This window comes from Anabrus simplex, chromosome 1 (assembly GCF_040414725.1).
Source record: "Anabrus simplex isolate iqAnaSimp1 chromosome 1, ASM4041472v1, whole genome shotgun sequence".
NCBI classification, from domain to species: domain Eukaryota; kingdom Metazoa; phylum Arthropoda; class Insecta; order Orthoptera; family Tettigoniidae; genus Anabrus; species Anabrus simplex.
The window spans coordinates 1,709,396,436-1,709,468,524 of record NC_090265.1 but is presented as its reverse complement, the minus strand read 5'-3'; positions in this window follow the sequence as shown (position 1 = coordinate 1,709,468,524).

Sequence of the window (72,089 nt, the reverse complement as noted above, 5' to 3'; positions counted from 1 at the left end):
AGGAAATCATGAATCTAGTAATGAATAGGGCACGGACGTTGAAGAGATACAAAAAATCCTGTAAAAAGATTTAACCAAAACATGACCTATAACTGGCAAAAAGGACGGGGAAATGCGATTCGAATTCATGTATATTTGTAGTTTCAATTACATACTTAATGATGGAATATGAATGGAAACCTACAACCTGTTTTCCAGTCAATGACCGGGTCAGAGATGGAATGAATGAAGCCCCCATTTTGCGGCGAGGATAGGAATTGTGCCGGCTGCCGAAGCCTGCCGCACTCCTCTGAGGCAATGATTAATGAATGACAGACGAAATTAAATAATAGTGGAGAATGTTGCTGGAATATAAGATGACGGGGAAAACCCTATCCCACCTCCGCTCTGTCCAGCACATCCGTATATATTAAGGGTTCATACTTGAAGCAAGTGAGATTATTCTTTTCAAAAACACTCACACCAAAATTTCCTTCTTTAAATATTTCACTTGTCCGCCTCGGTGGTATAGTAGTTAGCGTGATTAGCTGCCAACCCCGGAAGCCCGTGTTCGATTCCCGGCTCTGCCACGAAAATTTGAAAAGTGGTACGAGGGCTGGAACGGGGTTCACACAGCCTCGGGAGGTCAACTAAGTAGAGGTGGGTTCGATTCCCACCTCAGCCATCCTGGAAGTGGTCTTCCGTGGTTTCGCACTTCTCCTCTAGGCAATTGCCGGGATGGTTACTAGCTTAAGGCCACGGCCACTTCCTTCTTTCTACCCTTCCTGTCCCTTCCCTTCTTCCCATCCCTCCGGAAGGCCCCTGTTCAGCATAGCAGGTGAGGTCACCTGGGCGAGGTACTAGGCATTCTCCCCAGTTGTATCCCCCGATAGTTGGTCGTGAGAGAGGGTCAGCAACTAATCCATCAGCGGTATCAGCTCCTCGGGAACGCCACCCATGATAACACACCGATCATCGGAGTATGCCTCAGACCAGGTTGGTTACGGCATACCGTCAGACAAGACAATTGACTCCTCGTCGGAAACAATTGAATAAGTTAAAGAACGTTACTCCAGTGACTCATCAGACTCGCGCAACCCAGAGTTCGTCCAGTGTCGACACTATCATCGAAATTCTCAGTCAAGTTCTACCAGATCAAGACATGTCTCAGGGCAATATAGACGCCCTAACCACGGCCATTCAAGCGTTGGCGGACAAGTTCAAAGACATCGAAGCTAGAATGGACTCTTTTTTTTTAGAAGATGATCAACCAACTTACAACGGCGGTAGAGACGAGCAGGACCAGCCACAGGATGACGTCATCCCCTGAAGAAAGCTTCAGCCGGCGACTTACGACAGGGCCTTCCAACGCCAACCGACGCCAAGGTCTACCAGATCGCCCTCGCATTACGGGAACAGCTCGCCCTCATCCCTAATGGACGCGACCACCACGACGCAGCAACCACCCTTTGGGCTCTATCAGCTTGGCCCCGAATAGACCAAGCTCAACGGAAGTATTTCTTCAACAGGGCCAACCTGTTATACCTAGCCCTAGCCCAGAGGTGGGACGTGGCAGTTCAAGTAGACCGGTCAACAGGCGATCAAGTTGCCGTTCTTCCGGAGGGATTCTCCTACACTCCAACTCTCCGCCAGTCCGCGGTCACCCGCAGGACCAGCTCCAGTCGGCCAGGAAGAGGACGCGGACGTCGCGGGGCGGGGAGCAAACCAACAGCATCCAAAACGTGAGGCTGCGACTGGCCGCAGGACAGCGGCGAACCTCTCCTCGCCGGCTCCTGCGTCAGACTACCCCTCCAGTGTTGAGTAGGTCACTCACAGGACCCCCTAATGACATGTAACTTTGTTGTAAACCTTTTGTATGTATCTTTGTTTGCAAAGAATGTTTTGTCAATTTTTCCCTATACAGTTCTTGTTCAGAAGTGCCTAGGCACAGGTTGTCAGAGGTTAACCCTGCCTCACGTAATTGATTGTATTATGATTTTTATATATATTTATATCAATAAAAGCACGGAAGGGGGAACCCATCAAGCGACCCCTTCGCTGCCTCTCTCGCGGCTAACGAGTAGTATAATGGGAGAGTTCGGCGGCCTCCTCCTCCGCCCGCGGCGCGGGAAATTTGAATTCTGGCGGGAAATTTGAATTTTTGGCGGGAAATTTGAATTTTGGCGGGAGATTTGAATTTGTAAACAAAGCCACGTGCTTTTTGACAGCTGTCATCGACAACAACGCATCGCTAACCTCACTGCTGCCATCTTGACGGGCCTAAACCTCAGTAGTACCAACTTAACCTAACTAGCATGAGGTAAACAAAGCCACGTGTTTTTTGACAGCCACGTGCTTTTTGACAGACAACAACGCATCGCTAACCTCACTGCTGCCATCTTGACGGGCCTAAACCTCAGTAGTACCAACTTAACCTAACTAGCATGAGGTAAACAAAGCCACGTGTTTTTTGACAGCCACGTGCTTTTTGACAGACAACAACGCATCGCTAACAACAGTACTGCCATCTTGACGGGCCTAAACCTCAGTAGTGCCAACTTAACTTAACTAGCATGACGTAAACAAAGCCACGTGTTTTTTGACAGCCACGTGCTTTTTGACAGATTTGTAAACAAAGCCACGTGCTTTTTGACAGACAACAACGCATCGCTAACCTCAGTACTGTCATCTTGACGGGCCTAAACCTCAGTAGTGCCAACTTAACCTAACTAGCGCGAGATAAACAAATCCACGTGCTTTTTGACAGCCACGTGCTTTTTGACAGATTTGTAAACAAAGCCACGTGCGTTTTGACAGACAACAACGCATCGCTAACCTCAGTACTGCCATCTTGACGGGCCTAAACCTCAGTAGTGCCAACTTAACTTAACTAGTGCGAGGTAAACAAAGCCACGTGTTTTTTTGACAGCCACGTGCTTTTTTGACAGCTGTCATCCGCCATCTTTAAACCACAAAGCACTGTGCTGCCCTCTTTAGATGCAAAATTCGTCACCTGTCATCCGCAGTGCTGCCATCTTGACGGGTCTAAACCTTAGTGCTACAAAATTAACCTAACTAGCGCGAGGTAAACAAAGCCACGTGTTTTTTGACAGCTGTCATCCGCCATCTTTAATCTATAGAGCACAGTGCTGCCCTCTTTAGCTACTTACCTTTGAAATGTGGTGGCGGATAATTTGAAAAATGCTTTTTGACAGCAGCCATCTTTGTGCACCATGCTGCCCTCTTTAGCTAGATACCTGTGGTGGCAGGCAATTCCACATGACAGCAGCCATCTTAAATCAAGAGAGCACTGTGCTGCCATCTTTAGCTAGATACCTTTGAAATGTGGTGGCGGCAAATTGAAAAATTTCACGTGCTCTTGTTTGGAAACAAACTCACGTGCTTTTTTGACAGCTACCATCCGCCATCTTTAATCAACAGAGCATAGTGCTGCCCTCTTTAGTTTGAAATGTGGTGGCGGCAAATTCCACGTGCTCTTGTTCGGAAACAAAGCCATGTGCAGCTGTCATCCGCCATCTTTAATCCAGAGAGCACCGTGCTGCCTTCTTTAGCTAGATACCTTTGAAATGTGGTGGTGGATAATTTAAAAAGAGAAATTCTACAGCAGCCCTCTCTCGACGCTAATTGCATAAGATGGCGGCTATACATGACTCCTTAAGGGTGCTTACGCAAGATGGCTGCTACACACAGGTTCTTATGAGACGCCCTTGGGATGCTTGCGCAAGATGGCAGTTATACATGGCTCCTTATGAGATGCCCTAGGGATGCTTGCTCAAGATAGCGACTGCTCTTATGGGACGGCTTAAGTGTCCTTGCACAAGATGGCTTGAGACGCCCTAAGGATGCTTGCGCAAGATGGCGGACACAAGATGGCGGCTATACACAACTCCTTATGAGACGCTTTAAGGGTGCTTGCGCAACATGGTTGCTACTCTTAGCTTAGAGGCTAACGTGTCGTGCTAGTTCGATTCATTAAATTTAGGGCTTAAATGCAAAATGTTAAATATATCGAAAACGGTGCACCGTAGAGTAAAACGGACAAAATTTTTCTGCCTAATACCTAGGTTCGCAGTATGAGGAACAAGAAAACCATAGTCTAATGATGGGATCAACGGTTCGGTTCCTACTTAGGCCCTTTGACATTTGCTCTGTTTTAGCTTGTATTGAAGCGAGTCTTCGTAACATGATCAGGTCTAACTATGGTAGAGAGTATAACGTACCATGCTGGTTCGATTCATTACATTTGGAGGCTTAAATGCAAAATGTTAAATATCTCGAAAACGGTGCATCGTAGAGCAAAACGGACAAAATTTTTCCGCCTAATACGTAGGTTCGTAGTATCAGGAACAAGAAAAAACATAGTCTAATGATGAGATCAACGGTTCGATTCTTACTTAAGCCCTTTGGCATTGGCAGCTATCTATTTCTACAAGATGGTGGCTGCTCTTATGAGACACAAGATGGCTTGAGACGTCCTACCGATGCTTACGCAAGATGGCGGACACAAAAGGGTGACTATACATAGCTCCTTATGAGACAGCCTAGGGGTGCTCGCACAGGATGGCAGCTACTCTTATGAAGAAAGCTAGCTTAGAGGCTACTGCGCAAGATAACAGCTGCTGTTATGCATGTGGTGGAGGGCAATTTGAAATTCTATGTGCTTAATCAACAGAGCACCCTGCTACCCTCTTTAGCTGAAATGTGGTGGTGGATAATTTGAAAAATTCTTTTGACAGCTATCATCTTTAAACAATGGCGACTATACATAGGCTGTTAAGGCCTTATCATTCTCCTTCTCCTCCTCCTCCTCCTCCTCCTTCTCTACCTCCTCCTCCGCCTCTTATGTCAAGGCATAGCTTTATATCGAACAAGTTTAAACCTGCATCGCGAAGGCAAGCGTGTGCAGCGATAACATTATTATGCATGTTTAGACTTTCGAAACATAAAAAGAGTAGAATCAAACGCTGTACTCGATACGACATGTGATCAGAACATTGATTGATGCGTTCAGAAAACAAAATAAGTGATCAAGACTAGAATCGAACACTGTACTCAATACATCATGTGTTTAGAATATGTCAGGGGATACCCTTGTTCTAAGAAGATAAGATTGAAACATAACAAGACTAGAATAGAACACTGTAATCGATGTTGCTAACTTCAACATGTGATCAGAACATTGATTGATGTGTTCAGAACACAAAATAAGTGATCATGACTAGAATCGAACACTGTACTCGATACAACATGTGATCAGAACATTGATCGATGTGTTCAGAACACAAAATAAGTGATCAAGACTAGAATCGAACACTGTACTCAATACAACATGTGTTTAGAACATGTTAGGGGGTACCCTTGTTCTAAGAAGATCAGAATGAAACATAACAAGACTAGAATCGAACACTGTAATCGATGTTGTTAACCTCAACATATGATCAGAACATTGTTTGATGTGTTCAGAGCAAAAGTACAATTTTGATGATTTGCTTAGTGTAAAATCAAAAACTATGGAAACACACTGTGCACATATCGCATAGCTAACTCGCTCAGTAAGCAATATTGCAAAACTACAACTTCAATGATTTGCCTAGTGTAAAAATCAAAAAACACACTGTACCCATACTGCGCAGCTAACTCGCTCGGTAAACGATATAGCCAAAGTATAACTTCAAATTATTTACCTTCCATCATTCGTCTTGTGTGAAAATCAGTCGAACAAGTTATCGCATAAACATGTAACATGAAATATCAGTCAATCTGTTGGCACGGGTTACAAGCATGTAGCTTATGCGGGAAGTAAAATTAAACAGAACGCTAGTGCTATAAGAAATACTCTGCTTACATTTAAGTCCCTAGCTGTTGAACAAGTTATTACATAAATATGTAACATGAAATATCGGTTCGGAAACATATTGTTTCAAGGATGAAAGGACTCTTCCTCCTCCTTACCGCACATTCCTTGTAGGGCTAAGGGGCTAAAGGGCTAATGGGCAAAAGGGCTAAAGGGCTAATGGGCTAAAGGGCTAAAGGGCTGAAGGAGCAACAACCTCATCGATCGCTATCAGCAAGAACGCTTGTACTTTGTTAAGTGTAGAAAATTAATCTTTATTTGTAAATGGTTTCATGTTCAGAACAAGGAATGGAACCTAGGGGTTACGTCTTACCTAATAAAATCCCCGAGGTGCGATGAGTTACGTTTTTCGAACTAGTGTTTGGAACACTGAACTTTTCAAGATGATAGCAGAGAGTTTAGCAATGTTCTGTTGTTGGATTATAAATTCCGTAAATGTTGTAACATGCATAAGGTGGCAGCTTTGAGGTTTACTGCCGTAAAGATGACAAGAGTGAGGTTAACAATGTTCCGTTGTTGGATTTTAAATTCCGCGCTATAACATGCATAAGGTGGCAGCCTTGAGGTTTACCGCCGTAAAGATGGCAGCAGTGAGGTTAGCGACGCTCTATTGTCCTTCAAAGTGAGGTTAGGGTTCGTCAAGAAGACAGCTGTCACAAAAAGCACGTGGCTATGTTTACCAAACAAGAGCACGTGGTCGTGACGTCACGGTCACGTAGTATGCTGCCTCAGCATGCAAAGTTCAATGTTGTCACCTACGTAGTAAACATTCTGCTGTGTTCACAAATTTTTTACACATAACTATTCTTTATGCTTTAAGTTCATGCACATAGGCTATGCTAAGATAGCAGCACAAACACATGCGAACTTTGTACATTCTAATGGAATATGTTTAGTACTGCGTGCATCATAGATACATGATGTGTACACGCATTTAAACATGGCTATACTTAATGCTGCTGCTTTGTTTACAAGATTTTTATACATTGCTATTCATTATGCTTTAAGTTCGTGCACACACAAGCGATAGTCGTACGCTCTGGCAGGAGAAGTTTAGTACGATATTCGATACATTATCGGTGGGTGATGTGTACACGCTTTAGAACATAGCTCTTCTTTGTGCTTTAAGTTCGTGCACATGGGTTAGGGATACACAAAAGCGATTGCTACAGCTCTAGCGGAAGAAGTCTAGTACGATAGTCGATGCATGTAAAATCGATAGGTTTTGCTAAGGTAGCAGCACACTTACACGATTTTAGCACAATCTAGTGTGAAAAGTTTAGTATGATAGTCGTTTCGTGCAAAATCATTAGGTAATGTGTACACGCTTTGAAACAAGGCTATTCTTTGTACTTTAAGTTCATGCGTACAGGTTATGCTAAGATAGCAGAACAACCTAGCGGAAGAAGTTTAGTACGATATTTGATGCATGCAAAATCAATAAGTAATGTGTACACGCTTTAAAACATGGTTATTCTTCGTACTTTAAGTTCATGCGTATAGGTTAGGCTAAGATAGCAGCACAGTCTAGCGTAAGAAGTTTAGTACGACAGTCGATGAATGCAAAATCGATAGGTGATGTGTACACGCTTTGAAACATAGCTATTCTTTGTACTTTAAGTTCATGCGTCTTAGTTATGCTAAGATAGCAGCACAATCTACCTGAAGAATTTTGTACGAGAGTCGATACATGCAAAATCGATAGTTGATGCGTACATGCTTTGAAACATGACTATTCATTGTACTTTAAGTTCATGGGTATAGGTTATGCTAAGATAGCAGCACAATCTAGCGGAAGAAATTTAGTACGATATTTGATGCATGCAAAATCGATAGGTAATGTGTACACGCTTTGAAACATGGCTATTCTTTGTACCTTAAGGACATGCTAAGATAGCAGCACAATCTAGCGGAAGAAGTTTAGTACGAGAGTCGATGCTTGCAAAATCGATAGGTAGCGTGTACACGCTTTGAGACATAGCTATTCTTTGTACTTTAAGTTCATGCGTCTTAGTTATGCTAAGATAGCAGCACAATCTACCTGCAGAAGTTTAGTACGAGAGTTGATACATGCAAATTCGATAGTTGATGTGTACACGCTTTGAAACATGACTATTCATTGTACTTTAAGTTCATAGGTATAGGTTATGCTAAGATAGCAGCACAATCTAGCGGAGGAAATTCAGTACGAGATTTGATGCATGCAAAATCGATAGGTAATGTGTACACGCTTTGAAACATGGCTATTCTTTGTACTTTAAGTTCATGCTAAGATAGCAGCACAACCCAGTGGAAGAAGTTTAGTACGATATTTTCTGCATGCAAAGTCGATAGGTAACGTGTGCACGCTTTGAGACATAGCTATTCTTTGTACTTTAAGGTCACGCGTATAGGTTATGCTAAGATAGCAGCACAATCTAGCGGAAGAAGTTTAGTACGAGAGTCTATACGTGCAAAATCGATAGGTAATGTGTACACGCTTTGAAACATGGCTATTCATTGTACTTTAATTTTATGTGTATAGGTTATGCTAAGATAGCAGCACGATCTAGAGGATGAAGTTTAGTTCAATGGTCGATGTATGTAAAATCGATAGGTGATGTGTTACACACTTTGAAACATGGCAATTCATACTGCTGCTCTGTCCCCAAGACTTTTGAGCATAGCTAATCCTAATGCTGCTCTTAACGACGTCGAGCTAAGGATTGATTACGTGACCGTGACGTCACGACCACGTGCTCTTGTTTGGTAAACATAGCCACGTGCTTTTTTGACAGCTGTCTTCTTGACGAACCTTAACCTCACTTTGAAGGACAATAGAGCGTCGCTAACCTCACTGCTGCCATCTTTACGGCGGTAAACCTCAAGGCTGCCACCTTATGCATGTTATAGCGCGGAATTTAAAATCCAACAACGGAACATTGTTAACCTCACTCTTGTCATCTTTACGGCAGTAAACCTCAAGGCTGCCACCTTATGCATGTTACAACATTTACGGAATTTATAATCCAACAACAGAACATTGCTAAACTCTCTGCTATCATCTTGAAAAGTTCAGTGTTCCAAACACTAGTTCGAAAAACGTAACTCATCGCACCTCGGGGATTTTATTAAGTAAGACGTAACCCCTAGGTTCCATTCCTTGTTCTGAACGTGAAACCATTTACAAATAAAGATTAATTTTCTACACTTAACAAAGTACAAGCGTTCTTGCTGATAGCGATCGATGAGGTTGTTGCTCCTTCAGCCCTTTAGCCCTTTAGCCCATTAGCCCTTTAGCCCTTTAGCCCTTTTGCCCATTAGCCCTTTAGCCCATTAGCCCCTTAGCCCTACAAGGAATGTGCGGTAAGGAGGAGGAAGAGTCCTTTCATCCTTGAAACAATATGTTTCCGAACCGATATTTCATGTTACATATTTATGTAATAACTTGTTCAACAGCTAGGGACTTAAATGTAAGCAGAGTATTTCTTATAGCACTAGCGTTCTGTTTAATTTTACTTCCCGCATAAGCTACATGCTTGTAACCCATGCCAACAGATTGACTGATATTTCATGTTACATGTTTATGCGATAACTTGTTCGACTGATTTTCACACAAGACGAATGATGGAAGGTAAATAATTTGAAGTTATACTTTGGCTATATCGTTTACCGAGCGAGTTAGCTGCGCAGTATGGGTACAGTGTGTTTTTTGATTTTTACACTAGGCAAATCATTGAAGTTGTAGTTTTGCAATATTGCTTACTGAGCGAGTTAGCTATGCGATATGTGCACAGTGTGTTTCCATAGTTTTTGATTTTACACTAAGCAAATCATCAAAATTGTACTTTTGCTCTGAACACATCAAACAATGTTCTGATCATATGTTGAGGTTAACAACATCGATTACAGTGTTCGATTCTAGTCTTGTTATGTTTCATTCTGATCTTCTTAGAACAAGGGTACCCCCTAACATGTTCTAAACACATGTTGTATTGAGTACAGTGTTCGATTCTAGTCTTGATCACTTATTTTGTGTTCTGAACACATCGATCAATGTTCTGATCACATGTTGTATCGAGTACAGTGTTCGATTCTAGTCATGATCACTTATTTTGTGTTCTGAACACATCAATCAATGTTCTGATCACATGTTGAAGTTAGCAACATCGATTACAGTGTTCTATTCTAGTCTTGTTATGTTTCAATCTTATCTTCTTAGAACAAGGGTATCCCCTGACATATTCTAAACACATGATGTATTGAGTACATTGTTCGATTCTAGTCTTGATCACTTATTTTGTTTTCTGAACGCATCAATCAATGTTCTGATCACATGTCGTATCGAGTACAGCGTTTGATTCTACTCTTCTTATGTTTCGAAAGTCTAAACATGCATAATAATGTTATCGCTGCACACGCTTGCCTTCGCGATGCAGGTTTAAACTTGTTCGATATAAAGCTATGCCTTGACATAAGAGGCGGAGGAGGAGGTAGAGAAGGAGGAGGAGGAGGAGGAGGAGAAGGAGAATGATAAGGCCTTAACAGCCTATGTATAGTCGCCATTGTTTAAAGATGATAGCTGTCAAAAGAATTTTTCAAATTATCCACCACCACATTTCAGCTAAAGAGGGTAGCAGGGTGCTCTGTTGATTAAGCACATAGAATTTCAAATTGCCCTCCACCACATGCATAACAGCAGCTGTTATCTTGCGCAGTAGCCTCTAAGCTAGCTTTCTTCATAAGAGTAGCTGCCATCCTGTGCGAGCACCCCTAGGCTGTCTCATAAGGAGCTATGTATACTCACCATTTTGTGTCCGCCATCTTGCGTAAGCATCGGTAGGACGTCTCAAGCCATCTTGTGTCTCATAAGAGCAGCCACCATCTTGTAGAAATAGATAGCTGCCAATGCCAAAGGGCTTAAGTAAGAATCGAACCGTTGATCTCATCATTAGACTATGTTTTTTCTTGTTCCTGATACTACGAACCTACGTATTAGGCGGAAAAATTTTGTCCGTTTTGCTCTACGATGCACCGTTTTCGAGATATTTAACATTTTGCATTTAAGCCTCCAAATGTAATGAATCGAACCAGCATGGTACGTTATACTCTCTACCATAGTTAGACCTGATCATGTTACGAAGACTCGCTTCAATACAAGCTAAAACAGAGCAAATGTCAAAGGGCCTAAGTAGGAACCGAACCGTTGATCCCATCATTAGACTATGGTTTTCTTGTTCCTCATACTGCGAACCTAGGTATTAGGCAGAAAAATTTTGTCCGTTTTACTCTACGGTGCACCGTTTTCGATATATTTAACATTTTGCATTTAAGCCCTAAATTTAATGAATCGAACTAGCACGACACGTTAGCCTCTAAGCTAAGAGTAGCAATCATCTTGCGCAAGCACCCTTAAAGCGTCTCATAAGGAGTTGTGTACAGCCGCCATCTTGTGTCCGCCATCTTGCGCAAGCATCCTTAGGGCGTCTCAAGCCATCTTGTGCAAGGACACTTAAGCCGTCCCATAAGAGCAGTCGCTATCTTGAGCAAGCATCCCTAGGGCATCTTATAAGGAGCCATGTATAACTGCCATCTTGCGCAAGCATCCCAAGGGAGTCTCATAAGAACCTGTGTATAGCAGCCATCTTGCGTAAGCACCCTTAAGGAGTCATGTATAGCCGCCATCTTATGCAATTAGCGTCGAGAGAGGGCTGCTGTAGAATTTCTCTTTTTAAATTATCCACCACCACATTTCAAAGGTATCTAGCTAAAGAAGGCAGCACTGCGGTTGACAGGTGACGAATTTACATCTAAAGAGGGCAGCACGGTGCTCTCTGGATTAAAGATGGCGGATGACAGCTGCACATGGCTTTGTTTCCAAACAAGAGCACGTGGAATTTGCCGCCACCACATTTCAAACTAAAGAGGGCAGCACTATGCTCTGTTGATTAAAGATGGCGGATGGTAGCTGTCAAAAAAGCACGTGAGTTTGTTTCCAAACAAGAGCACGTGAAGTTTTTCAATTTGCCGCCACCACATTTCAAAGGTATCTAGCTAAAGATGGCAGCACGGTGCTCTCTTGATTAAAGATGGCGGATGATAGCTAACAGAACTTTTCAAATTGCCCGCTACTACGTGCTTAAGGTAGTAGCCATAAAGAGGGCAGCACGGTGTTCTGTGGATTAAAGATGGCGGATGACAGCTGACGAAATTGCCCGCATGATAGCAGCACGGTGCTCTGTTGATTAAAGATGGCGGATGACAGCTGTCAAAAAAGCACATGGCTTTGTTTCCAAACAAGAGCACGTGGAATTTGCCGCCACCACATTTCAAACTAAAGAGGGCAGCACTATGCTCTGTTGATTAAAGATGGCGGATGGCAGCTGTCAAAAAAGCACGTGAGTTTGTTTCCAAACAAGAGCACGTGAAATTTTTCAATTTGCCGCCACCACATTTCAAAGGTATCTAGCTAAAGATGGCAGCACAGTGCTCTCTTGATTAAAGATGGCTGCTGTCATGTGGAATTGCCTGCCACCACAGGTATCTAGCTAAAGAGGGCAGCATGGTGCACAAAGATGGCTGCTGTCAAAAAGCATTTTTCAAATTATCCGCCACCACATTTCAAAGGTAAGTAGCTAAAGAGGGCAGCACTGTGCTCTATAGATTAAAGATGGCGGATGACAGCTGTCAAAAAACACGTGGCTTTGTTTACCTCGCGCTAGTTAGGTTAAGTTGGTAGCACTAAGGTTTAGACCCGTCAAGATGGCAGCACTGCGGATGACAGGTGACGAATTTTGCATCTAAAGAGGGCAGCACAGTGCTTTGTGGTTTAAAGATGGCGGATGACAGCTGTCAAAAAAAGCACGTGGCTGTCAAAAAAACACGTGGCTTTGTTTACCTCGCACTAGTTAGGTTAAGTTGGCACTACTGAGATTTAGGCCCGTTAAGATGGTAGTACTGAGGTTAGCGATGCGTTGTTGTCTGTCAAAAAGCACGTGGCTTTGTTTACAAATCTGTCAAAAAGCACGTGGCTGTCAAAAAGCACGTGGATTTGTTTATCTCGCGCTAGTTAGGTTAAGTTGGCACTACTGAGGTTTAGGCCCGTCAAGATGGCAGTACTGAGGTTAGCGATGCGTTGTTGTCTGTCCAAAAGCACGTGGCTTTGTTTACAAATCTGTCAAAAAGCACGTGGCTGTCAAAAAACACGTGGCTTTGTTTACGTCATGCTAGTTAGGTTAAGTTGGCACTACTGAGGTTTAGGCCCGTCAAGATGGCAGTACTGAGGTTAGCGATGCGTTGTTGTCTGTCAAAAAGCACGTGGCTGTCAAAAAACACGTGGCTTTGTTTACCTCATGCTAGTTAGGTTAAGTTGGTACTACTGAGGTTTAGGCCCGTCAAGATGGCAGCAGTGAGGTTAGCGATGCGTTGTTGTCTGTCAAAAAGCACGTGGCTGTCAAAAAACACGTGGCTTTGTTTACCTCATGCTAGTTAGGTTAAGTTGGTACTACTGAGGTTTAGGCCCGTCAAGATGGCAGCAGTGAGGTTAGCGATGCGTTGTTGTCGATGACAGCTGTCAAAAAGCACGTGGCTTTGTTTACAAATTCAAATCTCCCTCCAAAATTCAAATTTCCCGCCAAAAATTCAAATTTCCCGCCAGAATTCAAATTTCCCGCGCCGCGGGCGGAGGAGGAGGCCGCCGAACTCTCCCATTATACTACTCTAACGCCCGTGCTGCCTCATCTACACGCTATCTACATAAGCCGGGGTAGGAGTGCCGTTCTTCCGGAGGGATTTTTCCTACAATCCAGTTCTCCGCCAGCCCGCTCCAGGACACTGCCCTTGAGGCGGTAGAGGTCGGATCCCTCGCTGAATCCGAGGGAAAACCAACCCTTGAGGGTAAAAGATTAAGAAGAAGAAGAAGGTACTCTGCTATGTTAAGAGCTCTTAAAAGAGCTATTTGCAGTAAAGCAAGCTGTTACCGACAGAGATGCAATGAGCTTTTGTATGGCCATTCCATTAATGAATCAAATGTTCAAAATTACCACCTCCTTAGCTAATGCAAAGCTGAGCACGGTTGAGAAGAGACATTCTTGTTTGCTCCAACATATGTGGTGGAAATGCCTGCTGTCATTTCTTGATGGATGCAGTACTTTTGCATCCATCCCTTGGCACAGGCCAGAGCAAAGTGTAGCTTCCACTGAAGTCCAAGTCTCATCCATGGCGTGACCATATGGAAGCTGCTGGGGTATGGGTGGTGCTGAGTAATGACATTTGGAGCATAACTAGTGTCTGAGTGTTATGAAAGGTGTTGCTCATAGGGTCAGTCGTCCTGCAATAGCACTGCCTGGCTCATTGAGGAAAGCAATGGCAAACTACCTCACTCCTCGTCTTGCCTAGTATGCCTCATTTTGGTACTGCCATTGGTTTTTGTGGTTTTCCTATAACTGCATAGCCTTTGGTGGTGCTGTTTGAGGATCCAACCAGCCTCTGGGCTGATGACCTAACAGACAAACATGTGGTGGAAGCTGCCTGCAGGGAAAGAGTCTATGAACAGGAGGCTCATCATATAACTTGTTTGGAAGAATATCTGAGATTTCGGAAAAGTCAAGTCTTCGTATTGGATGCCAAGGAGAGTACGAAATGAAAATTTAAGAAGCCACGACTCAAAAAGGATTTGAACCCTCTCTGATCCAAGTAGCCTATCCAGATACATGTACCAGGCATCTACTCCCAGCGTGAACGTTCATCCTTCTGAACTCTGTATTCACTAGGAGAGTAAACGTTCTCGCTTCGAAAAGATACTGATGTGATAAAGCCTTATGGCCCGGTCTTATACCTTTACTGAACGCTCCAAAGGTAGTAATTACATGGCGTAAGCTATCACATCTGCTGTGCTGAACGCGCGTATCATAGATTATAAAATACTGTGAAAAACACGTTTCTATCAATTTCGATGAGATGAGACTGTAGAAACTGGCGGTGAATTGACTAGTCCGTACTTGGTCCTAATGTATCACGTTTTCTATGACACAGCGACCACCCTTTTTTTGTCAAAAGAAAATGGCCTCTTGGACCAATCAGGTGCGCAATTCTCCACCGACAGCTACAACAGTGGCTATGGTTTGTACAGTACAGGAGCATTTCGTAAAAAAGTCTAAAGTATTTTACTCCGTCTACATGATTTTTTTTTTTTTTTTTTTTAGTTGGGCCTCACTTACTTGTATCGTTTTCTTATTGTGCGGGAAAGTCTATATAGTGTTAAATCCACATAAACTAGCTGCAAGATGTTAAGCATCATAGGACTAAGAGACATTGAATTCCTAGCTGGTTGTAAATGTTCGGGAGAAAATAGGGGGAACTGTACCTCCCAGTATATTACTAAGTTCTTTGATGAATTGTTCATAAAGTCGCCACAGTATATGATATTAAGACTAAATACACAAAAGACGAGAACTCCGCACTTGAGCTGCTGCAAGTTATATAGTTGTATAGTCAATATGAAACAATATGAGCATGATTACTTGTAATGGTGTGTCTGCTTGATATGAGTTTTATAGTTTTCCATCACTAGGGCTTACGGCGCTCGTCTGCCTTCACTGTGCGACGCTCCCATTCAGCATAATAGATTATGGACGTGTCCGAATTATCATAAACCACACTATGTTGAAGCCATATTGCCTAAAAGCCACTAGGAAAGTTTTGCAATACGCAAAAACGGTTGGCTGGACACCCCCGTTATGGTTAGGGATGGAAAGACGGGTGAAAACTGGTCTAGAAGACAGCAAGGCGCGACCTTCACACCAGTTGTTGCCAAGCAGTAGACGGTGACGCCGCCTCTCAGGTCAGGAGATTTGTTACGGTGATGGAGATATACGGAGAAGGTGAGAGGGTTGACGGCCGTGGCCTATACTAAAAAATATCCCGGCATTCGCCTTAGTGCAGGAGAATGGAAAACCAAGGGAAACCATTCTCAGGACAGCCGATGGTGGGGACCAGCTCCGCCCCGTCTTCTGAACGCAGGGGTTTAGAGCCATGGTAAAGGCCGTGGTCACCTTTCCTCTGCTCGGTTGGTCGGTCGAAGTGCAGAGCCGTCGGACCAAGGACCAAGGGGGATGTTTTCATTCCCCTCCCCGAAGGGGAGGGGCGGGCCACCTAGAAGGTTACGCCTTCTCTCTGGCCAGGAGATTTGGCGGGGTTTGGGGATTTGATGGGGGTTTGAAGTTAAGAGGGAAGTAGCTTTGGGATTTGGAGATGTGAAGGAGTTTGGCCTCTTGGCTAAGTGTGCAGTCTCTGCCCTTGTGCTTTTTATTAGGTTAGATACAATGGTGTTACAATGGTGTTTCATATTTACATTTGGAGATACAATGGTGTTACATAGATACAATGGTGTTTCATATTTACATTTGGTTTACAATTTTTGGTGTTATGCTAGGGGTTACAATTTTAGTATATGTGATTTGGGATTAGGTTTGACTGTGGGTATGGTGGGATGACCATGGTTGGGAGCAGGTGTAAGGTTAGGAGATGAAGAGTGGTGGTACAGTTGTGAAGAGACAGGATGAGGAAGTGGAGGAGATCCAGTGAGGGTGTGGGCGGCTGGTAGGGGCTGGAGTGAGGGAGAGGTGGGAGAGCTTGGTGATATGGCGGGATTTGTGTGGGGGGTGGCCGGGGGCGGGGATGCATAGTGGCTGATGGTTGGCGGGTGGATGGGGGTGGTGAAAAGGAGGGTTCCACTCGGTGATGTTCGCCGTAAATTCGTGCTCCTTTGCTGATGAGTTGTTGTACATCTCGTTCCGATGGTAGTTGCAGGCGGACCCTATAGGTAGGGCCATGGTTGTTTCGGATCCTTATGGCCTTCTTCACTGGGATGCCTGCAGTGCGGAGTTCCTGTATGATGTCTCTTGTAGGGATGTCCGGGTTGATGCCACGCAGTACACAGCTGTGGATGGACATGGGAGATGGTGGCTGCTCGGTCGGGTCGGCGTTGCTCGGTCGGCGTAGTACTCTTGTTCGGATGGTGTTGCGTGGTCAGCGGTATAGTCCTGCAGAGTTATTTCGGACGTTGTTTGCTATGGACTGGGGGGTTGGTAGATGGGAGGGGGGGAGGGTTGATGTCATGACCGGGAAGGAATGGCAGGGTGTGCTGGTGGTGGTTATGGTTGTGGCATGGGTGCTGGTAGTGGTTATGATGGTTGTGGTAGTGGTTGTGATAGGGAGGGAGAGTGGCAATGGTTTTGTCTTTATTGGAGGCTCATGGAGGATGGGAATGAATTCAGGTTTGGCTTGAAGTTGGTCGAGGATGTTCTGTGGCGGTGTTATTACCACGTAGTTGTAGTTCCTTAGGTTGACTCCCTCCAGTATTAGGCGGTGCACTTCTTGGTCGGTCATGGCTTGTAGTAAGATGTGCTCTGAATGTCTCTTCGTTCGGCCATCTATTACACGAAAGGATTTTACAACTTGGGCATATTGTGTTTTAAGTGCTTGCTGTATTTCTGTCTCTGGGATAGAGAGATCTACCCAGGGGAGGAGTACATAGGGCATGGTATTGGGGAGGCGACTGCCAACTAGGCGTCTGCCTATTTGTGCTTTTTTGAGCTCGGCTGGGCTGCGATTAGAGATGTGGGCCACCCGGCCGAGAAAAAAAGTTTGAGATGAGTGATTTGTGCACTACGGAGATCGGAGAGGCGATGGCCGTCGGACCAGCTGAAGCCTTTATAGCGTAGACATTTTCGCGCCGACAGATGACCGACACTATGGAAACCAGACAACCAGTGTTCGTCATCTATCCGTACTAAGTAATAGTCACCTTCTTCCTCACATACTGCTTGGCTGTCTGCCCGAGCACGACCTCGTGCTCCCCATTACCGCCGCAAACTCTCAGGCCGAATGTGTACTCGTGCTTGTGCAGCTTTGCCTTAATTGCTTTGATTTTAGCAAAAAATGAATGCAAGCGCCATCTGTTGCAAACCGTTGGAATCAAGAAGATGTTCTCTTTGCAATAGCGCTGCTCTAAATATGTATCCTCCTTGTATGACTGAACTAGAGACAAAAGAATTACACGCTAGTCACCGTTTGTTTACACTATGACTTCCTCATCACGCGGTGGTTCGTGTTCTTTGCTAAATGATACTGAAAGAAATGTTTCGTGAGAATGATTTATTTAGTGAACCTAGTAATTATGAAAATACCAATCATGATGAAGACAATGGTATTCTCGATATTGTTTTACCGGCATCAGGTGGTGGTGACGGGAATTCATACTACCGTAAATTTGTAGATTCAGTTCCTATCTCTGATAAACAACAATTTAATGGTCAAGCAGGTTTGAAAATATATATTCCTGAAAATTTTATGCAACTAAATTTCTTCGAATGAATTTTTATCGAATGACATTTTTAACGTCGTTACGGCCTCATTGGACCCTGTCGTAAGAGGCGATTAAAAGGGTCCCCAGGCGCTCTGAACTTTGGAGCGTGGGTTGGCGACCACGAGGCCCTTAGCTGAGTACTGGCATTGTTTCCTCTTACTTGTGCCAGGCTCCTAACTTTCGTCTGTCCTATCCGACCTCCCTTGGTCAACACTCGTTCTTTTCCCACCCCGACGCTATTAGGTTTGTGAGGGCCAGGGAGTCTTTCATTTTCACGCCCTTCGTGGCCCTTGTCTTCCTTTGGCCGATACCTTCATATTTCGAAGTGTCGGATCCCTTCCAATTTTTCTCTCTGATTACCGGGCGAGTTGGCCGTGCGCGTAGAGGCGTGCTGCTGTGAACTTGCATCCGGGAGATAGTAGGTTCGAATCCCACTATCGGCAGCCCTGAAAATGGTTTTCCGTGGTTTCCCATTTTCACACCAGGCAAATGCTGGGGCTGTACCTTAATTAAGGCCACGGCCGCTTCCTTCCAACTCCTTGGCCTTTCCCATCCCATCGTCGCCATAAGACCTATCTGTGTCGGTGCGACGTAAAGCCCCTAGCAAAAAAAAAAAAAAAATTCTCTCTGATTAGTATTATATAGAGGATGGTTGCCTAGTTGTACTTCCTCTTAAAACAATAATCACCACCACCTCATTGGACCACGTTTACGTATCCCCTGTGGGTGGGGGCGGTAGAATAACACCCACGGTATTCCCTGCCTGTCGTAAGAGGCGACTAAAAGGGGCCCCAAGGGCTCTGAACTTTGGAGCGTGGGTTGGCGACCACGGGGCCCTTAGCTGAGTCCCGGCATTGCTTCCACGAACTTGTGCTAGGCTCCTCACTTTCATCTATCCTATCTGACCTCGCTTGGTCAACTCTTGTTATTTTCCTACCCCGATGCTATTAGGTTTGCGAGGGCTAGGGAGTCTTCCATTTTCATGCCCTTCGTGGCTCTTGTCTTCCTTTGGCCGATACCTTCATTTTTCGAAGTGTCGGATCCTTTCCATTTTTCCCTCTGATTAGTGTTATATAGAGGATGGTTGCCTAGTTGTACTTCCTCTTAAAACAATAATCACCACCACCACGTTTACGTATCCTTACCACATGTCCTTCATTCTATTAATGTGAGCGTTTCTTCTGTCCTCTGACCAGGGAGGTGGTTTCGCTGATTTGACCTCATCTTCAGGTACCCTCTCATGTTGGATTTTTTTGTTTAAAGATGCGTCTATCTAGGACACATTGTTCCGTTTTCCCGCTCAGGCTCAAATCTTCACCCACTCCTTGCTACCATCTGGGTTTACTTTTGATTTTCCAAACTTCAGTTAGGATCTGTTTCGTTACCCTGCTGTCAGACATACGGAACACATGACCGAAGAAATTCAGCCTCCTTTTCCTGATGATGCTCGTTACCTTGCCCATCTTTCTTGCATTTCTTCATTTTTCTGAGCTTCCATGTTCCTTCCCTTTTAATGAGTCCTAAGATCTTTCTCCCTATCCTTCGTTCTACTTTCTCCAGTTCTCGTTTTGAGGATTTATTTCTCAAGCTCAGTGTTTCTGATGCATATAAAACTTCTGCTGTTACTACTGTCTGGTAGTGTCGGATATTAGCTCCCAATGATAGTGCTCTCTGAATTTATATCTCAAAAGTCTTCATGTATGCTGCCTTCATCTTCATTGATTTTTCCTCCACACCTGCTTAAAAGAAATGTCTTTCTATGTCAGTTTTCCTATTTATGTGCGTGAGATTTTAGAATACTATGGACAAAGAAAGGCAGTCTTACTAAGACAGTGAAAGAGTTACCTTGTGCCAGAACACTGCCTTCTACTATACAGTTGGTAGAAACGGTGCTATGTTTTAAAAGAGTTTCTACTGATTTTGACTGGCCTTTCGTCTAGATCACAGCAAAGGCCCTTGTGCACTTATTGCGCACGGCAACGTCACCGAAGGCGGCAGAATTTCTTATAAATAAATGGTAAATAAGCTTCATTATCATAAAGCAGAAGGAGCAAACGAAGTTACACCTAAAATGGTGAAATATTGTGGGAAGGCACGAATGAAATGACTTCACAGAGTATGCCTAATTTGGTTAGTATAGAATATTAATAAGGTACCTTCTGATTCGCCTAAAGCAGTAATTGGACTGAATTACAAGCAAGAGAACAGAGAGAATTGCAACACATATCGAGGTATTTTATTGATCACTAAATAAGGTAAGATGTTCACTGGCATTTGGAAAAGAGGGCGTGATCAAGCATTACGAGGAAGATGAAAACGAACGTCGTTTCAGACCGCTGAGGGGCTGGCAGGATCAGATTTTCAGTATGAACGCTGAAAAATTATACGGCAAGAATAGACAGATACGTTTATATTTCGTAAATCTAGAGCAATCATTACATAATACAATGGAAAATTATGTTAGCCGTACTGGGGGATTATGGGATTAAAAGTATATGAAACCCAATCTAAGTCATTTGTGTTGACAATAGGGCAGCAGTGAGAATTTATGGTAGAATGACTGCTTGGTTCACGGTTAGACAAGGCTGTAATCTTTCACCTTTGTAGTTAATAGTTTACATGGATCTCTATTGAAAGGTACAGTATAAAGTAACAGGAAGGAACTCATTTACGTGGAAATATAGCAAGCAGTTTGTCGGCTTACGCCGATTAGCTGGTCTTACTGGCAGACTGTCTCTGAAGCCTGCAGTCCAATATCTTGGAACTTAAAAACAGATGCAATGAATGTCATACGAAAATTAGCATTTCCAAGACTATGTCAGTATGGATGGAAGCTAAGAGAACTGAATGTAAGGTTGGGAATACAAAAGTGGAACAAGTAGATCATTTGAAGTGCACTGACTGACAGAGCAAATGCAACACCAAGGAGGAGTGGTTCGAAAGGGATGAAAGTTGGGGAAAAAACAGAGACGGCACGGACGAATAATTGATGTTTATTTCAAACCGATATGCAGGTTACACAATGCGCAGGGCATCGACTCAGTAGGATGTAGGACCACCGCAAGCGGCGATGCACGCAGAAACACGTCGAGGTACAGAGTCAATAAGAGTGCGGATGGTGTCCTGAGCGATGGTTCTCCATTCTCTGTCAACCATCTGCCACAGTTGGTCGTCCGTACGAGGCTGGGGCAGAGTTTGCAAACGGCGTCCAATGAGATCCCACACGTGTTCGATTGGTGAGAGATCCGGAGAGTACGCTGGCCACGGAAGCATCTGTATACCTCGTAGAGCCTGTTGGGAGATGCGAGCAGTGTGTGGGCGGGCATTATCCTGCTGAAACAGAGCATTGGGCAGCCCCTGAAGGTACGGGAGTGCCACCGGCCGCAGCACATGCTGCACGTAGCGGTGGGCATTTAACGTGCCTTGAATACGCACTAGAGGTGACGTGGAATCATACGCAATAGCGCCCCAAACCATGATGCCGCGTTGTCTAGCGGTAGGGCGCTCCAGATTTGACCTTTCTCCACGCCGACGCCACACTCGTCTGCGGTGACTATCACTGACAGAACAGAAGCGTGACTCATCGGAGAACACGACGTTCCGCCATTCCCTCATCCAAGTCGCTCTAGCCCGGCACCATGCCAGGCGTGCACGTCTATGCTGTGGAGTCAATGGTAGTCTTCTGAGCGGACGCCGGGAGTGCAGGCCTCCTTCAACCAAACCCCCTGTGGGTGGGGGCGGTAGAATAACACCCACGGTATCCCCTGCCTGTCGTAAGAGGCGACTAAAAGGGGCCCCAGGGGCTCTGAACTTTGGAGCGTGGGTTGGCGACCACGGGGCCCTCAGCTAAGTCCTGGCATTGCTTCCACTTACTTGTGCCTGGCTTCTCACTTTCATCTATCCTATCCGACCTTCCTTGGTCAACTCTTGTTCTTTTCCGACCCCGATGCTATTAGGTTTGCGAGGGCTAGGGAGTCTTTCATTTTCACGCCCTTCGTGGCCCTTGTCTTCCTTTGACCGATATCTTCATTTTTCGAAGTGTCGGATCCCTTCCAATTTTCCCTCTGATTAGTGTTATATAGAGGATGGTTGCCTAGTTGTACTTCCTCTTAAAACAATAATCACCACCACCACCACCATCCTTCAACCAATCGACGGGAAATTGTTCTGGTCGATATTGGAACAGCCAGGGTGTCTTGCACATGCTGAAGAATGGCGGTTGACGTGGCGTGCGGGGCTGCCACCGCTTGGCGGTGGATGCGCCGATCCTCGCGTGCTGACGTCACTCGGGCTGCGCCTGGACCCCTCGCACGTGCCACATGTCCCTGCGCCAACCATCTTCGCCACAGGCGCTGCACCGTGGACACATCCCTATGGGTATCGGCTGCGATTTGACGAAGCGACCAACCTGCCCTTCTCAGCCCAATCACCATACCCCTCGTAAAGTCGTCTGTCTGCTGGAAATGCCTCCGTTGACGGCGGCCTGGCATTCTTAGCTATACACGTGTCCTGTGGCACAAGACAACACGTTCTACAATGACTGTCGGCTGAGAAATCACGGTACGAAGTGGGCCATTCGCCAACGCCGTGTCCCATTTATCGTTCGCTACGTGCGCAGCACAGCGGCGCATTTCACATCATGAGCATACCTCAGTGACGTCAGTCTACCCTGCAATTGGCATAAAGTTCTGACCACTCGTTCTTGGTGTTGCATTTGCTCCGTCAGTCAGTGTATTTAGGATGTGTTTTCCGCGAAGATTGTAGTATGGTAAGTGAGATTAAATCAAGGTACAGCAAAGCTAATGCCGTAAGCTCGCAGTTGCGATCAGCAGTATTCTGTAAGAAAGAAGTCATTTTCCAGACCGAACAGTCTTTACCTAAGCCTGTTTTCAGGCCAATTTCGCTTTACTGGCGTAGAATCTGGGTGAACTCGGGATTTCTTATTCATATGTTAGAAGTAACATACATGAAAATAGCGAGAACGATTGCTGGTACAAGCAGGTGGGAACAAAGGAAGGAGAGTACTCGGAATGACGAGATAAAGGCTGTTTCTCTGACATGATTCTTCAGCACTGGGCAAATTTACTATATTTTTCATATACTTATAAGCATTAGGACTTCGGAGCCATAACTTGAATTATTTCGGGTATCACATTCCTTTCTTGCTACGATCTCTTAATCCATCTGAATTTTTTCCCATGTTGTCCTAATGTGCTCGTTCTCCACATCAAACAGTGTGTAACTTTTACTTGTGGAATGACGAAGAGAATATCTAGTGAGATCACTCACCAAGTTCAAGCGCGCTTCCGCAGAGTGGAGCCCAACACCAACGCTACACGGTCAGCTGATTTTATGGAAGTTAAAATGATACGTAAATAATCAAATACAACACATGTTAAATGCTTTCGGAGAGTTAACGGACTTAACGAATGAGGCGGTCATGTAAGACGAATGGAGGGGGATAAGTAACGTAGGACAAAAGCGGACTTGTTCATAGAGGGTAAGACAATTAAAGGGAGGCCAAGACGACGATAGTTAGACATTGTTTCTGATGATTTAAAGATAAGAAGTATGGAACTAAACGAGGCCACCGAGCTAGTTATAAATAGAAGAAAACTAGTAAATTCACAGAGGCTTGAAGATTGAACGGTGAATGGCATAGAAGTTTTTAATTAAGATGTGTATGATATATAAGGTCTCTTATATAAACTAAGACCATAGAAGCGGCGTTTTTACTTTCCGATGCGTAAGCTCCAGTATGGGAGGCGCACGCATAGTTCTTGACCTTGCAAGCAGCCTGCACGTGTTCTACCCGCCAAGCATCAGTCGCCAATGTGAATCCCCGCTGTTAACATGGTGAGGCAGCTATCATTTCAACACCGTATTTTCGTATGTAAAAGTTCTGGTTTCATCTTAATGGTCATGTGAACAGTCATAACTCTCGCTACTGGCGTGCAGAAAATCCTAATGGTGTTTATGAAGTCCGTCAATATTGTAGGAATATTGGTGTTTGGTGTGCTGTTAGCGCAAGACGAATAATTGGGCCTATATTTTTCGAGACGGCAGTAAATGAAGAGACGTACCAAGATGACATCTTTACGCCGTTCTTCCGCAGCTGTGAGCTCGCATCCGAGAGATAGTGGGTTCGAACCCCACTGTCGGCAGCCCTGAAGATGGTTTTCCGTGGTTTCCCATTTTCACACCAGGCAAATGCTGGGGCTGTACCTTAATTGAGGCTACGTCCGCTTCCTTCCCATTTCTAGGCCTTTCCTATCCCATCGTTGCCATAAGACCTATCTGTGTCGGTGCGACGTAAAACAACTAGCTTCCATCAGTTAACGGAAGAAGAAAAAACGGTTTCAGCGAGATTCCGCCCCTGCTCATACAGCAGAAGATACCCTCCTTACAATCTTGGAAGTGTTTGCAGAGTGATTAGTGCTCGTTCTCCACATCTAACAGTGTGTAACTTTTACTTGTGGAATGACGAAGAGAATATCTAGTGAGATCACTCACCAAGTTCAAGCGCGCTTCCGCAGAGTGGAGCCCAACACCAACGCTACACGGTCAGCTGATTTTATGGAAGTTAAAATGATACGTAAATAATCAAATACAACACATGTCAAATGCTTTCGGAGAGTTATAAATAATATTCTCGGTCCCTACGGAGAAATATCTTTGAACTTTAATAAGAGAACATACGAAATAAAATGAAACATTGCGAAAAGCGAAAGCAATATTGTCCTTTACATACTTAAAGAATACTTTTTAACAGAGCACATTAAGCACGCACCAGATTGTAAATAACATTGAAACTTTTCTCAAATAAATTAAATGAAGTAAATTACTTACCAAAACAAGTTTGAGGCCTCTTTCGATAGTTTACGAGTAGACTTAGCAGATTGTCGAGCTTCTAGTCCTCTGCGGACTTCTCCCGCGCTGAAGGAGAATCGGCACTTTAAATAGTGGTAGACCAGGTTTGGAATAATGTCCAGAATGTACTCAATACAACAGCCATCTCCTGATGGCACAACTGCAATCGCCTCAGTCGACTCAAGGCACTCGTAAACAATATCGCCACATATTAATTTGAATCTCTTCTCTTAGTTTAACTCCCCCTGTGGGTGGGGGCGGTAGAATAACACCCACGGTATCCTCTGCCTGTCGTAAGAGGCGACTAAAAGAGGCCCCAGGAGCTCTGAACTTTGGAGCGTGGGTTGGCGACCACGGGGCTCTTAGCTGAGTCCTGACATTTCTTCCACTTACTTGTGTCAGGCTCCTCAATTTCATCTATCCTTTCTGACCTCCCTTGGTCAACTCTTGTTCTTTTCCGACCCAGACGCTATTAGGTTTGCGAGGGCTAGGGAGTCTTTCATTTTCACGCCCTTCGTGGCCCTTGTCTTCCTTTGGTCGATATCTTCATTTTTCGAAGTGTCGGAACCCTTCCATTTTTTCTCTCTGCTTAGTGTTATTGCATAGAGGATGGTTGCCTAGTTGTACTTCCTCTTAAAACAATAATCACCACCACCACCATCTTAGTTTAACCTGATCGAATATAACTACCCCTTACCGTTTATTCTCGTCCTTTTCATCCTTAAAATAATATGAAACAGCACTCAGAGTTTCCTCAAATGGCTTTGTGAGGAAAGAGGTAACAAATTATGCCGCAGACAGTTCCTATATCCTTTAGGTGAAGTTATTCTAAGTAATAAAATATCTAAAAGAAAATCACTACTGCACATCATACCACTGGGAGATTTTACTTGGCATTTCTTTAACATAGCGTCTATAAAAATTTTCTGCTTACTAAGAAATTTACAATATTTAAATTGAAATTCTGTGTTCTTAATCTGCCCCTGTAGGAAACTAATCCGAGGTTTGGCTGAGGAAAGACTACATTTTGCTCCCATTAAATTACGAGTTGCATTCTTTAGTCGCCTTCTGAAAGACAACATTGTCTTTTCGGCATCGGTAAGATAACTAGACTGATCCTGAATTTGACTATAACTGGGCTGAACTTGAACTTCACCGCCTACTGTTGTCAACACTGCTTCACTCACTTCGTCCCCCCTGTGGGTGGGGGCGGTAGAATAACACCCACGGTATCCCTTGCCTGTCGTAAGAGGCGACTAAAAGGGGCCCAGGGGCTCTGAACTTTGGAGCGTGGGTTGGCGACCACGGGGTCCTTAGCTGAGTCCTGGCATTGCTTCCACTTACTTGTGCCAGGCTCCTCACTTTCATCTATCCTATCCGACCTCCCTTGGTCAACTCTTGTTCTTTTCCGACCCCCACGCTATTAGCTTTGCGAGGGCTAGGGAGTCTTTCATTTTCACGCCCTTCGTGGCCCTTGTCTTCTTTTGGCCGATATCTTCATTTTTCGAAGTGTCGGATCCCTTCCCTTTTTTTCCCTCTGATTAGTGTTATATAGAGGATGATTGCCTAGTTGTACTTCCTCTTAAAACAATAATCACCACCACCACTATCACATTCCTTTCTTGCTACGATCTCTTAATCCATCTGAATTTTTTCCCATGTTGTCCTAAACCTATAGGCCTATGTAAAAACTTACCAATTTAAACACGTAATTTGGCAATCACTACTGTTTTCTGCTGTAGATGAGGATTCCTTATTCCGTAAATTCTGGATCTTTTCCTCGGAGCAATTTTAATCGCCGTCCATTTTTCTTCTCTGGGGCTGTGAGCTAATAAATCAACTTGACTTCCAACAAAAACAGCTGCTTTATAACTCTCTGAAGGAATTCAACTCTTACAATGATTTTCATTATTTTCGTCCTAAAAGCCAGACATGTTAAATTAATTAGAGACATTTGCTTTACTGTGTTCCTTTTACATACTGTAAATATAATCTGCCCACTGAATTGAGTTTTCGTATCAGTCAAGTTGGCACAAACGGCTATTAATGAGACGCAGGACTATATTATGGTATAAAATATGTTTAATTAATAATAATAATAATAATAATAATAATAATAATAATAATAATAACAATGTATGTCCAACCCTTGTCCTATTTCTCTACGCGGTCGGTCATCAAATCAGATGAAGTGAGATAAATCTTCGTAGCGAGATTTTGCGACCGGATGCCCTTCCTGACGTCAACCTTATTAGAGGAGTTAATTGAAATGGCGTATGGCTTTTAGTGCCGAGAGATCCCAGGACGGGTTCGACTAGCCAGGTGCAGGTCTTTTGATTTGGCTCCCGTAGGCGACCTGCACGTCGTAATGAGGATGAAATGATGATGAAGACAACACATACACCCAGCCCCCATGTCAGGGAAATTAACCAATGATGGTTAAAATTCCCGACCCTGCCGGGATTACAACCCGGAACCCCTGTGACCGAAGGCCAGCACGCTAAAAATTTAGCCATGGAGCCGGAGTAGAGGAGTCCGACTCGTTAGCTGAACGGTCAGCGTACTGGCCTTCTGTTCAGACGGTCCTGGGTTCGATTCCCGGCCGGGTCGGGGATTTTAACCTTGAGTGGTTAATTCCAATGGCACGGGGGCTGGGTGTATGTGTTGTCTTCATCATCATTTCAACTTCATCATGATGCGCAGGTCGCGTACGGGCGTCAAACAGAAAGACCTGCACCTGGCAAGCCGAAACCGTTCTGGGATATCCCGGCACTAAAAGCCATACGACATTTCAATGACGTTATACAGGGTGTATCACAATTAATTGCGCAATTTGAAACAGTTGTAACTACACGAGGCAAGAAATTCTTAATAAACATGGGTCCGCAAACGAGCCGTTTGTGAGATACAGTAATTTAGAATTTGTGGTTACGAGCCACCAATGACTTTATTCTATGTAAACGACTTCCTAGTTAGGAAAAGGTACCAGTACAACATTGATAAAAGTTATTTATTTATTTATTATTTTATTATTTTTTATTTCTTTTTTTGCTATTTGCTTTACGTCGCACCAACACAGATATGTCTTATGGCGACGATGGGAGAGGAAAGGCCTAGGAATGGAAAGGATGATGCTTGTTGTTTAAAGGGGCCTAACATCGAAGGTCATCGGCCCGAGGAATGGAAAGGAAGAGGCCGTGGCCTTAATTAAGGTACAGCCCCAGCGTTTGCTTGGTGTGAAAATTGGAAACCACGGAAAACCATATTCAAGGCGACAGAGGGGTTCGAACCCACTATCTTCCGATTATTGGATACTGGCCACACTTAAGCGACTGCAGCTATCTAGCTCGGTAAAAAAATGTTATTAGAGACTTCGGTAAAACTATAGTTGTTTTTAATGACCAAGAAAAGAGTCTTAATTAGTATGTTACAGGGAAGTGTTCAAAGTGTCGTCCTTGTACTCGGATGCAGGAACTCCTGGAAGATGATGGCGCAGAAACCGAAGGTAATTCCGTCCATCGAGTTTGTTTGGTAAAATGTACGACCCAATAAGACGATCACCTAGTAACCCTAACCACACAATAAATGAGAAACTTCGCTGATGTGGTGTCTCATGCACAGTAGGCGCGTAATATACTAAGCAAGAGTTTTCTTGTTCATTACAAACAACTGCTCCTCTATCAAAACCCCCTGTGGGTGGGAGCGGTAGAATAACACCCGCGGTATCCCCTGCCTGTCGTAAGAAGCGACTAAAAGGGGCCCCAGGGTTTCTAAACTTTGGAGCGTGGGTTGGCAACCATGGGGTCCTCAGCTGAGTCCTGGCATTGCTTCCACTTACTTATGCCAGGCTCCTCACTTTCATCTATCCTATCTGACCTCCCTTGGTCAACTCTTGTTTTTTTCCGACCCCGACGCTATTAGGTTTGCGAGGGCTAGGGAGTCTTTCATTTTCACGCCCTTCGTGGCCCTTGTCTTTATATGGGCGATACCATCATTTTTCGAAGTGTCGGATCCCTTCCATTTTTCTCTCCGATTAGTGTTATATAGAGGATGGTTGCCTAGTTGTACTTCCCCTTAAAACAATAATCACCACCACCACCACCACCTCCTCTACCAAAGTATCAATGTTGTATTGGTACCTTTGCTAACTAGGATGACGTTTACACGCAATCAAGTCAGTGGTGGCTGGTAACCGCAAATTCTAAATTATCTCATAGACGCCTCGTTTCCGGGCCCATGTTTACTAATACTTTTTTGCTTCTAATATTGTGTACTTAGAGCTTTTTCAATTTGCGACACGCAGTATATGATAGGAGGAATGGAGAGAGTGAAATCCGGTGCCGGCACATAGCCTATTCCTGTTACAGAGCACCAAGGGGTATGCTCAAGGCTTTACGTCCCCATCTGACGGACGAATCACCGTCAGCAGCGCCATATGTTTTCACTCCATATGGGCACAGCGGAAGGATTTGAAATTCAACCCAGGATTAGAAACTGTAAAGCACCACTTCTCCTACTCTGCGGCGAGCATTCTGACGGTGTAATTATTTTCGACGAACGGGACTCGAACCGGCTAACCACGGTGTTAGGTCATTATAGACTTGACGTCTTAACGATCATGACCACAAGCTTGGCTAGACTCACATTTGGAAGTCAAACCAAATATAAATAATACATGTTATGGCCAGATGCAAGTGTTTCACAGAACCAAAATGCCCACATGTCCACTGCCTTAATTTTTTTTATTATTATACGGGGGTCGAGTCATAAGTCATGACAACTATTTTCTTTCTCGCGAACAGGAGACAACACGGAAAATCTAAGATATGCATTTGGAAATATAGGGCCTGTACTTATGCATAGTGCGTGAAGAAAAATTCTGGCTTCAGGAGATTCTCGTAGGAAAGTGACAGAACACAAGCCATTGGCAAACATTGTTTTATTATGGCGTAGACAGCAAATACACAAGACTACGTACAAAGGACAGGTCTCCACTGGTTGCAGACCTTCGAAATAATCACCCAAGGTTTCCACTGTGCGTTGCCAGCGGTGGGGCAGTACCATTCGCTACATGTGTATCGCTAACGTGTGACACCTCTCTCCAAAATGCTGCTACGATGTCCTCTTTGTTATCAAACCGTTGTCCACGTAATGCTTTCCGCAGCTCTGTATGGCATTGTCGTGCATTTCTGCCGCGGAGAACTGCTATTTTAATATACGATCGTTGCTTCTGCTTGTTGACTTCCATTTTGTGACGCTCTCACTCACACACTGAACTTGGGGGCATGCTTAGACCCACACTGTTGTTTGCATACACCATCTAGTGGCATCATACGCAAGTACATACCGTACGTTTCCAAATGCATATCTTAGATTTTTCGTGTTGTCTCCTGTTCGCGAGAAAAAAAATAGTTGCCATGACTTATGACTCGACCTGCGTATTTTGGAGAGGAACAACCTTAACATAAAATTTGTCGAACACATTGAACCCATGACCTTTGAACACCACGTGTTCAATATGTACCAAGAACCTGGTCGTAGTGCTCTTCAAGAATTCATACATGCAGTTATAGAAGGATACATTACCTTACTACAACCATTAAACACCCTCATAACGATGTGCAGAGATCGGTACCCTTTATTATTTATTATTGAAATCATTTACAATAAAGGGTACCGATCTCTGCACATGGTTATGAGGGTGTTTAGGGGTTGTAGTAAGGATATAAAGGAGAGTGCATATAAGTCTCTGGTAAGACCCCAACTAGAGTATGGTTCCAGTGTATGGGACCCTCACCAGGATTACCTGATTCAAGAACTGGAAAAAAATCCAAAGAAAAGCAGCTCGATTTGTTCTGGGTGATTTCCGACAAAAGAGTAGCGTTACAAAAATGTTGCAATGTTTGGGTTGGGAAGAATTGAGAGAAAGAAGAAGAGCTGCTCGACTAAGTGGTATGTTCCGAGCTGTCAGCGGAGAGATGGCGTGGAATGACATTAGTAGAGGAATAGGTTTGAATGGCGTCTATAAAAGTAGGAAAGATCACAATATTGTGCCCTACTGGACTCTGAAGTTCCGGCCAGGCGAAAGCCGGTCTCGAACCCAGAGTACGGTAGTCAAAGAACTCTCACAAACGTGAGCTGGTGCACATAGTCTTACCTGAACACAATCCTCTTCACTCAGCCAAATAAGCAATCTTCTCAGGGATAACATGGGTATAACGGGCAACAAAAGATAAACAAGAGGATATGTGACAAATCAGGTAAGATTCGGCTAAATTAAAAATAAAATAAAAATCTAACAGAAAACATCGCTGCATTCAAAGTTTAACAAATAGGGATTTATTACATAAAATTGAATTATTTACAAAGGATAGAGCTTTTCATTATGACAGGGTAAAATAACGCTGAGCCGATGACAACCAGTTCACTGCCTTCACGAAAACAGTTGTGCTGCAACAAGAATGTTACAATAGTGTAAGTAACGAAGTTTAGAAAGATGGATATCTGCTTACACTCATAAACAGTTATTCCCATAAAATTTACAATGCCTCGCGCCGTCGAACCCCGGTGCAAACAAAATCACCACAAAATGTACAATGACCTGACTCGGTCACGAACCCTAGTCCCATGACGAGTAAAGGCTTGGTTTCTCAGAACTGACGCATGCGAGGTGCGAGGTGCGAGGCCGACGTTGTGTACTTTCGTCCCAATGACTCTGCGAGGCTCGTGGTTTCCCAGGCTGCGAAGCGGATCAGTTGCCGAGCACATGTCTCGCAGCCTGTGCGCTACTGTTGGAAGAGGAAGCGGATTATGTGTCAGTACTGGACTTCACCCCTATAGCAGTATCAATGGAAACTGTTGATGATCTTGTGATGTCAGCCTGTCCACAACCTTCTCCGGAATGAGCGAATTCCTTGCCCAAATTAACACTTTATTGGCTATTTGGAATTAACAGAAAACATGATTCCTCTGGCAGCTGACAACGGAGGTAATTCTATACATGATGCTTTCATGATAAGAGACAGCTTCAAGAAATATTTTTGTAGCAGGGAGAGAGAATCGGTATGACAAAGAGAATATGCTAATAGGGTGGAGTGAAAGTTTTTTTTCTAACGGACAAACATGTATTTGTTTACCTATAGTTTACTTTTTCTGTGACCCACTTAGCATAATAACGGAATGAACATCGTTATTAAAATAAAAAACGTAATTTTATTAAATGAACAATACTGAACTCAAATTTTGTAAAATTATATATATTGGCATATTTGATATTAAAGTAATGGATTTATTGGTTGATATATCATTTCTAAATCTGTTAATTATTTAATTGTTTGAAACTGAACTCATTATATTTGTTATAAGTAACATCAATAATAATAATAATAATAATAATAATAATAATAATAATAATAATAATAATAATAATAATAATAATAGACACCCTACCACCGATCCATAGAGGCAGCCACCACATCAATGAAAAAGCAAAGAATCCCAAGAACGGAGGTTCCAAATGACAGTAAATTAACATTAATCGTCTGGTACCTCCGTTTTTGGAGTTTCTATTTTTACGAACTCTTTCCTTCTCAAGACCATCGTATAATACATAAAACTAGCAACATTTATTAGCTGTTCTATCCAACTTCAGTGATATAAGTTGTCTTTCACAACGTTGTTTTTGTAGCTCTTGTGTTGTAAGTTATACAACACTGGGTGTATTCGAACTTCTTAAATCAGTTCCTCGTCCACTTCGTCCGTAAAGCTCATCGTGTTGCTTAAAACAGTAAAAACAAGAACAGAAACAATGTCGCCTCGCACTGCTGTCGCCTCGCACAAATCTGGCCGGACGAATCAGTGCGCGGTGACGCTGCGAGGTCTGACTGCGAGGTTGCGCACACTGCGCACCGCGCAGCTTGAGAAACCACTTGCATAAGCTCGTGTAGTCTGGATTTGTGCGAGGCGGGCCTCGCACCTCGCACCTCGCATGCGTCGGTTCTGAGAAACCAAGCCTTAAGGCGTCAAAGATACCTATGCAAACAAAATAAAAAGGACACACCCGACATATACACGGGTGTCAATATCAAACGGGCCAGTGTTAAAAATTAACGTAGAACAAATAGGACATAAAAAGATCTCTCCCTGCTTTCAAAACATGAAGGTCGTTTCTTCCCCTGGCACACTTGACACACTGCAGAAGACCATAACCAACTCACAAGCCTGTGACGTCAAGCTCAATGACCTCCACCCTCACCACTTCACTCGCGGCACTCCCCTAATTTATGAGCTCAAATGGGGCGGCAGGCTAATGTCTCTCCTTTCAAAGAAACACCTCACGTAATCTGCTGCTAAAGCCCTCTTTTAAATACACCTGGGCTATCTGCCCTCGTCTTAATATCTCCAGCAGTATCGCAAATCTTACTTATGCCTCTCATGGGCTAAATCTTGGTGCTACAAAAACACTAATCATTAAGCGATAGTCACATGGCCATACTAGGCATCTCCAAAAATATTCAATAAACTCTCAATCGTGCTGGGCTCTCTCATATCAATCACAAATCTTAATTCTGCCTATCATGGGCTCATATCTCTTAAATCTTCGGACTCGCTCGCTCTATTAGTGAATCTGGGTGAATTACTGGTCACGTCTTGGTCACAACTAAACGAATCTACGTCTGCAGAAACAAATGCCTAAATGAGATCTAATAAAAGTACCTATCTGTTAGACTAACCTCCTATGACCAAAGGAGTTCGATCAGACCCATAAAATCACACGTACGTTAAAATAACACAATCAAAATGAAATATGAACACGCTAACAAGGACTCTACAAATAACATCTACCTTAATGTACGGGGTTCGAGTTTGAGGCCTAGCTCTAAATTACAAGGAAAATTTTCCTACCATAACTAATCTGTTGACTGACGGCCCCCATATTCCTATCTAAATTTAAATGACATGCTTGAAACAGAATTGGAAAGCTCTGACCTTATGTTATCGCTGACATTACGGAGCGGCCATCCCTGTGGACCACTGAATCTACCACCTCATGATAGACTGCGGGGCTGGCATCAGATACTGTTGACCACTTGGAGACATTCTTTCTTGTGTTGCGTCTTCGTACAGCTCCCTCTGTAGTTGGAAGGTGTCCCCTTCGATGTTGTGCTGATCAGGTGCTCCCAACGTTCCTGGATCGATGCCCGTTGTCGTGTTGGCTTCAGCTCCTGGTTGTGGCTTCCTTGCAATGGTGATGTCAAACACTCGTTCTGACTTGATGCTGGGGTAACTGAAAATAAATTCATATATTACAGACTGTCCAAACTCGATGCCTGTCTCCACTACTATCGTGTCTCACACGTCACATTGACCAAGTCTCGTTCAGAGTTTTAACCTGGTACACAATAGTTTCTTCACTCCTCTCAGTCACTGTTCTTTCACCCTATCACACGGACAACATATAGTTTCCGAATTCCTAACCTGAGCCAATATTAATTCTAGCAGTTCGTCAGTCATAACTTGACCTCATAGAAATATGAAGCTACTAGTTCATTAGTCTCTTATAAGCAGTACCTCATCTCCCCATAGCATATTCTCACAGGTAAAATCTTAAATTCATCTGAATATTCAAGTTGATTACTTACTTCCTTGCAGAAATAGCAGTACGGGTAGTAGGTGTAGCTCGAAGACAAAGCGTTGTTCTCAGTACCAACACGCAGTATGACGACTCGTTCAAGCCGCCTTCTGGTCCAAGAATGACTCTGATATGCCCGGCGGCCTTATTTTATAATCCCGGATAGCGTCATCAAGCCGCTGGATTGCGTGCAATCTTCGCGCGCCCGCGAATTTTTCCCGCATTAAGTATATCATGAGCTCTAATTAGCGAATGCATTAATGAATGCAGCCCTAATGCATATCAAAATAAAGCAGAAATTATACAGGTTGCAATTCTTTTCTCAAATCCAATGCAACTCTTCCGTAACCAAAGATATTAATTTAATTCTTTCTTCCCTCCTATAATAAGTTTAGCCGGGATCTGGGAAGCGTCCCCAATCTTCATCAAGAGGCTTGGCTTGGGACATAACTCCTTTTAATGAGTTCTGGAGATTTCTCATAATGACGTTCGCGCTCACTTCACATAAGAACGCTTCTTCTGGACTTCTTTATGACATATACTGTAAGACATTGGCTTCATGGGTGGCCTTGTGTGATACTAATATCCAATACTAAAATTAATACAATTGTCCCAATGAACAGGATGGTTCATAGCCCCCCGTGAACGACAAAATAAAATTTTGTCAAGAATTTTATTTTCCTAAATGCCGAGATCATCTTCTCATTGCAATCATATATGCTGTCAATATTCAAACTTCATGGCACGGGACTATCCTCAGCTACAGACATGATAGCCTCCCTATCCTTCCTAACTTGGTAATAGGCATCCAGCAGAGCTAGAAATCTCCGGTGGTTACTCTCGCAGTCTTGACACTCCGTTTCTTTGCGCTGCTCAGATAGCTGTTTCTGCTTCCCTGGAGAAATCATATTTACTTCTTCTTCTTCATCACCATTGGGTACCTCTGGTTGTTCTTCTTCGCCGTCATGTTCATCTTCTTCCGGAATGACAACCTCCTCTCTGGCAATATCTTCGGTGTCTTCCTCCCCAAGTTCTTCTTCCTCTTCTTCGCCTTCTTCTTCTTCTTCTTCTTCTTCCTGATTGTCTAATTGATATTGGCCTGGTTGGAAAAAGGGCTTAAGATTTGATGAGTTAAAGACCTTAGTCACCGTAGCGTCCAAGCTTTGTACCTTGTATGAGTTATTTTCATAACTATGAATTATTCTATACGGTCCAGTGTATAGCTCAGCGAACTTATGGTAGTATCTCTCCGTAGGGTTAGAGACAGTGGGTGTCTTAACTAACACCAACTCGTGAGCTAATTGAGGATCCCTGCTAATGCCATCTTAAATTCTCCTCATTCGTCATAATGTTCAATTAATATAATTCAAAAAATAAATTTATATCTATTGGTTATCATAAGTTTTCTATTTACAATATTACTTATATACAGTGGTGTTTATCTAAATGGCTCTTCTATTTGTCAAGCTTACAGAAGTTCCCTGTATCACGGCCGTTCCGCAACTTTCTTCACACCCTGTCTCATTCATGCTGCCTTCTAGCCTGCGGAGGTTCACGCCACTTCGTGTTTGTTTATTTCTGTAGTTAGAGATGTTCCCTCTCTCTCTTCCGCTCTTTATTTTGTGGATTAAGAGATATTCCTTTCTCTCGGTTTTCCAGTCAATTTTCTTCCGCCTTATTTCACGACACGCGGAAAGCCACCTCTTCGCAACAGCACGTTTTCTCCTCAACTGTTCCACGTAGCTTCTTGGTTTAAGCATTCGTCCCTCTTTCATATCTTCTCTTCGCCGCTTCTTCTTCCTCCTGCTGGTTCCAGTCTTCCACCTACGGCGTATTCTTACTTGTCTTGCGAACCAACCAAACTGGTATCGGTACCTTTGGTTCTTCTTGCGTTTCTTGTATGACACTAGTTCTCTTTCCTTTATTTTGTTTCGAATGCTGGTTATACCATTGATCGTCTCTTTCATTTCCGTTTGCTATCTCCTCAAGATTCTTTCCAACCGTTTCCTTTTGACTATTTTGTGCGTCCCCGTTCGGGTCTCCACTTTCTAGTTGTACAGAAATCCCGGTAACTTCGTTTGCGATTTCCCTTCCTATATCATTTGCCTCGACCTTGGGTGCTGTCATACATTCCAGGCTCTCTTCTTCCCCCGCAGAATTTACGAGGTCTTCGCCCTCAGACGTCGTCGCGTAGCACTTGAGCTCGTTGCCAGATCTCTGCACCCTGAGATTCTTTAGCTGTTTTTCTTCTCCTTCCTGTAGCCAAACCAAAGTTGCCATTTCCCCAGCTTCCTTGCTTTGGACTGTCTCCACCTCCGTGCTTGCCGTGTCATTCAATCCTTCTTCTGAGGCTACGGTAATATTCTCGTTTCCTGGTGCATCTTCCCTTCCTGCTTCTGCCTCCTGAACCATTGGACTGTTTGTATCTGATTGCTCCATTCGCGCCACATCGATATCTGGCGGTTCAACCGGTAACTCCGACTGCTGAACTTCTTTGATAATTTCATCCTCGGACACCTTATCGCCGACTTTACCTTCCTTATTCTCTTCCGTGGTTTGCTCTTTCCTCCCAACTCCTTCTCGAGTCCTCGCCTCCATACTGTCTTCTACTTTCTGCTCTACTTTTTCTAGCCTCTCTTGGGTATAATCTATGCGATCTATTGCTGCTACCAGGTCTTCTTTAACGGTTCTCAGTTCGGACTGGGTCTCCTTATCTTTTTCTTCCATGCGCTGTTCTATTCCCTCGATACTATTCTTTACTTCCCGAATTTGCTTCTCTACCGTTCTGTGCGATTCTTCAACCTGTCGACTCAACTTCTCGGTCGTGGTAACACAGCACAGCCGTACATTTTCTATTTTCGTATCTAATTCTGCTATGGTTTCCCTAGTCGCTTCATTTTCAGAGGCCAATTGCTCCAAACGAATGCTAGTGTGTTCCTTTAGCTCAGTTATTTGGTTAGCTACCCGTGTTTCGGTGAGTACTAATTGTTCGGTCAAGTGTTCCTTAAGTTCTTTTACTTGTTCCGAGTTCCTAATCTCCTGTTCTTTAAATTTTGCACTGACTTGTTCGTTCAAATGTTCACCGTTCTGAACCAGTAGCTCACTATTCCTATCCGTTTGTCCTTTAATAGCTCCTACATCCCCTCTAAGCGCCACAAACTGTGCCTCGCTTTTTGCACACTGTTCTTTTATCTGCTCGCTGAGTTGCCTCAGCACCTCTCCTACGTCTATCGACATTCAACTCACTTGTCATAAGGTCCGGCGGAAAAACCGCTCCGTATGTCATCGATTAAAGTTCAATTTCCTACAATTTCTAATTTATAAAAATGTTCCTAACTGCTAAACTCTCGAACTTCCAAAGCCTAACTTGGCTACCTCAATCTAACATCATGTCATTCAAACATAGGGTAACCGTCAGCACAACCCTATGATACCAAATATATACAACACAAACACCAAATTCTCCAACAAAAGTCATAAAACAGCAAAAACTACAACATGCAAAAACCAAGCTATACGATTATACACCTGTAAAACACAACACCCTGCCGGTCAAATCCCCGCACGAATATCATCCATCACTCAATGGAAACCACCAAATCAGCACAGCCTCGCTAAACACCATCAACAGCAATATCCATAATCGAATGGTAAGACCAAAGACATAACATCACAAAATACCTCTCTGAACTGGCAGTCATTCAACCTCACAAGTTTTAATAACATACTCCTAACATATCACCAAGCTAACAGTACAGATCAAAGCCCAAACTTGGTATCTCTGCACAACACATAATTGAATGCAGCTGTCATAACATATGCCTGAAATCAAGCCTTGCACGACCTTTATTTACCGAAATATCAGGTCCTGCTTTTATAGACACAAGCTATGACCTATAGCCCTACTCTATGGGGAAAATCAGCAAAATACCACTTGGTTGTGTGAGCTCGTTTACACAAATATCAAGCATCACCTGACGGCATAATAAAATAAGCTGTATGACCCTCAGTCCTGCACTATCGGGTCCTCAGTCAGCCACACCAAGTTCACAATGTAGACAAAGGCGCTATGGTCCCTTTTACTGAAATATCGGGCCATTCGTAACTCGTCGTCATTAATACCATGGCGCTATGGTTAGCCCTCATTTACAGAAATATCGAGCCACACCGTTGCTTAGCGACAAAATTACTATGGCGCTCTATTTACACTGTCTGGGTAGCCCTCATTACAGCAATATCGAGCCCCACGATGGCTTGCCATTAATACTATGTGCCCTACTGGACTCTGAAGTTCCGGCCAGGCGAAAGCCGGTCTCGAACCCAGAGTACGGTAGTGAAAGAACTCTCACAAACGTGAGCTGATGCACATAGTCTTACCTGAACACAATCCTCTTCACTCAGCCAAATAAGCAATCTTCTCAGGGATAACATGGGTATAACGGGCAACAAAAGATAAACAAGAGGATATGTGACAAATCAGGTAAGATTCGGCTAAATTAAAAATAAAATAAAAAAATCTAACAGAAAACATCGCTGCATTCAAAGTTTAACAAATAGTGATTTATTACATAAAATTGAATTATTTACAAAGGATAGAGCTTTTCATTATGACAGGGTAAAATAACGCTGAGCCGATGACAACCAGTTCACTGCCTTCACGAAAACAGTTGTGCTGCAACAAGAATTTTACAATAGTGTAAGTAACGAAGTTTAGAAGGATGGATATCTGCTTACACTCATAAACAGTTATTCCCATAAAATTTACAATGCCTCGCGCCGTCGAACCCCGGTGCAAACAAAATCACCACAAAATGTACAATGACCTGACTCGGTCACGAACCCTAGTCCCATGACGAGTAAGGCGTCAAAGATACCTATGCAAACAAAATAAAAAGGACACACCCGACATATACACGGGTGTCAATATCAAACGGGCAGTGTTAAAAATTAACGTAGAACAAATAGGACATAAAAAGATCTCTCCCTGCTTTCAAAACATGAAGGTCGTTTCTTCCCCTGGCACACTTGACACACTGCAGACGACCATAACCAACTCACAAGCCTGTGACGTCAAGCTCAATGACCTCCACCCTCACCACTTCACTCGCGGCACTCCCCTAATTTATGAGCTCAAATGGGGCGGCAGGCTAAAGTCTCTCCTTTCAAAGAAACACCTCACGTAATCTGCTGCTAAAGCCCTCTTTTAAATACACCTGGGCTATCTGCCCTCGTCTTAATATCTCCAGCAGTATCGCAAATCTTACTTATGCCTCTCATGGGCTAAATCTTGGTGCTACAAAAACACTAATCATTAAGCGATAGTCACATGGCCATACTAGGCATCTCCAAAAATATTCAATAAACTCTCAATCGTGCTGGGCTCTCTCATATCAATCGCAAATCTTAATTCTGCCTATCATGGGCTCATATCTCTTAAATCTTCGGACTCGCTCGCTCTATTAGTGAATCTGGGTGAATTACTGGTCACGTCTTGGTCACAACTAAACGAATCTACGTCTGCAGAAACAAATGCCTAAATGCGATCTAATAAAAGTACCTATCTGTTAGACTAACCTCCTATGACCAAAGGAGTTCGATCAGACCCATAAAATCACACGTACGTTAAAATAACACAATCAAAATGAAATATGAACACGCTAACAAGGACTCTACAAATAACATCTACCTTAATGTTCTAACCGGTCACCACCCTCTAAGTCCCCGGTACGACCTAGGAATGATGAGGTCAATAACCTTACCCACCAGGGTGAGAGTAGAAGAGAGAGGAAAAAAGGACAGAGAGAGAGAGGAAGAGAGAGAGAGGGATAGATAGAGACCCTGGTGAGAAGGTTGCTAGCGTGTCCGCCCCAAAATGGGAGTTATAGCGAACACGAGGGAGAATGATGGGCGCAAGAAAAAACGACAAGGTCCAAGCACAATAAAAAACAAGAAACCATAGGAAAAAAACAAAAGGATGAAGTTACCACACTTACCGGAAGCAGCGGAGGAAGACGACTTAAGGCCGTGGAAGTTAATGCACAAGAAATCGGTGACAGTGCTCCACCGAACGTGGCGAATGAAAACCAGCACTTAAATGACGTTAAAGAACTTTAATTGAATGGCAAATTGGAGGTAACAAACCAAATCATTAAGTTGATAAAACCTATGTTTATTTTAAAAGGAAAACCAAAATCAGTAATTAAATTCAACATAAGGTTGAAAGGTGGAAAAGTAAATAACAATTAATAAAATAGATCCGAATATACCCAGGTATAGTTTAAAAGAAAAATTAATTCATTAGTAATTAACAATTAAAGTAAATAAATACTCTTTAACAGATAATAAATTGAAATTATTATGAAAACAACAAAGAAAAGAAAAGGATGACCTCCGTACCTGATCAAATGTGATCTGAAAACAACGGAAAACCAATTGACTTCCTTACATAAATACTACCTTGAAATAAAAATGTGATCGATCACGGATAGTTAATTAATTAAAAATACCATACTCAGTTAACAAGGTTTTCAATAAAATGGATCTTCGACGCGGCCGCTTCTCATAATTACCAAAATTAAAACGTTCATTTTCCACCAAGGACAGTTTCCAAGACATATAGAATTTTACGTAGGAATACACAGCCACCCGGGGCAAGAAAAGGTAACACAACTTCAAAGGGTGGTCAAAATTAATGAATATTTAAAACAGTAAACGATACACTCAACTCGGAAATATATAAGTCAAGATCCACACAGGCTCCATGCGCCAGACTACATTACCATCCCGACAACAATACCCCCAAAAAACCGTTGCCAAGGTAACCACCAAACAAAAGCAACGCCTCCAAAAACAAGGAGGAAAACAGGCTAGAGAAAATTTTAATTCACCAAAAACCCCAGAAGGGGAGGGGAGAAGGAAACATACCAAACGAATTGGAAAACAAAACACAGGGAAGCAAACAGAAAGCCGAAGAAAGTAAAGCCCGCTACCTTGGAGACTGTACCTTGGTTCACAAGGAAAGTTACAATTTAAATTGCCAAAAAGAACTCATTTAAATTTTAAATTAAAAAATCCCAATTCGGTTCACTGTGAACCTTCCACATTACTGTGATTAGTTGCCGAAACTGTTTTTCAGATTTTCACAACTGCACACGCCAAATAGGTACCAATTTAACGACGAAGTTCAAATCATTATTATTATTATTATTATTATTATTATTATTATTATTATTATTATTATTATTCCCTGAAATCTTCGAAAATATCAAAATCCTCTTCTGGACGACGCTTAAAATGTTTCAAACACTGGTACATACCTTTGGTGGTGAAGAAATGTGAGGAATTTAAACCTGGCCATTGTTAACGGAGAATGCAGTCACGCGCCCAGCAACCAGACCTCGTTGGCAAGTATCCAGACGAAATATAAATCCAAAAATATGATCAGAGGACATTGCAGGAGGTCTCCAACTAGTTAACGGGGAAAATCCCCGTTAATGAAGTAATTACGGAGGTTTTCTGGTAATCCACCACTCCATGGCGCAGCACACAATCACACACGCGCTCAACATGGCTGACCCAAGCGAACTGGTTCTCGCGTCAGAAGCGAGTAGGAAGCAAGTCTCTTGTTAGCCGGCGGGCGCATGCGCAGCTACACGCAACCACACGGAGCCAGGACAATGGCGCGCAGCATACGTTAGCTTAAAAAAGGGTATTTTGGCGAACAGCCGATTGACACAGATATTCCAGGGCGCAAGGCCAGTCCAAAAAGGTTATAAAGGGGAGGCACACCCAATTTAATATTGTCTCAGCCCTCCCGCCCCAAAACGACGACAAAATCTCATGCATATGCCATCAATGATGTGGTGGTCACACATATACTAAATTTGGGCGAAGTAGTCCAACAGAAAACAACCACCAAGATAAACTAGTTTTAGTTAGGAGTTCACATGACCAGGTTAATAGTTTAAGACACAGTTCCATATCACATTGTTTTTAGAAATAATTGGCGGGGTGCGATCAACATCAGTGTCCAGAAACGTTAACCGAGCACTCAGAAAATCACCAGAGTAATGTTTTTCACCAAGTAGAGAGCACAATGACCAGAGTTCACAAATATATAGGTCCACCCGATACACTTTGGTTCAATGATTCACACAATGATATAGTTTTTGGCACAAGACGCAGTTCACCTTGAGGTTTGGCAACTCTTACACAAATCACAGGTATACTGACCAAAATCAAACGAAAACCACATGATTATTAGTCCACGCATCCAGGTTATTTTCTCAAGCACGGTGGTAAATTAATTTTAATGCACGAATACCTTTACAAGTCTCCTTTGATATTAAGGAAAAGCATGATCTCGTGTTGCAAAAAGGTGACAACAGGGGAAATGAAACGCACCGGAAAACCCGAATGGGGGCAAAACCACAAGAAGAGGGGGAAAAAAGGCAAACCAGGAAATTTAAAGTAGGTGAGTTTTCAGTTACAAGGATCGATAGATCCGCCAATTAACTTTACATTAAGCTAGTTACCAACCAACTAGCTGAAGCCCAAAGCTTTCCACTTGGTCCGATTTAGCACCGAAGGAAAAGAAGGGTCCATTTAACGACAATTAAGAAATCAATGGGAAACTACATAAAATATACAATGTAATCTGCCACGAAGGACACTTAGCCAAGACACGTAGAGAAACAATTAACAAGATCACATAGAAACATAGGGTACAAACCAACACAAAATACCAACCAGGACAAAGACAGATATCCCGAATAGATCATGAACATAACGGAAGGGAAATCAGTAATATTACTCAAGCACAAATCACCCCATGAAAAATATATAAATAAAGGTACAGGACCACTCCAAGAATAGACGTCCTTGGAACATATGGTTTGGAATAGCGGGAGTTAGACAAAGGACACATGAATGACCTATCAAATTACACTTTTAGATATTGGAGTGAAACCCCCACACAAAACCACGGAGTGGCGAACTCGTCAATCGGTCCAGGATCAAGAAGGAGGAGTAGAGCAAAATACAAACTACACTGGGATCGGCAACTATCCTAGTTCACCAACAAAACACAGGTAAGGACTCAAGCATAGAAAACTAATATTTGGAACAGACCAACGGAAAACCATCAGTGGAAAGAGGCGCAGAAACCACTCGAGTTACAGAGAGGTAAGACAGGCAACAGTAGCATCGATGGGCAATCAGGAGACTCCTATAGGTTACCAGATGGAAAAATCGCGATCAGTCAGTCATCCATAACGACCACATCAAGGTACAACTACAAGAAAAATGCACGGGGCAACGTGGTACAGAATAGTTACCACAAACCTAATTCTGCGTGAGGAAGAACAAGTCGAAAATCCCAGAGCCAACTGATAACTAAGAATCGCCCACCCGAAGGTGTACTTCCTCGGAGTAGTGGATTCAAAACCAATAGCCAAATCTACCGTAACACAGAGGTAAATTAAAGGACAAATCACATCCCAACCAAGGTGTCTTGACAGCCAAACAACGTAATTCCAAACACGATTACATAAATCATGACAAGCTAGCAGCACGGGTCACTCCTAGAGAGATAAAGGATAGCTATCCTCAACGCGTGCTCACAGACCACAACCCAAAACAGCACAATACCAAGCAGAAATTACAACAGCAAACCCGGTACAGGTTAAGGACTAGGTCCATCCCACAGAAGCACAAAAGGAGAAATATCCTCAGGTAGGAAGTCCGACAGTACCACCGAAAACTCCACACGCCAACCGGTAGATAAGGAAAATTACACTACGTTACTAACGGTCCACAATTCAAAATAATCCTAACAGCTCACAACAACATTACCAAGTTACAACACCGGAGATACAACCATAATGCTGGCAGGAGAGCACCAACCGAACGCCCACAGAAAAAAATCGGAGACAGATTTTCTACATAACCCCAAAACGACCCCCAAAAACAAAAGGTTAGGAAGATAAATTCAGCCCAAAAACCCGTTACAGGAAAAATAATATAGAGGGTTCACGCATAGAAAACCACTTTTAGAACAGCCGCGAAGGGTGCCCAAAGGAGGAGTGTCAGATCACTCAATCATGGATGAATACAAACATCAGTATCCGGAAAAGAAACACCTTTAAGACACGCGGTCCATGCAGAAGGCAAGCAGGGAACTTTTCCGACACCAATAGATCGAAACACACCACAATCAGAAATCGTACAATACTAAAATGGCACAAATAGCAACCCAATCATGACTAAGCACCACACATCTTCAGACACGCGCACACAATGAAAGGATGACAAAATGGTAAACACTCAGGCACCAGACAATCTCCCGTACAATCCATCCCAAGCACACCATAGCTCAGCAATGATTAAGTCACAAGATGATCGAAGGGTTCAGCGGAAGGAATCCGATGCGGAGCCACAGAAGAAACAAGTCTTTGAAATTACATACTAAACGCCTAGAGAAAACAGAGGGACAACCAAGCACAATTTAAGTTAGATGTCATTAGATTTCCCCAATGGAACCTCGGTAGCGCACCACATATGCATAAGGTTATATAACGAGGATATCTATTCCAAGGTATTAATACCACCATCACAAGACAATTAAGGAAAGACAATTTCTAACTACAAGGATCCACTCCTAGAAACAGTAATATATCAGGGGCACTAAATTAGAGTCACCCACACGAGACACAGAAAGGACCAGATTGACTCGCTCGCCATCCCACAGTATGCGTGCTAAATTCACTAACGATACAGGTCAGTTACCAAAGGTGCATCCATCCAGCGGAAGATGCGGTACAATTTGCCAGATCAACCGGGTTTAATTTGAGAAACATGAACGCGCCTAATTCGTTTTGCTACAGGGTCACTTACCAAAATTGAAACGGGAGACAAGAACTCCAACACAGTGCACGGGCCTTGGTACCTAGGGGCAAGTTTTGTCGAAAACTTATTCACGGCCTTACTCATTGGGTAGCACTTAACATACACGAGATCACCAACATTGAATTTTGACGGTTTCCTACCTTTATCGTACTGCCTTTTGACCTTTTGGTATGACACAGCTAGATTCCTTTTTGCTTCATTCCAGATCCTTTGAACATCATTAGGCCTAGATAGGTCTGGGAGAAGATCTTCAATACATAGAAGGTTAGACATAGGGGAGTACGGGGTATAGCCAAACATTAAAGACATAGGTGTCTTACCATGGGACTCATGAGTAGCGGAATTAAAAGCATGGGCCAACCAATGCAGACAGGAGTCCCACTTGGACTGGTTGTCATGATGATACACTATCAACGCAGACTTTAAGTTCCGATTCAACCTCTCTGCATAAGAAGGATTTGGATAGTATGGAATAGTGGTGACACGTGAAATGCCCAAATCAAACAGATACCTTTTGAAGGAGTTACTGGTGAAAGAACTAGCGTTGTCAGATACTAAGAACTTAGGTGGACCAAATGATGCAAAGATGGAATTAAGACAGGAGATAGAGGTACGTGAATTAGTGTACACATCGCCCGTCGCTCTCATTATAAGGTGAGATAAGTCGTAACATAGTAGATGTACTGGAAAGTGTATCTAGAATGCAAAATAAAGCTTAAAGTGAAGCATTTCATTTACACTGAGAGGATGTTCGTGCGATTCGAATTATTTTGAAAGTATCAATTTAAAATTTGATGAATAGGGAATTTTGATTTAATTGAAATAACATTAATTATGTATGTTTTAGTATAGTAATAGAACAAATTTATTTATTTATAGTGGAGTAGTACTGTGAAGGGAAATTGAAAAAGTTGAAAATAAATTTTTAGAAAAGTAAATTAATATTGTACCTTGTGTATCAGGGTTTATTAAAATTGGAATAGAGATTTATTTTTCCCGAATTAAAAAGAGCTAATTTGTTATGTTGGTTAGTGTGGTACTATTATCAAGAATAGCAAGTTTGTAATGAAATATTAGTCGGTTTTTAAGATATCTGGTTCTTCAAGAAATGAATTTAATTCAGTATTTAATAGTAGTTTTTATATTAATATATTGACTGTTAATTGAGTATAATATTTTAAGGGATAAGCTTTAGAATAGAATTTATAATTATTGTAGAATTATAAAGAAGTGTAGGCTTTAAATTAGCCATCAGTTGAATAATGTTATAAGTTATTTTATTGTAATATGATTTTATAATAATATTAAGTTGAATATTGAAGTGATTTATGTAATATAAATGTAAATGTAATAATGATAAAATTAGTATATAAAGGTGTAAGACGTTTAGTATATGTAAATTTACATGAAGGAACTAGGCAATTTTAATGTTCGCCTGTTTATCAAAAACATGTCCTTTTGGGATGAATTTAAGGTCGGGCCTGCCCCCTGATAGTAAAATTAAAGGGCCGCGGTATTTTGACCGTGCAAAGGTAGCATAATCATTAGTCTTTTAATTGAAGGCTGGAATGAATGGTTTGACGAAACATTAACTGTCTCCGTGTAATAAATAGAATTGAACTTTTGAGTCAAAAGGCTTAAATAAATATGAAAGACGAGAAGACCCTATAGATCTTTATATGGAATTATATATATTTTGTTTGGTGGTGTTATTAATATGTATTTTACCGTATTTTGTTGGGGTGACACAAAGATAAGAATAACTCTTTGTTTTATAAACATTGATTTATGAATATTTGATCCGTTATTAACGATTATAAGATAAAGTTACCTTAGGGATAACAGCGTAATTTTTTTTGAGAGTTCATATCGACAAAAAAGATTGCCACCTCGATGTTGGATTAAGGAATATGATTAGGTGTAGAAGTTTAATTAATAAGTCTGTTCGACTTTTGAATCCTTACATGATCTGAGTTCAGACCGGCGTAAGCCAGGTCGGTTTCTATCTTTATAATAAGTGAATATTTTAGTACGAAAGGACCAAATATTCAAAATAATTTTTGATATAGATGATAAACACTAAGTACTACTTTGGCAGAGAAGTGTATTGAATTTAGAATTCAAAAATGTAAGAGTATTACAGGTAGTATTGTTAACGGAGATTTTAATAAGAATGTTAGGAGTTGTTATGTTGATTATTTGTGTATTAATTGGGGTGGCTTTCCTTACTTTATTAGAGCGGAAGGTTTTAGGTTATATTCAAATTCGTAAAGGACCCAATAAAGTAGGGTTTATTGGGTTGCCGCAGCCTTTTGCTGATGCAATTAAGTTATTCTCTAAGGAGGGAACATATCCTGTAGCATCAAATTATTTAATATAGTATTTTTCTCCTTTCTTTAGATTATTTTTGGCTTTGGTGACTTGAATAATCTATCCTTTTTTAACAACTTTATTCACTTTTAATTTGGGAATTTTATTTTTTTTAGTATGTACGAGTTTAGGAGTATACACAGTAATGATTGCGGGGTGATCATCAAATTCTAATTATGCACTATTAGGGGGGTTGCGGGCTGTTGCTCAAACAATTTCTTATGAGGTAAGATTGGCATTGATTTTGTTAAGATTTATTTTTTTAGTAGATAATTATTGTTTAATAAGATTTATGAGTCTTCAGGGTTATGTATGGTTTATGTTTTTAACTTTTCCTCTTATGTTAGCATGGTTTTCATCATGTTTGGACGAAACTAACCGAACTCCTTTTGATTTTGCAGAAGGGGAGTCTGAATTGGTTTCAGGATTTAATGTTGAGTATAGAAGTGGTGGATTTGCATTAATTTTTTTAGCTGAATATACTAGTATTTTGTTTATAAGAATGTTGTTTTGTGTAATTTTTTTAGGGGGAGATGTTTTATCAATTTATTTTTTTAAGTTAACTTTTTTAGCTTTTATATTTGTTTGGGTTCGAGGAACTCTCCCACGATTTCGGTATGATAAATTGATATACTTAGCATGGAAGGCTTATTTACCTTTATCACTAAATTTTTTATTATTTTTCTTGGGGTTAAGGGTTTTTATACATTCTTTACTTATTTAATGGATTTAATTTAGTAAAGTTAATAGAAGAATTGAACTTCTGTCTTATGTTTTCAAAACATATGCTTTCATAAGCTTAATAACTAATTCACTAGGTTATCTCAAATATAAAAAATTAAAGGATTTAAGATGTAATAAAGGAAATATAGGACAGTGAGGATTTGGCCAGTTAGAATATAAGGGTCTTCTACTGGTCGAGCACCAATTAATGTTAAAAGGATGACAATAGAAACTATAGATCAAAATAGAATTTGATTGATTGGGTAAAATTGGATTCCACGGAATTTATTGTTTGCAGTAAAGGGGAGAATGAGGAGAATGGCGATGGATATTACTAATGCAATTACTCCGCCTAGCTTATTGGGAATAGACCGTAAAATTGCATATGCAAAAAGGAAATATCATTCGGGTTGAATATGAACAGGCGTAACTAGGGGATTCGCAGGAGTAAAATTATCAGGATCTCCTAGTATATAAGGTTCGAGAAGAGTTAATAATAGTAGAATGGCAACTATAATGATGAACCCAAAAATGTCCTTAAAGGTGAAATAAGGGTGAAATGGAATTTTATCCGAGTTTCTATTTAAACCTAAGGGGTTATTTGACCCTGTTTGGTGTAGGAATAAGAGATGGATTATAACTATTATAGCAACAATAAATGGTAGAACAAAATGGAAGGTGAAGAATCGAGTGAGGGTAGCATTATCAACTGCGAATCCTCCTCAAACTCATTGGACTAAATCAATACCTAAATAAGGAACAGCTGATAAAAGATTTGTAATTACAGTTGCTCCTCAAAAAGATATTTGGCCTCAAGGGAGAACATATCCTATAAAAGCTGTTCCTATAACTAAAAATAGGATTATGACACCCGTAGATCAGGTGTGCATATAATTATATGAACCATAATATATTCCACGTCCTACGTGAAGGTAAAGGCAGATGAAGAAGAAAGAAGCACCATTGGCATGTAAAGTGCGTAATAGTCAACCGTAGTTGACATCACGACAGATGTGGGCCACACTAGAAAAAGCTAAATCTACATTAGCAGTATAGTGTATAGCTAAGAAAAGGCCCGTGGCAATTTGGATTATTAAACAAAGACCGATGAGTGATCCGAAGTTTCATCAAGCGGAGATGTTTGAGGGGGCAGGCAGATCTACTAAAGCGTTATTAGCAATTTTAAAAAGAGGATGTGATACTCGTATAGGTTTGGCCATTAAAATTTTTGTCGCAGAGGACCTTGGAAGATGTTTGTAATTTTTACAATTACGATTAAGGTAAGAAATAAGTAGTTCACTAGTATTAAAGTAATGAGATGGTTGGGTTTATTATAAAGTTTAATTAAGTGAGGGGTGGCTTCTGTGTTTAGGGAGTAATATATTAGGTCGATTGATGTAAGGTCCATATTTTTAGTAAGTATATTGGTAAAATATGGATCTCTTATGGATGAAATTATTAGAATTAAGGTTATAAGTAGTAATGAGATGACAAGAGTTTTTATAGAAGTATAAAAGAGTTCATTGGAAGCTAAACTAGTGATGTAGATAAAAAGGACTAGCATACCTCCTAAGAAGATTAAGAACAGGATGTAGGAGAATCAAAAGGAGGAGGATATTAATCCAACAGTTACGGAGATAATACATGCTTGTACAATAATAATGAGGGTTATAGCAAGAGGATGATTAGCTTGTATAAAAATTATACTATTAAGAAGATTGAAGACAAGAATTCTTAAATTTAAAATTCAGAGGGTAGTTTAAATATAAAATATTAATTTTGGGGATTAGTGAAAAGAATTATTCTTTCCTCTGAGTTTTAGAAGAAAAATCTTAATATTGGTTTACAAGACCAGTGTTTTTATTAAACTACTAAAACAATGGTAATAAATATAAGTTGAGTTGTCTTGATTTTAGTATTTTTAATAGGGGCGTGAACTTTTTGTTCTAAACGTAAGCATTTATTATCTATATTGTTGAGTTTAGAATTTGTGTTGAGTTTGTTTGGGTTACTTTATTTATATTTAAATTTTTTTGATTATGAATTGTATTTTAGTATAGTTTTTTTAACATTTTCTGTTTGTGAGGGGGCTTTAGGACTATCTGTGTTGGTTTCTATAATTTGAACTCATGGTAATGATTTTTTTCAAACATTTAGAGTATTACAATGTTAAAATTTATATTTATGATCGTATTTTTAATCCCTTTATGTTTTTAATTGATTATTGATGGGTGGTTCAGTCTTTAATATATTTTATAACATTTATATTTTTTGTAGGTTGTACTCTATCAGGTGATTTTGGTAATTTAAGTTATTGTTTTGGGGGAGATATTTTATCTTATGGATTAATTTTATTGAGATTTTGAATTTGTGCATTGATGATTACAGCTAGAAAATCGGTTTATCGTGTTAAATTTTATAATCAATTATTTCAAATTTATGTTTTGTTTTTATTATTGATATTATATTGTACTTTTAGAAGTATGAGTATATTTTCTTTTTATTTATTTTTTGAAAGTAGATTAATTCCTACTTTGTTTTTGATTTTAGGTTGAGGATATCAACCTGAACGATTACAGGCGGGGGTATATTTATTGTTTTATACTTTATTGGCTTCCTTACCTTTATTGGTGGGATTATTTAATGTGTATAGAATTTATGGTAATTTGGATTTAAGTTTGTTGAGAAATGTAAGTTTGTTTAATGTTATGTTTTACTTGGTTTTAATTTTGGCTTTTTTAGTAAAGATTCCAATATTTCTTGTTCATTTATGATTACCGAAAGCGCATGTGGAAGCGCCAGTATCTGGTTCTATAATCTTGGCAGGTGTATTGTTGAAATTAGGGGGATATGGACTATTACGTGTTTATACAATAATGGTTTCTTTGGGATTAAAGTATAATTATATTTGAGTTGCCATTAGTTTAGTAGGGGGTGTGTTAGTTAGTTTAGTATGTTTATATCAGACGGATCTAAAGGCTTTAATTGCTTATTCTTCGGTTTCTCATATAGGGATTGTCCTGGGGGGTTTAATAACGTTAAGAGTTTGAGGGTTTAGAGGAAGTTACACGCTTATGATCGCTCATGGGTTATGTTCTTCTGGTTTATTTGCTTTAGCAAATATTACATATGAGCGCTTAGGAAGACGAAGAATGCTAGTAAGTAAGGGTTTAATGAATTTTATGCCTTCAATGGCTATATGGTGATTTCTTCTTAGTTCTTCTAATATGGCTGCGCCCCCTTCTTTAAACTTAATGGGAGAGATTAGTTTATTTAATAGATTGGTTGCTTGATCGTGAGTATCTATGGTTATATTAATGTTATTATCGTTTTTTAGAGCAGTATATACCCTATATTTATATGCTTATAGTCAGCATGGTATGATATATTCTGGAATTTATTCTTGTTCCAGCGGCTATAGTCGTGAATTTATTTTACTCTTACTTCATTGACTACCATTAAATATTTTAGTATTAAAGGGGGATTTATGTATATTGTGATTGTGTTTAAATAGTTTAAAGTAAAATGTTGGTTTGTGATACCAATGATGTAGGTGACTACTTTAAACCATTTTATGGTCATTATCTATTTGTTTTTTAAGTTTTTTATTTTTGTTTATTGTAGCAATAATTTTGATATTTATAGGTTTTTATTTTATTAGATATGATTTAGCGATTTTTATTGAATGGGAAGTGTTAAGTTTGAATAGAAGTTCAATTGTTATAACCTTTTTGTTTGATTGAATATCACTATTATTTATAGGTTTTGTATTGTTTATTTCAGCTTTAGTAATTTTTTATAGAGATGAATATATACATGGTGATTTGACTATCAATCGATTTATTATTTTAGTATTAATGTTTGTATTGTCAATAATATTTTTGATTATTAGACCAAATTTAATTAGAATTCTGTTAGGTTGAGATGGATTAGGACTTGTTTCTTATTGTTTAGTTATTTATTATCAAAATGTTAAATCTTATAATGCGGGTTTATTGACAGCTTTATCTAATCGGATTGGAGATGTCGCATTGCTCATAGCTATTGCGTGAATAATGGCATATGGGAGTTGAAATTATGTATATTATTTGGATTTTGGTAAGGATTCTTTTATTATAATATTAATTAGTACTATAGTGGTGTTGGCTGCTATAACTAAAAGAGCTCAAATTCCATTTTCTTCTTGATTGCCAGCGGCTATGGCAGCTCCAACTCCTGTCTCAGCTTTGGTACATTCATCAACATTGGTTACGGCAGGGGTTTATTTGTTGATCCGGTTTAATAGAGCATTTGTGGATACCTGATTGTCTAAGTTTTTATTACTTATAGCTGGACTTACTATATTTATGGCGGGCTTAGGAGCTAATTTTGAATTTGATTTAAAGAAGATTATTGCTTTATCAACTTTAAGACAATTAGGTTTAATGATAAGAATTTTAGCTATAGGGTTTCCTAAATTAGCATTTTTTCATCTTTTAACACATGCGTTATTTAAGGCTCTTTTATTTATATGTGCTGGTTCATTAATTCATAATATGAAGGATTCTCAAGATATTCGGTTTATGGGAAATATTTGTAGTCAAATACCACTGACGGCTGTTTGTTTTAATATTTCTAATCTTGCGCTTTGTGGTATACCTTTTTTGGCTGGATTTTATTCGAAGGATTTAATTTTAGAAATTGTTAGATTATCCTATATTAATATGTTTAGTTTTTTTATATTTTTTCTCTACAGGTTTAACCGTATGTTATTCTTTGCGATTAGTATACTATTCAATAACAGGTGAATTTAATTCTACATCATTCCATCCATTAAATGATGAGGGATGAATTATATTGAAGAGAATATTAGTGTTAGTCATGATAGCAATTTTAGGGGGTTGTATATTAAGTTGAGTTATGTTTCCATCACCTTCTATAATTTGTTTACCCATTACTTTAAAATTATTAGCTTTAATTGTGAGAGTGTTAGGAGGTTGACTTGGATATGAGGTATCTAAATTTTCTTTATCTTATAACTTATTATCCTTAAAGGTATTTATAATATCTAATTTTTTAGGATCAATATGGTTTATACCCTTTATTAGAACATATGAGTTAGTTATCTAGCTTTATTTTTAGGGAAACAAGTTTTTAAAACTATGGATCAAGGTTGAAGTGAGGATTGAGGTGGTCAGATAATCTATAAGCAATCTGTTCGATACACTCAGATGGTTCAGGATTGACAGAATAATAGAATTAAGATTTATTTAATTAGTTTTGTTTTATGGGTGATTATGTTGATTATGTTGATTTTATACTTAAATAGCTTATGTAGAGCACAACACTGAAGATGTTGGGGAAGTTTATTAACTTTTAAGTATTTATAAATATAGTTATATTATTTATACAATGAAAATGTATTGTTTTATTTTAAACTATATAAATGGAGAAATGTTAATGGAATTAAACCATTAAAATAAAAAGTTAGCAGCTTTAATTTGATCAAAACATTTCTTTAATTGGAAATAAATTTCAATAATATTATTAACAGTAATATACCTCTATTTTGGTTTCAATTAAGATAAATAAGGATGTAATACCATCTAAGATCAGGTCGAAACTGATTGCAATTTATCGCTTCTTATTTAAGGTAGATTGACAAATCAATACTTTTTGAGTGCAAATCAAATGTTATAGTTAACTACAACCCTAAGATGCTCATTCTAAGGCCCCCTGGTTTCATTCGTGATATAAACCTAATAATAGGATTAGTAGAAATATTATACTAATAATTGATCATGATAAGATATTTGATCAATTTATAATAATGATAACGGGAAGAAGTAAAGCAATTTCTACACCAAAAATAAGGAAAATTACGGCAATTAAAAAGAATCGTAAGGAGAAAGGGAGCCGGGCTGAGCTTTTAGGGTCAAATCCACACTCAAAGGCGGAAGCTTTTTCTCGATCATTGATGGTTTTTTTGGAGAGGATTGAGGCCAATACTATAACAATTGATGTTAGAATGATTGTAAATGAAGAGACGATAAATATAATTCAGATTATTTATTTTGAATTAATCAATCTTTTTGATTGGAAGTCAAATGTGTAACGTTCCAGACGTTACAGTGTAATTATGTTAATTTTATTATGTGTAATTAATTCAGGAATTTAACGTCATGATATTTATTTTGGTATGTAATTGTATTATAATTCATGTTTAATCATTTGCTCACTATCATTTCATTACTTTGTAACTACGACTTGTAAACGAGGGCTGAATATTCTAATATTCACTTAGATTCTTGCGACATTTGTTTAAAATTAACTTGCAGTAGATTTCCGCTATCTTGCCACATCACCGAGGAGGGAGAAAGGACAAATTTAGACACCAAGTTCTGGGAAAGCGAGCACGTGTTCACGCGTCCTAACGTAAGCTACCGTATTTCGACCAGAATTATTCAAACTGATCAACGCCTATATTTTGAAAGGAGCGTCATGTTGCCATGGATAATGAGTGAATGGACCAATAGAAGAACAGTTAATATCAGAGTTAAGACCCGTCAACTCTAATATCTGGAGTGGGGAGAGACATGTCATCTGATTGGACCACGTGTAGCGACCTGTAATTAGCGCCAGAGAAGGTTATAAAAGGGGCGTGCTGGAGCTCTTGGCTTCATCTTGCATTCTCTTCTACCAGATCTTCTACGTGACCAGCTATTTAATCTTCTTCGTTTGATTCTACGTTAGTATTTTACTTCATTACCACGACGTGGTACTTAGAAATTCTGAATGAGGGGTGTATAGCCACTCTCATCAGGAAGTACGTACAGCTCGGCTACAAGACCGGTTTGAACCAGTCTAAGTCAATAGGTAGTATTAATCTAGATAGAAATGAAACTACAGAGAACATTTTCAGTAAAGTTGGAAGGATTCTTAATTGAGTATCCTCTCCAAATAACCCAAGGTGGTTCTTTTAACTATGACTTAGGGCTTATCTCCAATATACGGGATAAAGCATAATAGGGAGTGTTAGTTTTGAAGTCATCTTCCAATTAGTGGTGGGTGCAATTTGCAAGGCAGGAATGGTACTTAGCTGCAGATGAAGAGATCTCAAAGACGACCGATGATGTTCCCGCTACAAGGATGGAAGCTTCCCAAGGACCAGCAGAACAAGACTAAATGGTGAGCAAGCGAGTTAAAGATATTGCAAGTTTTCGCGAAGTAGAGTCATTCAATTTTCTGTTAAATTCATTTTTTAATTTAAATTCAGTTATCGTTAAACCGTCGTCATTTATATTAAATATAATAAATAGTATTTTTCTAGTTCACTTTAATCAATCTGCCTTAATTAGCCTTTTTGATTTTTAATTCTCCTGCTTAATGATTAGTGTACTATCACCCCACCCCTGTGATAAGAGTCCGTCCAAGCTTGATTATAAATTTTTATCTTTAAGTCCTCAACTTAAAGATTGGCGCCCTTAGCTTGAATGGTTGCATTTCTTGTTTGATGATTGTTCTCCGAGTGGGGAAGTCACATAAATGCCGCTCCAACGTGTGGCGAGAAAATCATTAAGTACGGAGCAGTTAATGACAGTAACGATATCAGAGTTCGTATTATGGGCAAAATTTGGATATCCACGTTTCATTAGGAGTGTTTGATTGTGGGAAGGGTCATGGCTGATCAGACGAAAGAGGAGAGGATGTTGCGCAGTGGACGGGCGATAAAAGGCAATAACGTATTGAGTTCAGAGGAAGAGTTGTGTAGTCTAGTAGAGGAAATTGAAGATAGAAGTGTAAGTAGTATGGAGAGTGAAGGCAAGCAGAAAGAAGTCAGTATGGAGTCAGATGATAGTAGGATGGGGGGCGAAGCGGAAGTATACACTAACAATGAAAGTAATAATAATGATCAGTTAATGGGAATGATGCAGTTAATGTTAAGTAAGATAGAGGACAGTAAAACTGAAATAAAAAGTGAATTGGAACAAATTAAAACAGATGTAGAACAAACTAAAGCTGAGCTTAAAGGTGAATTAGAACAAACTAAATCTGAGCTTAAAGGTGAATTGGAACAAATTAAAACAGATGTAGAACAAACTAACACTAAAATTGAGAATATTAAATATGAACTTAAAGAACAGTTAGAGCAAACTAAAGCTGAATTAAGCAGGGAGATGAGGGAAAATAAGGAGGAAGCGAATCGGAGAATGGACGAACACAGTAGGCAGTTACGAGATCTGGTGGTAAAAAATGAACATTTTAATAAGCGATTAGAGGACCAGAAAAGTGAATATGAACGGCGAGGGAAAGAGGTAGAAGAAAAGTTTGCGGGGCAGAGAAGTGAATTCCTGGAATTAATGGGGAAGGAAAACAACTCTACTAGGGAGGAAGTAATGAGGCAGGTCACTAGTATTGATAAGAGAGTTGAGACTCAAAGAGGGGAAATACGGATATTTAAAGACCACGTCCAACAAGAGATTGACACGGTAAAGCTTAGAATAGAAGATGAGACCCGGGCAAGTGAAGAAAGGTTTGCGATAGCTGAAGAGAATAAGATTGAAATCAGGACATTGAAAGAGAAGCAGGTTAATTTGGAGAAAGAAATTGATAGGAGAGACAGAGATGTAGAATGCTGGATGGAGAAAGCAGAAAATCAGTTAAAACAGGTGGCAAAGGATAAACAGGTTTTCACGGGAAGGCAATGTCTAGGAAATAGCTACATTAGGGAAATTGAACTACCTAAATTTAATGGGAAACAAACGAACCCGCTAGATTTCCTTAAGATGATAGAAAAACGATTTGAAAAGCGTCTAGAGGAAGGGTCTATGGACTGGGAAGACGTTATGGAAAATATTGACCATGCTTTTGTAGGAGAAACACGGTCATGGTTCATGGTATATAGGCAGACGATGACGAACCTGAAAGAATTCAGAAATAAATTTAGAGAGAAATTCTGGAATGAAGCGATACAAGCTCGGGAGAGAGAAAGGGTGGTATTTGGGAGGTACAAACAGCATGAAGGAGTCACTATGACCGAGTACTTCCTGGCACATGTCATGATATGTCAGAACTTAGATGGTATAACCGAGGGGTCTGATGTAGTAAGACTACTTTTAAGACATTTTCCGGACAGGGTGAGAGAAGCAGCCTGTATGCAAAAAGTTGGAACTATTCAGGAGATGGAGAACCTACTAGGCAGTTTTGATGCGTTAGGTAACCTTAGGAGTAGAACGGAGAATATTCAGAACTTTAGTCATCACAACGGAATGAGACATAACGGTAGAACACAGAATCACGAAGCTCGCAATCAGTTCAGACCTCAGCAGAACAGCAGGAGCGGAGCACAGGAATATAGGACAGGAAATTCCCAACGGAGGCCAGAGCAATGTACTAATGAGTCCAACGTCAATACACAAAGGGAAACTTTAAACTAACTAGAGGCTGTAATGTTAGGTCAGAATTCCAGCCTAGTACGAAGGTAGCGAAGTGTCTTGCCATGAAAGTGTTACCATATGACCTCGATGTTAGAGACGATTTGTTGTATGAACCCGAGCAGAATAATGGAGATTCAAGTAATAAAGTAGTCAATCCTGTTGTTAAATTGAAAGTCTGGGGGGCGTGGGTTAAAGTTTTGATTGATTCTGGTAGCCAAATATCATGTATTAGTTCTCAGTGGTATGAGTCATTAGTGAAACAGGGTATTCAGTTGGAGGAAATGCCTGTTAAGTCTACTTTTATCATTACGGCTGTTGGAAAGAAGTCTAAGCAAATTTGTAAACAAGTAGCTGTCCCGATCTGCATTAATAATTCTATTAGCGTTCAGATATGTTTGGTAATTCCGCATTTGATATTTGATCTTATCTTGGGATCTGACTGGTTAACGTTAAAATTGGCTCAGTTAAATTACAATGATCTTATGCTAAATTTGAGGTGGAATAATGAGGATATCAAGGTCAAGTTTGAGGAGGAATATCAGAGGAAAACGGAAGTTAGTACAGTGTGGAGAATGAGAGAGGTTTCTAAAGTAAATGAAGAGGCTAGTGAGGGCCTGAAGTTGTGTCAGTTGTGGATTAATGAGGATAAGATATGTGGCTTGAAAGAAGCCGTAAGTAGAAGTGAAGTAAATGAAATCCAGAAGGACAAGTTATTTGAAGTGTTGTGTGAACACGTGGAGATTTTTTTCCGAGAAACCTGGTGTTACCCATCTGTATGAACATTCTTTTTCTGTGCTGGATAAGACTCCATTCAGCGGACCGCGGTATCCGATACCACACAAATATGCAAAAGCCGTAGAGGATCAAATTCAAGCTATGTTAGCAGACGATATGATTGAATTATCAAACAGTCAATACGTTAATCCCTTAATTGTCGTGCCTAAGTCTGATGGATCAATACGTTTGTGTATTGATGGCAGGGAAATGAACCGACGTATTGGTGCTGATCAGTTGAGATCACAAACCATTGAAGAGTTGATACAGAATTTTCAGGGTAAGAGTTGGTTTTCTACGTTAGATCTTAGGAGTAGTTTTTGGCAGATACCTTTAAGATCAGAAGACAGGCCTCTTACTGCTTTCAGCTATAAGCATAGTTTGTACCAATTTAGGCGTGTTCCTTTTGGGACCCGTACGAGTTCGGCAGCTCTTATTCGCGCACTTAGTATGGCCTTGGGAGATGATACTGGAGATTATGCTACTATTTATATCGATGATTTGGTTATAGGATCTAGTACCTTTGAAGAGCACTTGGACCACTTGGAGAGGATTTTTTCTAAATTAGAGTATGCTGGTTTTACTCTGAAACTTGACAAATGTGTTTTCAGTAGACGAGAGGTGACTTTTTTGGGGCACCGTGTATCGGCAATGGGAGTGACGCCTGAGAGCACAAGAATTGAAAAAATATTGAATACTACGACACCTAGAAATATTAAGGAGCTCAGATCGTATATTGGTGTATGTAATTTTTTCAGACGATTTGTAGTGAGATTTGGTAACTTACTAGAGCCATTTAGAGAACTATTGAAAGCTGGCAGTAAGTGGGAATGGACACAAGATCATGATAGAGCTTTCCTAAAATTAAAAGAAGGATTCAGGCAGGCGGTTGTTTTGAGATACCCCATGCCAGATAGGAAGTATGTGTTGCTGACGGACGCATCTCACTGTGGTATCGCTGGTGCACTATGTCAAGTAGATGATGATGGTAATTTAGGGATTGTGTCTTTAGCTTCCAGAGGTTTAAGTGCTGCTGAAAAGCGTTATACTATAACGGAACTTGAATTCCTAGCTATCGTATACTCCCTCAGTAAATTTAGGATGTATGTTTTAGGTACCGAATTTGAAATTAGGACGGATCATCATGTTCTTTCTTTTGTATCCAAGTGTAAATTATCATCTAACAGAGTTAGTAGATGGATACTCGCCCTACAAGAGTATGATTTTAAGGTAACTCACATTAAGGGAAAGAATAATGTCCTTGCTGATTTATTGTCACGTGATCCGAAGTTGAGCGAAGAAGGTAGCCTTCTAGAGCCACGTGAGGGCATTATTATATGTACATGTCTGTCTAAGGAAAATGAAACTACTCTAAATAGACTACGTAACCTATTGGTTGAACAGTCGGTAGACGAAGAATGTCGGGAACCTTTGTCTGTACTTCAGGGAGGAGAGCAGCTCACTGTGTCGCATGGTAGGCACACGTACAAACTGGTTAACGGGTTTCTAGCCAGGAAATGTGGCGAGGATCTCTGGGGGATTTGTGTACCCAAAGCGCTACGTGTGGAATTGATTTGGTTTATCCACAAGGAATTAGGACATTTTGGAGCTAATAAAGTTCTGTATGAGATCCGACAGAATTTTATATGGGACAAGATGGGAAGAGATATAAGAAAAATTCTTTCCACTTGCGATCTGTGTCAGCGTAGCAAAGTTCCTAACCGCTATTTAGAAGGACCTCGTCAGGCAGTAATCTCAGAAAGACCTGGTGACTTGGTGTGTACTGATTTATTTGGACCTGTGGTAAAGGGACAGTTCGGCTTCCAATATATTTTAGTCATTATTGATGCCTTCTCGAAATTGGTCAGATTATACGGTATGAGAAAAGCCACTGGAAAATTTTGTAGTCGTATAATCAAAGAGAAGTATATCCCAGAATTAGGTACTCCTCTTAGAATATTATCAGACAGTGGACCGCAATTTATTTCGAGAAAATGGAAGTCCATAATTAGAGAGCTAGGTATTACACAGGTTCATTCATCTATTAGATACCCTCAGGGCAATATGTGTGAACGCGTTATGAAAGAGTTATCTCGCATGTTTAGATGCTTAGTGTTCGATAAGCATACAGCCTGGGTGGCTCATTTATCCCGCATAGAGACATGGATCAATGCAGTTCAACATGAAAGCACTAGATTGACGCCGTCACAAGTTCATTTTGGTTGTAAGCCTCAGAATGAACTAGTGAGAGAGTTAGGTTTGCCTGAGGAACCGCCTCGTAATGCTGAATTTTACGTACGACTGGCACGGGAGAACCTGATTAAATCTGGAGATAAACGTAAAAGACAGCAGAAACGTAAGGTACTGGATAACTTTGAGGTAGGTGATATGGTTTTGGTGAGAGTTCCCATGTTGTCAAATAGTGAGGATAAGGTAACTAAGAAATTTTTTCTTTTATATCAAGGCCCTTATAAAGTACATCGTAAACTAGGACCCTGTGCTTACAAGTTAGCGGATGGCGAGAGCGTAATGAATGGTTCATATAACATTAGTAGTTTACGGAGATACCTGTCGTGTGAGGTGGCTGAACCGGATTGTGAGATATAGGTCAGTAACTCGGGGAAGTTGCTACTTGTTATGTCAGACTACGAGCGGGATGTGTTTACGTCTCTATTGTGGTGGTATTTCCTAGTTGTGTTTGTAAACAAGGGAGGTGTTTGTGTAGCGGTAGATTTACGCTTGTTCATTGACGATCGATCATCTGTTTTCCGTATGTGAGGCCATGAAATTTGATATATTTGTTTTCTGAGATGTTACAGAAGGCTAATTAAAGCTGACGACGGCAAATAATTAATTTTCCCGTATGTGCATTTCTAACTTGCAATAATTTTACCGTGAGCTTAAATCACGTGTGTATTCGAGTGAAGTGTATTGCATCCTGCTTCAAGATAAAGTTGAAACATTCGAAACAGTGATAAAAGTGTAAATTGTTTGTATTATTTGTTTTACATGTTTCTAATGTAAAAGATTGGAAGAGAACGTGTTACTGCTATCTAGCAAAGAATGTCGGAGAGATGTGGGGAGTAAAAGGACAGATAGACACTCGGCAGAGTCTGTAATCTGAAATTGTATATATATTATGTTATATTTTCTAGGATAATCTTGTTTTTTTTTCAAAAGTGAAAAGTTGCTCATGTTGGGCATAATTTAGCATCTAAACCTCAAGATGAACTGAAATAACAGACAGTCGCAATGGTAAGCAGTCTAAGAGAGATATGATGGAAAGAGTGAGATATAATTAATTGTATGAAAATCATGTCGCTCGTTATGGGCAGGTAATAGAGGTATTTCAAGTCAATGTGGGAGTAAGTGTGTGAGTTCTCAACTCATATGATATTTGTTAAGAACTCATGGGGGCGTATGTAACGTTCCAGACGTTACAGTGTAATTATGTTAATTTTATTATGTGTAATTAATTCAGGAATTTAACGTCATGATATTTATTTTGGTATGTAATTGTATTATAATTCATGTTTAATCATTTGCTCACTATCATTTCATTACTTTGTAACTACGACTTGTAAACGAGGGCTGAATATTCTAATATTCACTTAGATTCTTGCGACATTTGTTTAAAATTAACTTGCAGTAGATTTCCGCTATCTTGCCACATCACCGAGGAGGGAGAAAGGACAAATTTAGACACCAAGTTCTGGGAAAGCGAGCACGTGTTCACGCGTCCTAACGTAAGCTACCGTATTTCGACCAGAATTATTCAAACTGATCAACGCCTATATTTTGAAAGGAGCGTCATGTTGCCATGGATAATGAGTGAATGGACCAATAGAAGAACAGTTAATATCAGAGTTAAGACCCGTCAACTCTAATATCTGGAGTGGGGAGAGACATGTCATCTGATTGGACCACGTGTAGCGACCTGTAATTAGCGCCAGAGAAGGTTATAAAAGGGGCGTGCTGGAGCTCTTGGCTTCATCTTGCATTCTCTTCTACCAGATCTTCTACGTGACCAGCTATTTAATCTTCTTCGTTTGATTCTACGTTAGTATTTTACTTCATTACCACGACGTGGTACTTAGAAATTCTGAATGAGGGGTGTATAGCCACTCTCATCAGGAAGTACGTACAGCTCGGCTACAAGACCGGTTTGAACCAGTCTAAGTCAATAGGTAGTATTAATCTAGATAGAAATGAAACTACAGAGAACATTTTCAGTAAAGTTGGAAGGATTCTTAATTGAGTATCCTCTCCAAATAACCCAAGGTGGTTCTTTTAACTATGACTTAGGGCTTATCTCCAATATACGGGATAAAGCATAATAGGGAGTGTTAGTTTTGAAGTCATCTTCCAATTAGTGGTGGGTGCAATTTGCAAGGCAGGAATGGTACTTAGCTGCGGATGAAGAGATCTCAAAGACGACCGATGATGTTCCCGCTACAAGGATGGAAGCTTCCCAAGGACCAGCAGAACAAGACTAAATGGTGAGCAAGCGAGTTAAAGATATTGCAAGTTTTCGCGAAGTAGAGTCATTCAATTTTCTGTTAAATTCATTTTTTAATTTAAATTCAGTTATCGTTAAACCGTCGTCATTTATATTAAATATAATAAATAGTATTTTTCTAGTTCACTTTAATCAATCTGCCTTAATTAGCCTTTTTGATTTTTAATTCTCCTGCTTAATGATTAGTGTACTATCACCCCACCCCTGTGATAAGAGTCCGTCCAAGCTTGATTATAAATTTTTATCTTTAAGTCCTCAACTTAAAGATTGGCGCCCTTAGCTTGAATGGTTGCATTTCTTGTTTGATGATTGTTCTCCGAGTGGGGAAGTCACAAATGTACTTATATACTAAATAAATAATGAATTATCTTCCTCATCAATAAATAGAAATATATAAAAATAATCATACTACATCAACAAAGTGTCAGTATCATGCAGCGGCTTCAAACCCAAAGTGATGGTTGATTGAGAAGTGACATATCAAATGTCGTAATAGACAAATTAATAGGAAGGTAGTTCCAATAATGACGTGGAGTCCATGAAACCCAGTTGCTACAAAGAAGGTTGATCCATATACAGCGTCACTAAAAGTAAAGGGAGCCTCAATATATTCGTAGGCTTGGAGAATAGTAAAGTAAATACCTAATAAAATTGTGAAAAACAATCTTTGTGTAGCTTGACTATAATTTCCTTCTATTAAACTATGATGTGCTCATGTGACAGTTACTACTGAAGCAAGGAGAATAGTGGTATTAAGCAGAGGAATTTGGAGGGGATTAAAAGGTTGAATTCCTAAAGGGGGTCAAAGTCTTCCTAGTTCAATACTAGGGGAGAGACTTCTGTGAAAGAAAGCTCAGAAGAAGGAGATAAAGAAGAACACTTCAGAGATAATAAATAAGATTATACCTCATCGTAATCCCTTACTTACTGGTAAAGTATGAAGGCCCTGATATGTTCCTTCTCGTGTAATATCACGTCACCATTGAATTATAGTCAGAGTAATTAAAGTTAAACCTAGAAATAAGAGGGAATTGTCGTATTGATGGAATCATTTAATTATTCCTATAGTAGTTGTTATAGCTCCAATAGCACCGGTTAGGGGTCAAGGTCTTGGGTTAACTAAATGATAAGGGTGGTTTGAATGTGTTACCATAGTTTACTTCTCTAGAATAAAGGGTGGCTAATGTAGCAAATACATATGATTGAATGATGGCTACAGCTGATTCCAACATTATTAAAAGTATTTGGGCAATAAGTAGAATGGATAGCGTAGAAAGAATTAAGAAAGGGCCAGTATTCCCTAAAAGAGTTAAAAGGAGATGACCTGCAATTATATTGGCAGCTAAACGGATAGCTAATGTACCTGGGCGAATAATATTGCTAATAGTTTCAATACAAACCATAAAAGGTATAAGGATAGGAGGAGTACCCTGAGGGATTATGTGGGCAAATATATGAGTGGTGTGGTTGATTCACCCATATAGTATGAATGATAATCATAAGGGTAAAGATAGTGTGAATGTTAATACCAGATGACTAGAGCTAGTGAAAATATAGGGGAATAATCCTAGGAAATTATTAAATAAAATAAGTGAGAATAATGAAATGAAGATGAAGGTTCTCCCACTGTGACTGGTTGGTCCAATTAAACTTTTAAATTCATTATGAAGGGTATTTGTAATTGAAGACCAAATGATGGTAAGACGTGAGGGAATTAATCAGTAGATGAAGGGTAATATTAAAAGTCCAAGAAATCTTCTTAACCAATTGAGGGATAAATTTATGATACTAGATGTAGGGTCAAAAATTGAGAAGAGGTTATTTATCATTTTCAATTTATGGAATTTGAAGTTAATGAAGGTTTACTTGTTGGTGAGGGAATATTATATAAAAAAATATAGTAATTTATAATGGCAAATAAAATAAGAGTAGATGAAAATATAAAAAATAAAATTAATCAATTTATAGGTATTATTTGAGGAATAAAGAAATATTAAAGTATTTAATTATTTTAGTATGACATACTAATGTTATGAATTAACTAATTTCTTCATCAGAAGTAGGTGTTAATTACTATAAAATGGTTTAAGAGACCAGTACTTACTTTCAGTCATCTGATGATGAATTTATTATGTTATTGATTCATTTAATAAATGAGTTAATATTAATTCTTTCAATTACAATGGGCATAAAGCTATGATTAGCCCCGCAGATTTCTGAACATTGACCATAAAATAATCCGGGCCGATTTATAAAAAAACTTGTTTGGTTTAATCGGGCTGGGGTAGCATCAACCTTTACTCCTAAGGCTGGAACTGTTCAAGAATGGAGAACGTCAGCAGCCGTGACTAGAACTCGAACAGGGGTATTTATAGGGAGTACAGTTCGGTTATCTACATCTAGTAACCGAAAACCATTTGTAGGTATTTCGTTGTAAGGAAGTATGTATGAGTCGAATTCATAGGGAGTAGTAAAGTCTGTATATTCATAACTTCAATATCATTGATGGCCTACAGTTTTTACTGTAATAAGAGGGTCTATTGATTCATCAAGTAGATAGAGAAGTCGAAGAGATGTAAGGGCAATGAAAATAAGTGTAATTGCAGGGAGAATTATTCAAATTACCTCAATTGTTTGTCCTTCAAGTAGATAACGATGTGTAAATTTATTGAATAATAAACTTCCTATAATATAAGCAACTAGAACAGTAATTATTAATAAAATAAAAAGTGTGTGATCATGAAAGAAAATTAATTGTTCTATTAAAGGAGAGGCACTATTTTGTAGATTTAAATTCGATCAGGTTGCCATACAATATTCTAATAAAAGGGTGAACTTTATATGTAGAGCTTAAATCTACCGCACTATTCTGCCATATTAGAAATTAGTTAATATAGGTAGTTCGGAATATGAATGTTCAGCCGGAGGATAAGATTGATATCATTCCAATGAACTTACCATATTTATAGGGAATAAGACAGTTCGATTTGAGATTATACTTTCTCAAATAATGAAAATAAGGAAGATAATTCCAATAAAAGAGATAGTTGATCCTAGGCTTGAAACAACATTTCAAGATGTATAACTGTCTGGATAATCAGAGTATCGACGTGGTATACCAGCTAGTCCTAAAAAGTGTTGAGGAAAGAATGTTAAGTTTACTCCTACAAATATAGTTGTAAATTGAATTTTTAATCATTTAGGGTTTAGGGTTAAACCTGTAAATAATGGATATCATTGAATAAATCCAGCCATAATTGCAAATACTGCTCCTATAGATAAAACATAGTGGAAGTGAGCAACAACATAGTATGTGTCGTGTAAAATGATGTCAATTGAGGAGTTGGCTAATACAACTCCTGTTAGTCCTCCAATAGTGAAGAGGAAAACAAATCCTAATACTCAAAGTAAGGCTGGGCTATAAGTTAATTGGGTTCCGTGAAGTGTAGCTAATCAACTAAAAATTTTAATTCCTGTAGGAACAGCAATAATTATAGTGGCGGATGTGAAATAAGCCCGTGTGTCTACATCTATTCCTACAGTAAATATATGGTGTGCTCATACGACGAATCCGAGGAGCCCAATTGCTATTATTGCGTAGATTATTCCTAAAGTACCAAATGCTTCCTTTTTCCCTCTTTCTTGACTAATAATATGAGAGACCATACCAAATCCTGGAAGAATTAAAATATAGACTTCAGGGTGACCAAAAAATCAAAATAGGTGTTGATAGAGAATAGGATCTCCCCCACCTGCAGGATCGAAGAAAGAGGTATTTAGATTTCGGTCAGTAAGTAATATAGTAATAGCACCTGCTAAAACAGGTAAGGATAGGAGGAGAAGAAGAGCGGTAATAGCTACCGCTCATACAAATAAAGGTGTTTGGTCTAGTGATATCCCAGGGGCTCGTATATTAATAGTTGTGGTAATAAAATTAACGGCTCCGAGAATTGATGATACCCCTGCTAAGTGAAGAGAGAAAATTGCTAAGTCAACAGAAGCACCAGCGTGCGCAATTCCTGAAGAAAGGGGAGGGTAGACTGTTCAACCAGTACCTGCACCGCTTTCCACTAAACTACTTCTAAGTAATAGGACAAGTGAAGGAGGAAGTAATCAGAAACTTATATTGTTTATTCGAGGGAAGGCTATATCAGGGGCCCCAAGTATAAGAGGAACTAGTCAATTTCCAAATCCCCCAATTATGATGGGCATTACCATGAAGAAAATTATTACAAATGCGTGGGCAGTGACAATTACATTATAAATTTGATCATCACCAATTAAATAACCTGGTTGTCCTAATTCTGCACGGATTAATAAGCTGAGAGATGTACCTACCATTCCTGCTCAGGCACCAAAAATGAAGTATAATGTTCCAATGTCCTTATGATTAGTTGAAAAAAGTCATTGTTGCGGTAGGGTGGCTGAGGTTATAGGCGGTAAACTGTAAATTTATTTGGAGAATTCTTCTCCCCTTCCAGGCTTTATAGTCAATAATGATATTAGACTGCAATTCTAAAGGAGTAGGTAAAACCTATTAAGGCTTAAAGACACTATTTATAGCTTTGAAGGCTATTAGTTTTATTAACTTAAAGCCTTAAAGCATAAAATAGATAACAGAACAGAAAGGTAATCCCAATGTTGAAATTCCGGTAAAGGTTAATAGAAGGGGTAAAAAGGTGCGATTGTAGGGGCCTATTAAAGTTAATTTTAATTCAGTGTAGGTGAATAGGAATGCAAGAAATGTTAGTCGAAGATAATAAAATAGTGTTACTAAAGTTATAATTACTATGATGATAACGATGAATTGATAATTTAGATCAACTAAGGTTTGGATAATTAATCATTTAGGTAGAAATCCTAAGAAAGGAGGTAAACCACCAAGGGAAAGAAGAAGGAGGAATAAACAAGACTTTGTAATTTGGTTGTTAGTTATTGTTAAGAAGTTTTGGTTGATATGGTAAATGCGATGAACATTAAACATTAGAATAATAGATAAGGTGAGAAATGTGTAGATAATAAAATATAGTTCCCATAGGTTTTCTCCTACTACTATGGCGGCAATTATTCAACCAATATGATTAATAGAGGAATAAGCTATTAGTTTTCGTAGAGAACTTTGATTTAATCCTCCTTAAGATCCAATTAGTACTGAGGATAAAATAATTATTCTGATGAAAATGTTTATTTCAATAATATATGCTAACAATATTAGAGGGGCGATTTTTTGTCAGGTTATTAAAATAAAACAGTTTTTTCATCTTAATCCTTCTATTGTTGCTGGAAACCAAAAATGGAAGGGGGCGGCTCCCATTTTTAGTAACAATGCTGAACATATCGGGGTTGAAAAGATTTCGGTGTTTATATAAAAAGGATTATTGGAGAATGCAAATATTAAAATAATAGAGAAAAGTAGTGCAGCAGATGCTAAGGCTTGCACTAAAAAATATTTTAGGGAAGCTTCTGTTGATATTAGGTTTTTTGTATCAGTTATTAGAGGGATAAAAGATAGGAGGTTAATTTCTAATCCCATCCAAACTCCTAACCAGGAAGTTGATGTTGTGGCAATGAGTGTACCTAAGACTAAAGTTGTAGTAAATAAAGTTTTAGCAGGAGTAGTGAAGATTAAAAAGGAGGACAATCCTATTTACGGGGTATGAACCCATTAGCTTATATTTAGCTTACCTTTTTGTTAAAGTTTATGAATATATCTAGGTGTATGAAGCACGAAAGTTTTTGATACTTTAGGAAATAGTTTAAATCTATTAGATATAATGAAGGTAAATAATTACATGATTTACTCTATCACAGTAATCCTTTTTATCAGGCACTTCATTACTAAAACTTTAACGTATGGATAATAAGAGTTGGTGCAAAGTGTTTATTAGTGTTAAAATAGCTATTTAAAGAGCGAATAATTTCTTTTTTGAAAAATTTTTTTTGGAAAGCACGCAAATTTTGCATTTTTGGTAATCAAGAATTTTTGGAAATTTTGAGGTTAGTGAAAAAGTAATTAAAATAGATTTAGTTGATAAAGATTAGTAACAATTTTGAAATTTCAGAAATTTTCAAAATTTTTAAATAAAGGCCTTATTTGAGATTATTTTTGATATAGTTAATAGTTTTTAGTAAGAAAAATTGGTCAGTTACAATAGTTATATATATATACATTTATATAATATTAATTACATATAGAAAAGGTACATTAATTAATAATAACTTATTAATATATAATCCCCCGATAATGTTAATAACAAATATACTTGAGAGAGAAAAAGAGGATCTTATAGATATTTCTAGCATTGTAGGGGGTATATATCTACATATATATTATATATATATTTATATATTAATAAATGTTTATATAATATATACCTAAATATTGGTATAAATATATAATAACCTATATTCATTATCTATTTAATCTTTAGTAATAAATTAAAGTATTTATTTTAAATATACATTTATATTAATATATATACCTATTTAAGTATATATTTCAAGAAATATACCGGGAGAAGGCATCTATACAGCCAAAGATGTGGGTGTTTCCCAAGGAGGATCGGGGGAGGGGTCCTACGAAATCGATGAACAGTCGCTCCATGGGGCGCGACGCTTGTGATGAAGACAATAATCCCACCCGATTATTCAAATTAGGTTTGCTGATGGCGCAAGATTTACAAGATTTGACCATATTCCTGGTATCACTATCCATTTTCTTCCAAACAAAGAATTGCCTGATTTTCAAACGAGTTTTGAAATTTCCTAGATGACCGCCAAGGGGTGAACAGTGGTAATATTTGAAAATGACAGGTACCAGAACCTTTGGAACGACAATTTTGGAATTATGGTCCTTGCGACCCTTACAACAGAGAACACCCTTAGATAAGGAGTAAGGTCTTACTTCGATCCCGCTACTGATTGTGTCAATGATCCTTTTCAGATCCGGATCAGTTTTCTGATGATCCCCAATTTCTTGGTACAGCAATGGGGAATCGGTGAGGATGGCACTAACTCCAACCGTATTGACCGCAAGCTCATCGACACACGGGTTGCCTTCAGCACAAGGATTACCTTCAAACATCCTGCTCAAGCCATCGGCAATGACGTTCTCAGACCCACGAATGTGGCGAACATTGAAATTAAAGGATGAGATCCGTAATGCCCATCTAGTTATCCTACCGGTCCTTTTTGGTCGGTTCAACACCCAAGAAAGAGCCTGATTATCGGTTTCCAGATCAAAGTTGACGTGTTCAATGAATGATCGAAATTTTTCCAGTGCAAACAGCACAGCTAGGCACTCTAGTTCATAAATGGAGTAGTTAGACTCCAGATCATTGAGGACCCTGGATACGTAGGCCACGGGCCTACGCCCATCTTCATGTTCTTGTAACAGAACGCCAGCAATAGCACGCCCGGAGGCATCAGTTTGGACAATGAAACGTTTCTCAAAATCAGGAATAGCTAACAAAGGTGCATTAGTCAATGCGACCTTCAATGAATTGAAAGCTTCCTCCTGGGCTTTACCCCAAGTAAATTTTACATTCTTTCTCCTAAGGTCGTTCAACGGGGCAACCACTTCAGCAAAGTTAGGGATGAATTTTCTAAAGAAATTGACCATACCAATGAATCGAGCAATGCCCTTGACATCTTTGGGAGGTGGAAAATCCCTAATGGCTTGAGTTCTGGAATGATCTATGGAAACGCCCTCAGAAGAAACTACATGTCCCAAGAAAGACATGCTGGGTCTGGCGAAAGCTACCTTTGATAACTTCACTGTAAGGCCGGCTTTCCTTAACCGTAGCAATACTTCCCTAACGTGCACCATATGTTCCTCGAAGTTATTCGAATAAATTACCAAATCGTCCAGGTAATTAAAGACATAGTTGAACTTAATGTCAGAGAGAATGGAATTTAACAACCTCGACAACACGGCTGCTCCACAACTGAGCCCGAACGGAAGTCTGAGGAACTCATACAAGTACCAGTCGGTGATGAAGGCAGTGAGGGGAATTGATCTCTTCGACAAAGGCACTTGGTAATATGCCTGGTTCAAATCCAGGACAGTGAAAAATTTTGCACCTAAGAACCATCCAAAACAAGTATGAAGGTCGGGTAGGGGAATAGATTGGAGTACAATTTTACTATTTAGGGCCCTATTGTCAATCACAGCACGATAACCACCAGAAGGTTTGGGTACCAAGAACACAGGGGACGCATACGGGGAAGTTGAAGGTCTGATCACTCCGTCTCTCTCCATTTGCTCAATGATTTTCTTTAGTTCCAACATACGGGGAGGGGAAAGGCGGTAAGGAGGGGACCGAACAGGCTGCAGGTCAGACAACTCAATATCATACTCGAGTACGTCGGTCAAGCCTAACTTGCTAGTGAACACATCGGGAAATTCCTTGCAAAGATCACGAACTTGCCGTGCTTCGGCATCTCCTAAATGATTCAGGTCAAGCCGATCAATGTCACTAGACTCATCTGACTCAGGGTAACCAGCACACAAAACTTTAGACATTTTCAAGGGAACGTTAATCAATTCAAATTTCAGGTCAGGAGAAAATTTAAAAAAGAAATTTCGACACTGAGGATCCAAAACAACACCGGCCCAAGATAGAAAATTGGTACCCAAAATAATGTTACATGATAAATTGGATGTCACCAAGCACTTGATC